Source organism: Ziziphus jujuba, chromosome 12 (genome assembly GCF_031755915.1).
Source record: "Ziziphus jujuba cultivar Dongzao chromosome 12, ASM3175591v1".
Taxonomy (NCBI): Eukaryota; Viridiplantae; Streptophyta; class Magnoliopsida; order Rosales; family Rhamnaceae; genus Ziziphus; species Ziziphus jujuba.
Genome location: NC_083390.1, coordinates 314,044 through 386,132, shown reverse-complemented (window position 1 = coordinate 386,132; position 72,089 = coordinate 314,044). Strand labels below are relative to the sequence as shown.

Here is a 72,089-nt window from a genome sequence, read left to right as displayed (position 1 = left end):
GAAAGAGAAGATTGGAAATTGGTTAGAGTGGGTACGAAAGAAATTAAAAGAGAAGGGGTTGAGAATCGAACATTGATGAAGACCTTGTTTAACCGAACAGTCTTGGGGGCCCAACAATGGTTTCCTCAAGAGATTATAAAGGTACGGCAAATTTCTTTGGGTGAATTGGGTGCTTCCAATGGACACTATAAATTCATCATTCATCTTCCTCTTTCTCAACCTTAAACTCTCTCTCTCCTTTTCTCTCTATATATATAAAGTTTTGGAGAGGCGCTATGAAATCTGTGTGTATATATTAATTTGTTAAATTAAGGATCATCTCATCCCTAAGCCAAAGCAAGCTAATATATTTTGATTGAAGACTTGGATTTGACATTCGTCTCGTACTGGCAGGCGTGGAGTGGATTGAGATTGAGATTGAGATTTGATGGGATAAGAATAATTTAGTTTTGTATTTGGTACTAATTGGACAAGTTGAATTTTATATATATATATATATAATACTATTAAATTGATTTCTGAATAAAATAAACTGATTTAAATTAGATTTGCTCAATCTAAAAAGAAAATATAAAAGTCCTTTATTCAATTATTTTATTTTCCTTTATTCAATTATTTTTAAAATAAAAGTTGATCTCATTAATATACAAATCATTAATATTAACTAATAAAATTGCATTTATTAATCAAGATAGCTATAAAGAAAGGGAATAAAAAAAAAAGGCTAGAGAAACAAAAATAAAAAGCAATTTTTTTCTTTAAAAAAAATGGAATGGAAAGAGAGGAAGAGAAAAAAAAAAATGAAACTAAAAGTAATGCAGTAAAAAATAAACAAAGATTTAAAAAATGATGAAAAAAAGAAAGAAACAAAGGAAAAGGAGATAACCCTAAAAAAAAAAAAAGGATAAAAAACTGGAAAAAAAATAATGGAAGAATACGAAAAAGGAAAAGAAGGGGGAAAGAAAAGAAAGAAAGAGTTCAAAAAAAAATCTGGAAAAAAAAAACTGAAGAAACCAAGATTTTAAAAAAAAATATGAAATTACAAAAAGTCAAATATGAGTGAGATAAAATTATCTCACCCTTTTACCTAGGATTAATTATTCCACTTTAAAAAGATTATTTGATGGATTCAGGATTTCTTAATCCTATTAGTTGCTGATATCAAATACGGGGATTTGGATTTATTTAATCTCAACACAATCCTAATTTTGTCCACCAAACAGGCCATTAGTGAATAAAACAATCTTCAGGGTTTGTTTTGATTTTCCTCTAATTCCATGCAGAGCAGTCGACTACAAATTAAAAGAAGAAGTTCCTTTCAGCCACCGCTGCTGTCATGCCTTTTCTAATTTTTATGCCTATTATATATTCATTTTTTCTTATTATTATGTTAATTATTCGAACTGCTGTATGCCTAATAATTACTAGTGTTTCGTGAGGGAACAGTCCCTTTGTAAAACAATGATCCAAATATGAATCCTCACTCCTGATGTAAAAAAAAAAAAAAGGAAAAAAAAAATAGTTGTAATTTCTACATGTCTTTTGCATGATGGGAGCGACAGTACTTTGACCTTAAAATGGAAAAAAATGATGGCGTGACACAGTTTTAGCTGCTTTGATCATAACTTCAAAGCCCACCGTATAAATAGACAGATCAAAAACCTAGCAAGCTCTTGATCTTCACACATCTGCATCTGCATGCATGCTTAAACATGGGATATATATATATATATATATTTATATATATAAGGTATAATGTTGGTAGATGTGGTGGTGGTGGTGTCGGTGATGATGATGAGCAGTAGTAAACGGTGAATAAATTAATTAATTAGGAAAGCTAGCTACCTGCATCCGCCAAAGGAGGTCGCTGCATGGCTTGAGATGAAAACGGTTGTTGTAAAATGTGGAACGGGCTGCTTCAACCTCTGCTCTCTCTTCCTGGCTTCCTGCTTCTGCATCAAACTCCCATATCTGCCTCCCCACGAATTCATTTGTGCTGTATATGTATGCCTTTTTCTCCTTTACGTTCATATTATTATTATTATTATTGCCTCCCTCTGCTACCTTAAGCCTCCACATTTTGATATTTAATATTATTATATTATATTTAATATAAGTATGTCAACAATCAATCTTCAATATATAATATTCAATCAAGCAACGAAGTGTAACAAACTTATAAGAAACCAACTTCGTACTCTCTTTTGCTCTCTCTCGCTCTATCTCTCTCTCTATATATGTATGTGTGTGTGTAGGAAACAAAACAAAGACCCCCTCAAACTTCCAACCGCTTATTTAATATTATTTAAACAATTAATTAATAGGCCTGGCTTTTAGGTAAGGCCACCAAAATCATTAAGGCCCCTAATTATATATATATATATATATATATATCAAACCAATGCCTTCATAAATAATTATCAGAATTATTTTAAAATAAAAAATATGAAAGATATAATATTTATGTGAGTTTTCTTAATATCAATTCATTTTCATATTTTTTTAATATTTATTAATAGGATCAATATTTATATAAGCTGAAATAGATTCTAGGTAATAAATTGGCAAATCCATTTCAACAAGTCTTGCAAAAGTAAAATCGCAATAAATACATTAATGTTTTGAATTTACGCAAAGTTGTTAATTACATTAATGGCATTTTTCAATTTTTCCTTCAAAAAATAAGAATATATACATTCTTTAAAAAAAAAAAAAATTGGCAGCTCTTTCACTTTTGATGTAACATGGACAAATACTTAAAATAAAAAAAACTTCATTATACTCAAAATCTTTCTTTTCAAGAACATTATATTCAAAGATTTAGAAATTGAGTGTATTGCATTAAATTTAGAAATTGAAATTGAGGGAAAAACAAGTAGTCAAATATTATCATAATTGACTTGTCTCTCTACTTAAACAGACAACTAATGATAATTGACGTTCGGGCCTTACCCTCCTACAGGTCCCTTCACTCATTAATAATTCTAACTTGGGTCCATTACAGAGCTAATTACAAAGAAAGAGGTTCCCTTAAGGGGAATGTTAAAAAAAATTTCATTTTTTTGTTGGTGAATATTTTCCATTATGTATGGTATAGCTACATTAATGTGTTACTTATATAGAAGCACAACATAAATAGTTATATAAATCAAAGTACGTTCCATCCGTTAGTAGAGTCTGCAAATAATTTTGATATCTTGAAATGAAAAAAAATAATTATAATAAATGAACAGGCCGCACAATGTAGCTACAAACAAATGTAATTGATTTCCATGGGATGGACTACTATTCAATTTCAAACTATGAGTAAAATGTTAAATAAGGTTCACTTAATTGGTAAATTTATTACATCCATACTTATAAGATTTTAATTTCTTAAGCATAATTATAAAATTTATTTTTAATTATGTTATTAAGTCATGTAAAATCTTATCCGTTCTATCATAAATGGAAAAACGAAAAGAAAAAAATTATTGTAAATAATTAAAAAATAATAATAAAAACATTAGGAGTAAAGATTAAAATGGCCCACGCAAATTAATAGAGGTGTCAATTTTTAGTTGATCGGTGGCTATCGATCCATAACCAAACTTCTAAGTTTTGCTTTTTCTGCCTTTTCAATGGCACTCTACATTTAATTTGTGGGGGTCTCTCTTTCTTTTTCTTTTTTCTTTTTTTAGGTCCTTTCCAAGCAAAAACCTCTGCACTTTTGCTATCAATATTAATACACTTCCACACTTTTTTTTTTTAATCAAAAAAACATTATCTTGCTTTTTGGGTCATAAATCACAATGACCCACTCTTTTTTGGAACTTGTACAAAAATCATGATTTAACTACTAATTATTTACTAAGTATTTATTTATTATTTATATAATGTCCTTAAGCTATGTAAAATAACTTTTAAATCGTTTGTACATTTTCAATGTGCAAAACTTCATATAAAATGCAACATTTTCGTTATATGTACCAGTCAAAACAAAAAGAATATTCTTTAAACTAATGATGTAACACCCCGTCCCAAAGTACAACGGAAATTCTTGTGGTTTTAACATTATTTTGGGCATGATTTGATTTTCAAATATTTCAAGAAAAATATTTGTTTATGTTGGTAAGTTCAATTTTTATAAGTATGCCCCTGGAATATTATGTGATTTAATTTATTATATTTTAAAAATATTTATGCTATTGGGAAAATTGAATATTTAAATTGGTGGATTTGAGAGCTAGTGGATTTGAAAATTATGGAATTTATGCGATGAATTTATGACGATGATTATAAAAGAATTGTGGGAAATTTACTGGTTTAATTGGATGGAATAAACCCGATATGTTATGGAAAATTTGAGATTTTGAGATATAAAATAAATATGTGGATTTTATGATTTTTAGATGCACCATACACGTACTGGTGTTCTGTTTATATGTGATATGGTTAGTGTGCACACGAATGTGATTAGCGCACGGGTGGGTGTGAGTAGCGCGCAGATGATTTTATGGGGTTGTCTTGTGTTTGCCATCGGATGAGGGTAGGCCACCCCTCCATGGCCGGGACGCCTGTTTACAGCGGCGCGGTAGGACGCCAGGTGACCGTATGCCGGTTTCTCTCTATAACCTCCTGCCTGGCGGTACCTTGGGACGCTGGGTACTGTTGGCGCCACTAGTATATAGTGGGTGCATCAAGTGATTTTCAGAACTGAGATTTTAAAATAAATATTTTGAAATTGTATTGAAATTAAGAATATAATTAAATACTGTTTTTGGTATTTATTTGAATGGGGATTTTAAATTGGTTTAATTTTCCCTTTACTTATTTATTCAATAAATTAATTTCTTTTAATTATAATCTTTGGATGCTTGATTTATTATATTTTATTTGATATTTAGTTGAATAAATTGTTGTCTTGGTTTTCGGGGAATACGAATAAAGGGTTTTGTGAAAATGTTTTAAAATGGGAACTTTTCCAACCTAGAGAACTGTAAGGGTTTTGAGAGAAATTATTATTTCCAATTATTTATTATTTATCTACCTAATTATCGTGGTATTATAATTGTATAGTAGATAGGGTCACTCACTGAGATGATTAGCATCTCATATTTTTAAATTTCGTTCCTCTAGGTACCAGGTTTTGTCGGTATTCATCCGGAGCGGACTTGATCTTCATCGCGGTCTTAGTTCGAGAAGTACCATATTCTTCATTTATTGAAATTGTAATACTTCTTTCACTCTTGTTGTATTCTATACTTAGTAGTACTTCATGAAGCTCTGTATACTGTCTCAGACATTTATGTATTATTTATGCACTGGGTTGTTGTTATTCTTTGAAGTGCTGTAAATTTGTGGAATCAATTTGTAGTATTGTGGGAGGAATAAGGGGATGCTTTTAGAAGTGTGTTTTCAGTGCAGGAAATTTTTGGTAAGTCCTACCCTTAGGGGAGGTGCTGCCAGATTTTCTGTTGGAAGGTTTGGTAGTATTTCCCTGGGATCAAGGCTTGTATAGGGTTCCGGGAATGAATTCTGGACGGGTCTTGACAAATGAAGTCTAAAAATATATATATATATATATATTTTTATTTTTCTCAAATTTTTTTACGAAAAATGTTTTCAATGCTTTAGTTAAATATGATTTTGTAATCATAATAGACTAATTATAATTTTAATTAAACATGTATCATACTCTTCAAAAAAAAAAGTAAACAAAGTAAATTAAAATTAGAAAAAAAAAAGGCTAATAAAATAATTATAAGTAAAATAAAAGATGTGACTCCTCAACATTTCTTTAGTTAAAACAAAATAAAGTAGATTATAATTGTAATGAAATCTTATATTAAAAATATTAATCAAATAAGTATTGCGTGAATCTGCTATAATCTCAAAAAGGAAAAGAAAGAGAAAGAAGAAGAAAAAAGAAAGAAAGAGAAAAAGAGAGAAAGAGAGAGTATTTTCTAGAAATTCACATCAGCTTCATTATGAAGCCACTGTTTGCATTTTTATCAATGTTGGTACAACTTCAAAGTTGGTTACAACGAAAACAGCTAGTTACAATGAAACTAATCAACAAGAGCTTACTCGACTAACTACAAGAAACTAATGTGGCATATAGTAGGCACATGATATCCAACATTCCCCTTCAAATTTAAGATTGTCACAAAATTTGAGCTTGACTTTGTCTCATATCAAATATTCCCCTTTAATAAGTTGAATTAAGACAAAGAGTTAACAACCTTAAGCATTGATTTGAGATAAAAAAAATCTTAGTGTGCCAAGAGGCTTAGCGCGCAAGTTATTATGTCCCCCGCGAGCTGCCATTGGACCGAGGGCAGGCAAGTTTTATATAGTGCACATAGCCGCCCCCCTCCGTGGACGGGATGACGGTTTCAGCAGTGGTACTGTCGGGATGCCGAAGTGTCATATACAAGTTTCTCTCTTTAATCTCTCCGCCAGTCGGTGCTCGGGACGCTGGGTATCGGAGGGCATCACTGGTATATGGTGTGGTACGTCAAGTATAAATTTTTGGATAGAAATTTCAAACGCCAAAGTGTTCCAAAATTATTTATTATATTTTATTACATTTTATTTATATTTGGGATATTTATCTAGTGTTTATTAAATTAATTGATCCATTGGTTTTCGGGAAATACAAATATCGGGTTTTGTGAAAAATGTTTTAAAAAGGGAACATTTCCAAAAGAGTGAATAGTAAAGGTTTTGAGAGAAATTATTACTTTCAATTGTTTATTATTTATTTATTTATTTATTTGTTGGTATTAATTAAATTCCTTTATTTGTTATATTATTAATATTAAAAGTGTTCAGTAGATAGGGTCATTCACTGAGATGATTAGCATCTCATATTTTTAAATTCCGTTCCCTTAGGTGTAAGGGGTGGTAGATGTTCTTCCGGAGCGAACCAAATCTCCATCACTGTTGTAGTTTGAGAAGTACCTTTGTTTTCATTTATTTCAATTGTAATATTTCTTTCATCCTTGTTGTATTCTATGCTTAATAGTATTTCATGAAGCTTTGTATACTGTCTCGGACATTTATGTATCAATTATGCACTAGATTACTGTTATTCATTTGGAGTGCTGTAAATTTATGGAATCAATTTGTAGTATTGTGGGAGGAATAAGGGGATGAATATAGAAGTGTGTTTTCAGTGCAGGAAAATTGTGGTAAGTCCAACTCTTAAGGGAGGTTCTGCCGGATTTTCCATTGGAGGGTCCGGTAGGGTTTCCCTGGGATCAGGGCTTGTCTAGAGTTCCGATAAGGAATTTTGGACGGGTCCTGACATATTTGATTAATATTTTTAATATAAGATTTCATTACAACTATAATCTACTTTATTTTGTTTTAACTAAAGAAATGTTGAGGATTCACATCTTTTATTTTACTTATAATTATTTTATTAGCCTTTTTTTTTCTAATTTCGATTTACTTTGTTTACTTTTTTTTGAAGAGTATGATACATATTTAATTATAATTATAATTAGTCTATTATGATTACAAAATCATATTTAACTAAAGCATTGAAAACATTTTTCCTAAAAAAATTTGAGAAAAATAAAAAAAATATATATTTTTAGACTTCATTAGTTAAAAGAATATTCTTTTTGTTTTGACTGGTACATATAACGAAAATGTTGCATTTTATATATAGTTTTGTACATTGAAAAGAACAAAAACTAGAAAACAACTATATGCTATTTTACAAGGAATCCCCTCAACAAATTTTTTTCTGTCCACTAATGGTTCTATAGAAAATGTACAGACGATTTAAAAGTTATTTTATATAGCTTGAGGACGTTGTATAAATAATAAATAAATACTTAGTAAAGAATTGGTAGTTAAATCATGATTTTTGTACAAGTTCCAAAAAAGAGTGGGTTGTGATTTATGACCCAAAAAGTAAGATAATTTTTTTTTGATTAAAAAAAAAAGTGTGGAGGTGCATTAATATTGATGGCAAAAGTGCGGAGGTTTTTACCTGGAAAGGACCTAAAAAAAGAAAAAAGAAAAAGAAAGAGAGACCCTAACAAATTAAATGTAGAGCGCTATTGAAAAAGCAGAAAAAGCAAAACTTAGAGGTTTGGTTATGGATCGATAGCCACCGATCAACTAAAAATTGACACCTCTATTAATTTGCGTGGGCCATTTTAATCTTTACTCCTAATGTTTTTATTATTATTTTTTAATTATTTACAATAATTTGTTTCTTTTCGTTTTTCCATTTATGATAGATCGGATAAGATTTTACATGACTTGATAACACAATTAAAAATAAATTTTATAATTATGCTTAAGAAATTAAAATATTATAAATATGGATGTAATAAATTTACCAATTAAGTGAACCTTATTTAACATTTTACTCATAGTTTGAAATTGAATAGTAGTCCATCCCAAGGAAATCAATTACATTTGTTTGTAGCTACATTGTGCGGCCTGTTCATTTATTATAATTATTTTTTTCATTTCAAGATATCAAAATTATTTGCAGACTCTACTAACGGATGGAACGTACTTTGATTTATATAACTATTTATGTTGTGCTTCTATATAAGTAACACATTAATGTAGCTATACCATACACAATGGAAAATATTCACCAACAAAAAAATGAAATTTTTTTTTAACATTCCCCTTAAGGGAACCTCTTTCTTTGTAATTACCTCTGTAATGGACCCAAGTTAGAATTATTAATGAGTGAAGGGACTTGTAGGAGGGTAACGCCCGAATTGGTAACAACTTTCCCAAGTCCACAATTTAGCTCAACATCAAATTTCTCCTGTTGGTGATATTAATCTTCCATCTTCTACTTTGAAGTCTGCTAATTCTAACAATTCTTCATCTGATAATTCAACATCTTCTTCTGTTGAATCAGTTTCTACTCCAAATGATTATATTATTGTTTTAATCAAGTTTCAACTACTCATGTTTCAACCTCACCGACCGATCAGCAAAAAGCTGGATATGATCAGCTCAAATTGGTAACAACCATTTCTATTCAATCTATGCAAACATGGTTGAAGAGTGGAATTGTTAAACCTAAATATTTTTTAGTACAACATGGTTCTGGATCAACTCTTTCTAATATGGCTTTACTTGTAGCTGTTTCAGCTGTTACAGGATTCTAAGTGGAAGGCAGCTATGGATTTGGAGTATTAAGCTCTACAAAAGAATGGTACTTGGTCTTTGGTCCCTTATATTTCAAACATAAACATTGAGGACAACAAATGGGAGTGAAACAAAATGTTGATGGATTTATCCAAAAGTTATAAGGCTCGCTTGGTTGCCAAAGGCTTTCATCAAAAGCCTAGTTTTGATTTCAATGAGACATTTAATCCAGTGATTAAACTGGTAACAATCAAGTTAGTCTTAAGTCTAACTATTTCTTTCCATTGACTAATTAAATAGCTTGACTTCTATAATGCTTTTTTGAATGGAGATTCGCAAGAAGTTGTATATATTTCACAGCCTTTAGGATATGAAAGTAAACATTTTCCTCATCATATTTGCTATTTACATAAATCTTTATATGGTCTCAAACAAGCTCCAAGATCCTGGTTCGATAAATTTAAGGTAGCTTTACTTCGAAAAAGGCTTTGTTAATTTTGTGGCGGACTCCTCTTTATTTGTGCTAAGACAAGGTAACACTTATATGCTGATATTGGTTTATGTTGATGGTGTCATTATCATAGGTTCAAATTTAGAGTCTATTCAAAAACTAATTATTAGTTTGAATGATCAATTTTCTTTAAAGGATCTTCGTGATCTAGTTTTTTGTTTTTTTTTCTTGGGAATTGAAGTTGTAAGAAATTCTCATAGTATGCTGCTTACTCAAACAAAGTATACTAAAGACTTGCTTCTTAAAACTAAAATGCATGAAGCAAATGGTTGTCCTTCTATTATGATGGCTAACAAACCTTTAACAAATTCAATAGGAGACGTTATGCTTGATCCAGATTTGTATTGAAATACTATTGGTGCCCTTCAGTACTTAACAATCACCAGACTTGATCTTTTGCTGTTAACAAACTCAGTCATTTTGTTACTTCCCCAACCTTAGCACATTTGGAAAGTTGTAAAATACTACTGCATCACTTGCAAAGGACATTGAATCATGGTTTAAGGTTGCATAGACTTTGATTTGGCTAGTGACCGTGATGACAAACATTCAATCAATGGTTATTTAGTGTTTCCTCATCCAAATCTTATTACGTGGATCTTGAAAAAACAATATATGGTTACTAGATCTAGCATAGAAGCTGAAGACAAGGCTATTGCTCATCTTACAGATGAGTTGTGTTGGTTAAAGAATTTCATTACTGAGTTGCAAGTCTATGTCCCTACTCTAATTGTTTAGACTGAAAACTTAAGTGATGTTGCTTTGGCTTGTAATCCAGTTCTTCATCAACAAACAAAACATATTGAAATTGATCTTCATTTAATTCATGACAACGTTTTGGAGAAGTTTATGAAAATTTGATATATTCCCACTGAGGAACAGGTAGCTGATCTCTTTACTAAGCCTCTTGGCACCCTAAGATTAATGCTTAAGGTTGTTAACTCTTTATCTTAATTCAACTTATTAAAGGGGAATATTTGATATGAGACAAACTCAAGCTCAAATTTTGTGACAATCTTAAATTTGAGGGGGAATGTTTGATATCATGTGCCTACTATGCCACATTAGTTTCTTGTAGTTAGCCGAGTAAGCTCTTGTTGATTAGTTTCATTGTAACTAGCTGTTTTCGTTGTAACCAACTTTGAAGTTATACCAACATTGATAAAAATGCAAACAGTGGCTTCATAATGAAGCTAATGTGAATTTCTAGAAAATACTCTCTCTTTCTCTCTTTTTCTCTTTCTTCCTTTTTTCTTCTTCTTTCTCTTTCTTCTCCTTTTTAAGATTATAGCAGATTCACGCAATACTTATTTTGTAACACCCTGTCCCAAACCACATTGGAATTCTTGCATGTTGACCGAGGTTGATCGTTGACTGAGTGGGCTAAAAGTTGACTTTTTGTTCCAGTTGAAATTTCTAGTTGACCGTGGTACCGTGGCGAAGTGCGTGATGCCCCGAGTTCGTAGACTGGTAGCACGTCGAAAATGGAGCTACAGTTTGAAAGTAATGGGCAAGACAAGTCGAGGTGCAAATTGTCCAAAAGGTACAGGGAGTTGACTTTTTATAGTTGTACAATTTTGTTTTGACTTTTGTATGGTTGTAAAGTATTCTTCGATACAAGTTCATAGACTAGTGGCACGTTTAAATTGGACATCTGGTTAAAAAGTTATGGACGTGTGAAGTTTTCCGGATACTGTAATATTTTATTATATATGGCTTAAGTGCACAGTGACGCCACATGTCGACACCTGAGTGGTCCACGTGGGTGAACAGTGTCATCCACGGTGGCTTTTATTTGGCAAAAACGATGGGGGAGGAGAGAGAAAGAGAGAGAGAGAGGGAGAGAGAAAATCACCGGCCATCGGAGTTGTCAAATTTTCTGACCGATTCTTGCTACACGCGCCTGCCAGACGGGAGTGCCTCCCCATTCCTGGCCGAACCCCAAAATCTCACGGCCAACCGATCGGCGACGCGCCCGGATCGAGGCTTTTTCCGGCGGCGACATTGAATCCTTCAACCGCTAAAATCTTCACATTCCGGCCTCTGTTTGCCTTACCGCTGGTACCGTTGGAACCCTCTCCCCTCGATCTACAAAACTCCCAAAAATCTCAGCCATCGGCTATCGAACGCGCCGGCGGCGGCAACGGTTGCCGATGACCGCGACGACTCGCCGGAGAAATCCCTGCTCCGGCAAGTACCCAGTCCCGTCTCCGGTCCCTCTCCACTAACTCCGACCCCCTGAATCCAAATCCGGCATCCTTTTCCTCCAATTCGCTACGGTTTGAGAGAATCGACGAGTTGAATCCCAAAAGCTTTCCGGCAAGATTCCGACCACCTCGGGTCCGATATCCGGGAAGTAAGACCGAATTCGTGATCCTCGTCACTCAAGCTTTGATTCGGTCTACCACCCCTTACACCTAAGGGAACGGAATTTAAAAATATGAGATGCTAATCATCTCAGTGAATAACCCTATCTACTGAACACTTTTAATATTAATAATATAACAAATAAAGGAATTTAATTAATACCAACAATTAAATAAATAAATAAATAATAAACAATTGAAAGTAATAATTTCTCTCAAAATCCTTACTATTCACTCCTTTGGAAATGTTCCCTTTTGAAAACATTTTTCACAAAACCCGATATTCGTATTTCCAGAAAACCAAGGGATCAATTAATTTAATAAACACTAGATAAATATCCCAAATATAAATAAAATGTAATAAAATATAATAAATAATTTTTGAACACTTTGGGGTTTGAAATTTCTATCCAAAAATTTATACTTGACGCACCACACCATATACCAGTGATGCCCTCCGATACCCAGCGTCCCGAGTACCGACTGGCGGGGAGATTAAAGAGAGAAACTTGCATACGACACTTCGGCGTCCCGACAGTACCGCTACTGAAACCGTCATCCCTGCCACAGAGGGGGGCGGCTATGTGCACTATATAAAACTTGTCTGCCCTCGGTCCAATGGCAACTCACGGGAGACATAATAACTCACGGGAGACATGAGTGGTTGAAACTTGATTAAAACAATAATATAATCATTTGGAGTAGAAACTGATTCAACAGAAGAAGATGTTGAATTATCAGATGAAGAATTGTTAGAATTAGCAGACTTCAAAGTGGAAGATGGAAGATTAATATCACCAACAGGAGAAATTTGATGAGCTAAATTGTTTACTAGGGAAAATGCACAAGACATAGGAGACTAAGAAGCTGATTTTAAGAGTACAAGAGGAGTAGCTAAGTTATTTTGAAGAACCATCACATATTTTAGAGCTGATGAATCCAAAGCCTGTCTGGAAAGGAAACTCATCTTCATTAAAGATGACACTTCTTGAAAAATAAACTCTTCTTGACTTGTCTAAGCACTTGTAACCTTTGTGATTTTCACTATAGCCAAAAAAAAAAAAAATTTAAAAAGCGCATTTGGCTGTATGAAACTGACATTTATGATTATTGTAAGGTTTAAGAAAAGGAAAATAGAACAAACAAAGACCTTGAGAAACTCATAGTCAGAACATTTATGAAATAACATTTAGAAAGGACTTTTGGACTCCAAGATAGAAGATGGCAACCTGTTAATGACAACAACTGAACTAAAGACTTCCCACCAATAAACTAGTGGCATAGAAGCTTGTGACAGCAAACATAAATCTGTTTCATCAATATGACGATACTTCCTTTCAGCCCTTCCATTTTGTTGATAAGGACAAGATTGCTTAAATTCAATACCAAAAGAGTTCAGATAAGGCAAAACAACTTTTTATTCACCACCCAAATTAGAAAATAAGCACTTCAATTTGGTAAAGAAAATGAAAACATCCTTTCAACCATGATATAAAATGATTTAAAGACAAATAGGGCTTCTAACTTGAATTTTAGTGGGAAAATGCAAGTAGATCATGAAAAGTCATTAATAAAGTGAATGTAATAATGAAATCATTCTTTAGAGATAGTAGGTGCAAGCCCTCAAATGCCAGTATGCATCAATTCTAAAGGAGCTAAGGCTTTAGATTCAGTTAAAGGAAAAACACATATATGTCTTTTGCCATATTGACAAGCATCATAGAAATCTAAACTTTTATTCAGTGATAAACTAATTGGTTTATTCAATGAAACATATTTCTTGATCGCCAATGAAGAAACATGACCAAGTCTTTGATGTAAAATTCTAAAATCATGTCAAGCTTTATTATAATCAAATGTACTATATTATTAAGAGGAACAGCTTCAACATCATCATTCGCATTTATATATTATTTTTATAAAATATGTTATTTTATTCATCACATGCATTTTTTATAATTACATTTATTTTTTTAAAAAAAATACTTTTAAGATTTTTTAATATGTATTTTTGTTTATAAAATTTTATATTTTTGAAAAAATGATTTTTTAATGCTTGTTCAAATTTTTATTGATCTTTATGTTTTCTTGGATATTTATTTTATTTTTATAAAATTTAAATAATAATTTATACATATTATTAAAGATTCTAAATAATAAAAAGAAGACTTAAAGACCCTTAAAAAAATGATAAGGTATTTATAAAATCTAAAAAAAAAAATGGAAAATTATTATCATATTGTTTTATCTATTACATGTAATATTTATATTTATATTCATTATTTGGGAAAAAAATACTTAAAGGATTTTCTAATAAGTATTTTTTATAAAATTTTTACTTTTAGCAAAACAAAAAAGTATTTCTTTAATGCTCGTGAAATTTTTTTTATTTGTTTATGAATATCTATTATATGTAAAGATTTTTAATTTTTATTTTTGAAAAATTATATTTTTAATTTTTTTTTAGTTCTTTTGTATAATTCTTTAAAAAGTAATAATATTATTTAATAATTTTTTTATATTTTAATTAATTTTTTATTTAAAAAATTTGTATTTTGTACCTTAAACTATATAAAATTACACTTTGCATCCTTATTTTTTACGTCATGTGCCAAGCATATGACAAGTCTATTAAAAATTAACAGAAAAAAAAAAAAAAAAGAAGGTTGCAACATGCCAAAAAAAAAATTGAAGTTCAAAGTGCACAATGGCAAAAAAATAGTTTATGGTGTAAAATGTCAAACCTTATATAATTTAGAGTGCATTAGTGTCGATCTCCCTTTTTTTTCTTAATACAATGATTTTTCTATTTTGATTTGGCTAATTTGGCTATTTAAAATCCTCATCAACTAGTTTTTACACTTGTCAAAATTTGAATGGAAGAACTTTATAGAGGAAGGTCATCCAGGGACCACCTAATTTTTCTCCTAGCTTAAGATGAGGGATAAAGAATATATATCCTGTTTTTGTGGGGGAAAGTTATTACACCTCTATTATTGTTGTTAAGGAAAACCCATACATTAATCACAATTGGATCTTTAAGGGCGTAATATGCATCTTGTACAGGTATTATACATATATATAGTTCTATTCTCTTCAGAGGGAGAGCCTACTATATACTAAATGACCACATCCAATAACACACTGTGAGACACTATCATCCAGCATACCATGGACTATATAGCCAAGTAGAAGATTTTAATATATATATATATATATATAGAGAGAGAGAGAGAGAAAGAGAGAGAGAAATTTTCATATGCAAATATCCTAATTTTATAAAATTAGATATTAACATTAGAGAATATGTCGCTCGTTGTGAATCCTAACTTTTAATAAAGTGGGAATATCCACGTCCGAAAAGGATTATATATATATATATATTGGAATAAACTCGGATCATTATCCAAACAAACAGTACATTTTATCAATAAATTGTCCCCACTAAAAAAAATTTATAAGTATTAAGAAATTGTTATCAACATATATAAAAAATCTACCCATTATTAAATTAGTGCAACGCATATTTGGTGTGAAAACCAATTAGCGAAGATAGGATGGTTTAAAGTGCACAATGTCTACTACTTTATTTTTTTGGATTTGGCCATCTAACTCATTTTACGGTCTAAAATATTGATATAACACAAAATTTAATGATATGTATTTAAATTAAGTCTTGGCCACCTAACTCATTTTGCGGTGTAAAATATTGATATGACACAAAACTTAATAATATGTATTTAAAGAAAGAAATACATAAGTTTTTTAATTTTTTTAAAGAAAAATCAAATATTATTTAAATATCATGTAAAAATTTAATTGGCTTTCATTAAATGGTTCACTTTCCCTTACTAGATATTTAGTATTGAAAAAAATATATATATATACTTTAAATTAATATTGTCATACATGGTTTGTCAATTCTACTATTAGATAGCCAATGATAAAATAAATTAGGTACTCCATTAGATCATTACTGGCATGCTAACTGATCAAAATATACATGTATAACTCTAAGAAAACATTCAAATAGTAAGATCCATTTTGTAACCATAAAAAATATATATACATATTTTTTAGCATTGATTCTATAAAAAAATATATCACTATTTTTTTCTGTTAATATTTTAAAATGTTAATTTTATATAGTTTTAGATAATGTTGATATTATTCATGGGTAGTCATAAAAATTCAATTTAATATTATAAGAAATAATGTAATTATTTAAATAAATGGTGAATGATATCAAAAAATAAATTTGTCTACTTTTCTTACTTATTATAATAAAATCCATTTAATAACTGTAAAAATTCATTTAAATATTTTAATTTTGTAAGTCTTTTTAATATTAAACTTTTTCTTTATTCTTTTAATAATTAATAGAGAAGGTTTTTTTTTTTCCTTTTTTTTTTATACAATTTCAAGAAAAACTCTACAATTTCATTTTTTATACACCACCAAAAGAAATATTCAAAATTTTTAAGAAAACCTTATATAATTTTTCTAATGACTAATTTATCCACATATATTTACGTCTTGATCCAAAACATTTCTCTCTTTCCCTGTCTAAGCTAACACCAAAACTACACCACCTACAAAGTCGCACTAGGAAAAAATAAAAAGTTGGCTCCAAAAAAAAAATTAGTAGAATCAAAAAACCAATTAAAACCCAAGATTCTGATTACTACCTCTGCAAGTTAAAGCGTAGATTTATTCGTGACATAAACAACGGCACTTTTGGGCACGTGAAACTATACTTCATTAAGCGAACAATATTCCCGCATATTAAGAAAATAAACTAAGCCCAAGTAACAATTTTCTTTTACTATTTAACATCTTGAATAATATATATATATATTTGTTGGGGCATTCAATCATCTAGTTATAAACAAACCTACCCTTTTTTATTTTGGTAATGTTAATTGCATTAAGCATAAAAAGGGAAAGGGGAGCTAGAAACACCCGGTTTACCCCATGGTACAAGCAGCACTTTCCTCTGGGAGGATTTGGTCCAAAAATAATAGCTAGGCAATTACATATATTAACATTAGAACAAAACAACCTACCCTAAAAGCACAAACGTTTTCCAAAAATATTAAATGTCACTCATAAAAAAGAAAAAACATTATAATTCAAGTCCATTGGTTTGCTAACAGACAATATCCGTCTTTAGGAAATGCTTTTATTCCTATTCATGGGACATTAAATTTGATCCAAATTTGACAGCATTGGCTATGAACTTTTCTATCTCCTTTTTCCCATGCTCTTGGTTTAACTTATCAAATAAAACTAAAGCTTGGATTGCTGATGAAGTACATTCAACAAATTCATGCTCAATAACAATGTCCACAAAAAATTCAGTGGGGTTAAGCAACTGAATGTCAAAAATAAAAAGAAGTATTAGATTAGCATAAAAGAGCTTAAATTTCTTTCGTCGAGCTACTCACTTCTAACCACTTTGATGCTCCTACTGGCTCCCAAAGCTTATAAACCACCATTCTTACTCTATGGTTGAGTCAAAAAATAGAACTTATTGTTGCATACATAAAGAACGATCAAAGAAAAATATATAATATATATTACAATATTGAAAGTTACTTATTGAGTGAAAGTTATATATTATTTACTTATTAACTGCAAATTATATTCCTATCACCAAAGCAGTTACTAGAAGTGGAAACTTTATAGTGCAAGAAGGGTTAGAAAACTTCCCATTAAATAGTTTGATTTCTTATTCTCATTTCATGAACTGATCATGTAAAAAGCTCAAATATTGCATCTATGCCTACAAATAGTAGACAGGAAAAATATGCAAGAACCTTCTATGAGCAAATCCTCTAATCCTCACCCATAGAGAATTATGAGATTAACAAAATCATACAACATTTTTGTATACATAAGTTTGTTGGAATCATACAGCAGAAGTTAGAAATTGTATATTTAAATAAAATATGTGATAGATATATTTTTATTATCTATTACTAACATGTAGTAGTGTAGAAAATATCTCTTTGAATCAAAAGGACCTTTCAAATTATTTTCTACGTGACAAATGTGCATGTGGATGCACCTGATCACAAAACAAACAAAAATGTTAATTTGAAAAACATACTGAAAGCTCACAAAAACATGCACAGTTTCTATTTTTCTCTTAAGGTGTTAGATTTTTTACTGAAATTCCCAATCTCTAGAAAATAATATATGAAATCTTATATGTCTGGAGGCGAGTAAGAAGTGTATCTATAGACTGCTACCTTAATCTTTTTAGGGTTTCATAACACCTTGGACCCAAATAAATGGCTCATTTTTGTATCTTAATAACCAATTAAATGAGTTCTGTCATTTAATTAGCTAGGTTTGTGATCCTACAGCCCATTATTAATCAAGGCTTTTGATCAATGGATTAGCTTGCTCCCAGAGCATAAATTCAATAATATCCCACTTGCTCTGGGAAAGCTTGGGATCATGATCTAATCTAGTGCTGTTCCATTAAAACTCATGTTTGAACTCCAAGATTAATAATATTTATATTAAATGTATTTTTTCTTTGTAAAATATCAATAATTAATTGATAATAATTTTTGTCCATCAATTAGTCATTTATTCTTTTAACTTATCAGTTTTTCTAACGGATCCAATTCACTGACCAATGATTTTCAATATTCGAGTACTGAAACATATCAAGAGAATATCATATAAATTCCATTTTGTACATTTTATAAATACATGGTAATCAAAAAACCATAATTCCCAAATCATCAAGCTATTGGTCGTTCATAATAGACCTCACTTATTGATAACTCAAAGAATCATAGTCACTTAATTACCTATTTATAATATACTCAGAATTAAGAAAAATAACATATTCAATATAACCTGAGATTTAATTCCTTTTACACAAATTTATCTTTAATTAAATCTCTCCCGATCCTTTTAGAATGACCATAATTCATTCCAATATTTTATAATAAACAAGACAGTCTAAATAAAATGCCCAACTTTATTTAACAACTGTGAGACAATTCATTAGTTATGAAAATCTATGATCATATCTTCTATAGACTTATCTTTATGATCATATTTTCATAATTAATCTAGACTTTACTCGTAAAATATAATGTACAAAAACCGTTAAAAAAAAATCTTCTTATTATTAAATCAGAAAATGAAATTACTACTTGTCTTGCTTTTAGAGCACAAATGTAATTAACTTTCACTCTCTCTAAAGTAAGTCTGGGACCCATTTCAAATCTTTATCATCTACACACTTCTCAAATACTTGCTGAGGTAGAGTTTTAGTGAAAGGGTCTGCCAAAGTTTCCTTAGAAGCTATCTTAGTAACCATTGTGTCTTCTCTCTATATGAAATCATAGATCAATTGGTACTTCTTTTCTATGTCTTTTTATCTCTTATGATACTTAGGTTCTTTAGATTGTGCTACTGTCCAACTATTGTTATAGTAAAGGGTGGTGAGCCAATCTGCATATGGTATCCCCTAAAGGTCCATAAGAAATTTCTTAAACCATATAGCTTCCTTTTCAGCTTTAAAATTAGCAACATTTTCAGCTTCAGTGGTAGAGTTAGCAACACAAGTCTGTTTAATACTTCTCCAACTAATGACTTTTCCATTTAGAATAAACGCATAGCCTAACGTTAATTTACAAAAGTTAATATCCCTTTCAAAATCTGAGTTTATATAATCAAAGGTTTTGAAACTCCCATTAGAATATAAAGCATATAATCTCTCATTCTCCTTAGATACTTATGTATATGTTTACTACAACTTAATGTTCCATTCATGAATTTGATTATATAATTTCTCGTTTTTCTTAGATACTTGAGTATATGCTTTACTACAAACTAGTGTTCCACTCTAGGATTTAATTGGAAATGACTTACTATTCCTACTGCATACCGGATATCTAGCCTAGTACACAGCATGACATACATGAAACTATCCACTGTTGAAATATAAGGTTTCTTACTCATGAATTCTTTTTCATCAGAAATCTTTGGTGATTGCTCCTTAAAAAAATGTATTCCATATTTGAAGGGTAAAAACTCCCTTTTAGAAGTCTCCAAACTATACTTTGTCACTATTTTGTCAATGTAGGAGGCTTGAGATAAAGACAACATCTTATTCTTCCTATCTCGTAAAAGTTTGATCTCTAGAATATGGTTTACTTCACCCATATCTTTCATATCAAATTATTCTTTCAAGTAACTCTTTACACCTGATAACACATTCACATTATTTCTGATTAAAAGAATATCATCTACATAAGGAACCAAAAAAACGACTACTAAACTTTGAATTTTTTTGTACACACATGATTCATTAGGACTTTTCTCAAAACTGAAAATTTGTATGATCCAATCAAACCTGATGTTCCATAATCTGATACTTGCTTAAGTCCATAAATTGACTTATGCAACTAACAACTTGCATACCATGTGGTTTTGGCCTTTTTCTATAGACCCTTCTAGTTGCTACATATAGATGTCATCTTCCAGCTTGTTATCTAGGAAAGTTATCTTAACATCCATTTGCCAAATCTCATAATTGAAAGTTGCTGATATAGCTAAAAGAATCTGGACAAATTTAAGCATGGCTACTGGCAAAAAGGCTTCATCATAATCTATACCTTCTTGCTAGGTATAATATTTTGCTACTAACTTAGCTTTGAAGGTTTTTTACCTTCCCATCTGGTCGTCTATTCCTCTTATAAATCCACTTGTACCCAATGGGATTTACCTCTTCAGGTGTCTTACAAGAGACCAAACTAAGTTAGAATCCATAAATTCCATTTTATGGTCTATAACCTTCTTCTGCTTTTACACATCAATATCCTCCAGTGCTTTCTTGTTAGTGGTAAGGTCATCATCTTGATTATCTATAATGACCTAATATATCTCATCTAACAACGCATGTCTAGCAGGTTTCTGTATCGCTTTCCCACAATCAATTTGCCGCACTAACTATTGTACATGTGCAGGAGGATCAAAGTTCTTTGGTTGCGTTGGTGGATCACTAATATTTCATTATCCTCTTCTTGTTCTTAAGTTTGGTCTTGAACTGGTTTCTATACTTATTCATCTTCGGGTACTTCTAGTACATTTTCTTCTCTTTGAACATGCATAGAAAATAGGAGTGAAGGTTCAGGAGTTTCTGGCGAATCTCAAGTTGAGTCAAGCTCTTCAAGAATCACCTTACTCTTATGTTTAAAATTCATCTTGTAATCCTCTTCTAAGAAAGTAATGTGAGTACTTACAATCACTCTCTTTTCCTTTGAATTATAAAAAAATTCACATCTCATTCCCTTAGGGTAGCCTATAAGCATACACATTTTTGTACGAGATTTCAAATTTTGAGATTTCTGTATTAAGACATATGTCGTGACACCCCAAATCTGAATATAGTTTAAACTGGGTTTGTGCCATTGTCGTAATTTTGTGGGGGTCTTTGTAACAAATTTACATAGAACCAAGCTCATTAAGTATACAGCTTGTTCCAAGGCATATCCCCAGAGTGACTGAGGCAGTAAATGTGATAAAATACTCAAACCTCCTTTAGCTTAAACACCTATTGGTTTGCATATATCAATATGCACCAATTCCAGCTATATAGTGGTTTGATTTTCTTTGGCCTTGAAGGGTCTCTTTGTCATTTTACCTTCCAAACATGATTCATACACTAGTAAGGTTCAAAGATTAAATAATTCAAAATTCCATTTTTAACCAAACCATAAATCCTATTAGAGTTAATATGACCTAATCGCAAGTGCCAAAGATTGGTTTCATTCAACATTTATCTTTTCTTAGATGAGAAAAATTGCTTATCATCTATATTTTCAATGACATTAATATTATATGAAAAAGGAGTTACAAAATAAAGATCATTCATCAATTCTCAAGGACAAATAAAAGTATCATTGCTCTTAACATATATATATATATATAGGGGCTTAATGATTTGGGCGGCCTAAGGGCAATGGCATAGATGGCCTAACCTAAAGCCAAACCTAGCTAGGCTAGATAGTTAACTTAATTCATAGCAATTTTATACCATCTCGAGCTAGAAAGTTGTAGGGTATATATATACATATAGGTTGTGTTTGTTTCACCAGATTGGACAGGTCAGGGTAGGACTGTATCCCAGTCCGGTGTTTGGTAACGCAATTTTAAGAATGGGACAAGTTGTCCTAAACAGTGATTCTGTCCCACTCATTCAAGATTAATCAGCCCGTCTCTCCCCCTGGGTCACTTTTGTCCCAAACTCATCGAGCTCTCACCGGTGTCTCTCACTAAAGTAGCTCCAGTCGGATCGTGTCAAAAATTAAAGCAGCTTTCTACCCCGGTGAATGATCGTGTCTCTCGTCGGACCTCCGTATCTCTTCGAGTAACAAACACAGTCGGTGAGTATCTCTATATTGCTTCCGTTTTTCATTTTGATACCCATTTTCTTCAACGTTTATTGGTTTGTGGCTTGCACGGTTAGCTCATCCTATAGCGATTCTTTCCATTGGTTTATAGGATTTTGATGCTGGTTTTTGTGTTTTTGGTGATTGGGGTTCTTTTATGGATAATTGTGGATAATTGGTGTAGAATTGAGCTGACTATGAGCATGATCGGGGTTGCATCTGATGCTCTTTCTAAGAACTTGGGTTTGTTTGTGGTTCTTCCCAGTTTGATATTGGGGTTGGTTGTCTATCATGCACCCATTGTTACGTTTTGGGTGTTTGCCCGGTTAAATGGGAAGATTGTGCCATGGGAATCCAGGGGAGAATATACTTGTGTGTAGAAACAAGATAGTTGAGTGCATGCTTATTTTGCATTGGCTATTCTTACTATGTTATGATCTACTGCTGCGATGGGTGAGGCATAGGTGTTTTTGATCAGTGGAACTATTTCATAGTGGTACTTCTAGAAAGAGGAAGATTCAACTCCTAAGCGGAGTGTTAGAAGTTTGTTGAGGTTAGTTCTTGCCTTCTTTTTTGTTTGGGATTGTTTATTTAACTTCGTTTACTCTGTAGTCCTACATCTAGAACATAATAAAATAATATATATATATATATATATGAATGCACCTAACTTGATGATATAATTTCGTAAAGTTTGATTTCAAATATTTGTGAAGGTCCATTTTGGTTGAAATTCATAATGAGTAGTGCTAATAGATTGTCCTTAGAATGGCATATTGGATATATATAATGGAGCTTACCGCTATTAGGACACCACTTATCTTTTTTACGTTGTCTCTTATGGGTGCTTCTAGTGTAGCACAATTTAATCTATAATATATTAAGCTGGAGTGGGTGTTAAACTTCATGAGTGGCACATGAATTTAAGTTTAAAGATTGAGAATGTAGATGGCAACCATTTTACTATAATATGCATGATCAAAATGCTGTTATTGGCCTCTCTACTCTCTAGTATTAATGTTTGTCACTGAGTAAAGTATCTTGTTAAGCTAATCTGTCAGCCATCATTAAAGCATATAATATTTTCAGTGATCAGTGATTGTAGCATAATTCGGTAATTTTCACTTGGGATACTATGAAAAATGTGATTACATTAGATTTAGGTGCAACTTCTCTCTTGTTATGTTATTTTACTGTGATATGCATAATCAAAATGCTGTTAGTAGCGGCTCTAGTGTTGATGTTTTCTACTAAGTAAAGTATGTTAAGCTAATGTATCAGCCATCATTGAAGCATGTGATATGATATTTTCAGTGATCAATGATAAAAGCATCTGCTTGCTCTATCATAATTCAGTTATTTTAACTTGGTAATATGTCCTTGTAGCAATTATCTTCTAACATGCATGGTGGACATAGTTGACATGATTTTTCTTCATCTATGATATGCAACATCTACGGCTGGCATGAAAGATGAGAACAAAGGTTGTTTTGTACAGAAAGCCAAGGTTAGTTGTCCATAGTTGGGAGTTCTATGTTATGAACAATTTTTTTATAAAATTCCTATAGTATATTTTACTTGTCTATTGAAACCTTTCTTTTTTTTCTTTCAGATTGAGATTGTGCTGGGGAAGTCTGAGAAATTTGACTCTCTTATGACTGCTGCTGTGGCATCTAAGTTAGCTACTAAAGACAAGGAAAATGTTAAGGAGATTGGAAAGGAAAACAAGGAAAATGGAAAGGAAAATGATAAATAATAGAAACCTTCTTTTTCAATGCCTTTTTTTGTTTTTGTAGTTTAATATAACATTCTTTCTTACTCTCTGATCACATAGAGGTAAGTAGGAGAGTAGTCAGGTGTTCTGTTATTGAAGATGGTAGTATGGAATGGTCAAAAGAGTATAGGGAAACAACAACTTTAAATAAGATATCATTGTATAAAGGTTGCAGTTGCATGCTACTCTTTAGTCTTATCCTTTTCTCAGGGAGTTGTATAGATTTTCTCTATTACCATACTATATCTTGCTGGCTTTGTATTCATTTAAACTTACTGCATATAGTATGATGAGTGAATGGTTTATTAGTAAAGGAATTGCATTTACCTTTCTTCATATTAGTCTGCAGCTTGATTTTTGGTCAAATTGGTTTTCTTTTCTTAAATGTGTTTATGGGAACCACCTATTCCACCAATTAAAGTTCTGTTTTTTTGTTGCTTATGAAAATGGTCCCTCTAGAACTAATTCCGTTCATCATGAGAAAACAACACAAAGAGATGAGTTACCTACTAATCTTGGGCTTAGTGTAGAGAGAAATTAATTGCACCTTATTACAATTTTGTGCCAATTTGGTGTAATTAAGAATTTTTTTAATCAAATATAATATTTACAATTTTAATTAATATAATATTATTTTATAAATATAATTTTTAAAATTTTCACTTTTAAAAAAAAATAAAAATATAATTACAAGCCACGTCTAAATATAATTGCTTTTTCTTGAGCTATGTCTAAATCCTCCAAAATTCTTCGCATCCATATTGCTTGACAAGCCACTACTGTAGAGGCAATATATTTAGCTTTCAATGATGACAAAGCCATAGTATCTTGTTTCTTTGAAGACCATGATATATCTCTAGAAGCAATACTAAAAACAAATCCACTTGTACTTTTTTTGTCATCTACAGAACCTACCCAAACACTATCAGTAAAACCAAACAATTTAAAATTAGAAGTTGGTTTGTACCAAATTCCAAAATTGCTTGTTGCTCGGATGTAATGAAATATCCTCTTTGTTGGTTAAAGATGATGAACAGAAGGATTATGCAGAAACCTTGAAATCAAATTTGCAGCAAACATAATATCTAGACGGGTGTGAGTCATACGCATCAAGCCACCCATGATACGAACCTAGGACGACCTGCTCCTAAACCCGTATTATATTAGCCCGGATCTCAATTAAGTTCAAGTTGTAATGGAATGGACCTCAACCCCTAACTAACTTGTGGTTAGAAACCTTGGTATAATGTAGACGCCACAATAGGGGATGGAAAACCTATTGATAAGTCAAGCTAAAACAACCAATTCTCTAATGGTGTTTTAGGTGTTCTCAAAGAACAAAGAGATAATTAATCTCACAAGTATTTTCTTAATCAAATCAAAGTTGAAAGAAACAAAATAAACCCTAAAAAAATAATTCAAAACCGGACTCCTATAGGAATTAGGAAACTTGACCGAATTCTAATATGTCCTAAACTAAGTTTCCTAAACTAAATTTGATTAATTAATTCCTTTATTCTGAATTAGGAATTAATTAATTTACAATGAAAATAATAAAATAATAACTTTCCTAAACTTATTTGTCCAGAAAATAAATAAATAAAAACTAAAAAGTAATGGTAGTTTCCTAAAACAAAAAGTAGAATAAAATTAGGAAACTATAATACTAGCTTTTTTGACTAATTTGACTTTGACCAATCTTTGACCTCTTTGAGCTTCAAATCAGCTTCTAGATGCTTTGTAGGATGCCAAATAAGCTGAATATGAAGTCCCACACGTTGCCCATGCTTGGAAAAATAAGAAAAGGCTAATACAGTAAAATACAGTAAAGCCAGCAAGCAATACAGTAAATTCGGCCAAATTGTTGATGTTGTCTGTACAAGCCCTTTTTGATTGCATTTGAGGCTGCTTTAACTTGATTCCATGACCTCTTAGGCATATGTATTGAACCCATAAATCATTGGAACCATTTCATGCTTCCCGGACTCCAAAAATGTACCAAAACCGTCACCCGGGTCCGTATTGGCTTCTATTGCTTGTATGAGTAAAACAGGCCTTGGTTCTTTAGATATGGCCAACCCCTCTTGACTATGACTTAGTCCTTGTATGAAGACAGCAAGATTGTCCTTGAACTTCTTGGCTTGGGCCCTAGTGATCGGTCCCACCTTCATTTGTATTGGGTCAGCACCCCAGCGGGTTGTTGGTCGAACATTCTCGGGTGGATTCGTATCAACCCATAACTCCTCTAGAAAACCATTCATCAGCCTCTGTATTGTCATCATCCAAAAATAATTTCTAAGTTGTGTCCGTAGGAGTAAAAGTGGTCTTTCAGTCTAGCATATTATATTTTGATGAGCAAATTCAAAGCATATTTTTCTTGAGAGATAAAAATACCTTCATCACATTGTTGACTTAAAGACCCAAAAAATAATTCAACAACCCCAAATCAGTCGTATTAAACTCATGAATCATCTTCTGCTTGAATTCCTTCTTAAGAGTGCAAGAAGATCCGATATATATTATATCATCCACATTCACATAAACAATGAGAATCCTAGAATTATCTTTCTTTTTCACATATAATGTTGGTTCACATTCACTTCGAATAAAACTATTTTTAAGTAAATAGGAATCAAGTCTACTATACCATGCTCGTAGGGCTTGCTTGAGTCCATATAAAGCCTTCACCAATTTGTAAACTTTTCCTCTTGCCTTCAATGACAAATCCCTATGGCCGTTCAATATCACATCTTCCTTCGAAAAACCATTAAGAAGAGTTGATTTAACATTAAATTGAAATACACTGCAGTTCAATTGTGATGCTAAACTTAAGATAAGTCTTAACAGTTTCAAATCTGGCAACTAGAGAAAATATATAAAAAAAAATATACCCCATGTTTTTGAACATACCCTTTTGTCACAAGCCTTGACTTCAATTTCTGTACATTTCCATCAGCATCGTACTGCACCTTGTACACCCATTTCACATCGATCGCATCTTTCCCTGGTGGTGACTCAACTAGCTTCCATGTGTGATTCTTTTCAAGTGCAGCAATTTCTTTTTCATAGAAGCCTCCCATTCTTCTTTTCCATATGCTTCCTCAAAACTAATTGGTTCTTCTACCATAAGAGCAACAGTTGAATCATAAACATCTTTTAAGGATCCAAACTTATGTGGAGGAGTATCCATATCAAGAATAAGATCATTGCTGCTAGTTGAATTGATTGGGGAATTGGACTCTTGAAAAATTGTAACTCCAAGGGAATTTGGAGTTGAGATAGGCAAGCCAGATAACTCAATCAGATTGCTTCCATATTCCCGATTCCCTTTTTACTTGGGTGTATTGAACACACCCATAATTTGGAGCTTCATGTTACTCCTGCCAAGACACATATCGGATCCAAGGCATCCTCTAGATAACTTAATTTGATTGCTTCAATCTTCCATAAACTATTTTCATCAAAAATAACATCTCTACGAATATAATTGTTTAGTTTCAGGATTATACAATTTATACCCCTTTGTTTCATTGTTATACCTCACAAAAAAACATTTTTCACTCTTTTTATATAGCTTAGTATGATCACTGGAATTAATAAGTGAATAAGCTATATCGCCAAATATTTTCAAGTCACTTACAAATAGCTTACAATTCCACTAAACTCCGAAAAGGGTTTTGTTGCGCACTGGTTTAGTAGGATATATATTTAGAAGATAAACTGATGTTACCACTGCCTCTGCCCAAAAAATATTTGGACATTGCTTCTCATTCAACATGCTTCTGACCATGTCCACCACTGTTCTATTCTTCCGCTCCACCACACTATTTTAATATAGACTTTTCCTTACAGTTAGCTACCTCCTAATACTATTCCACGTGCAAAACACATCAAATTTATTAGATAAAAATTCTCCCCCTCTATCTATTCGGAGAGTTTTTATCACATGTGCACTTTCTTTCTCTGCAAGAGTTTTAAACTGTAAAAACTTTTCAAATACCTCATATTTATAAGCCAAAAAATAAACCCAAGTCATGCATGTAAAATCATCAATAAAAAGTAGAAAATATCTACTTTTATTTAAAGATGGAGTATTTGTTGGACCATAAATATCTTCATGAACAAGTTTGTAAGGCATTGTAGCTTTCCAAGCTTTTCAGACTGGAAATGATTTACGATACTCTTTTTCATAAACACAAGCTTCACAAACAATACAGTCAATACTCACAATAAATGGTAAACCATTCACCATATTATTTTTCTGGCTTAATTATTTCAACACATTAAAATGTAAATATCCATAACATAAATGCTAGAGTTGTGATTCTTCTTTCATATCTACCATCAATGCACAATTATTTATCCAAGATAACTCAAAAGGAAACATTTTATTCTTAGTCATCTGAATCTTAAGAGCAGTCTTATCAAAATTGCCTTTTGTAATTTCACATGTATTATCAGAAAATAAAACTAAATATCATTTATGAATCAATTGACCAACACTAAGCAAGTTATGAGCCAAACTATGTATATAATAAACATCATTAAGTAATTTTGACTTGGTCTTGACTGCTATTAAGCCTTCGCCTTCAATGTTTAAAGCCTTATCATCACCAAACCAAACTTGCAATTTTATTGGTTCATCAAGATTATGGAAAAATGTCTTTTCACCTGTCATATGGTTACTACAACCATTATCCAAAAACCATATCCCATTCTTACTTTCCTTGGGGTTAAGATAAGTAAAAAATAAATTACATTCTTCCTCCTTTTTCTTCCCTAACATTGGCCTGGTCCCTTGTTTTTCCCAACAATATGCTTTAATATGTCTTGCTTTTATGAAAAAATGATGTACTTTTACCTTCTTATGTTGCTTCTGGTCAACCTTTCTCCTTTACTATCTGATTTATCGCACTCCGAATTAGATTTTCCGTGACCTCTTCCACGACTATTGTAACTGCCTCTACCATGACTTCTTCCATCATACGTTTGTTGAAAAAAAAACCCTCTGCATTTTTGTCTTTGGAAGTCACAATAAATGTATTAGGTGAAGATCGTTTTTTGGGTAATGTGTTCAGGTGGAAGTGATGATGAACCATAGTCATAGAGGTGTGTGTGTTTGTGTATATATATATATATAGAAAAACTCTTGATAAGGGAATTTTTATGATTTCTACATGGTAACATCAAGTTAGCCACATTCCATTTTAGATTTTTCAATCTAAATTTAATTAAAATCGATAATGCAACCAACTGATAAACATTCATCACATAAGCATTCTAAATTTAATTAAATAAGAGATTCTCTAATAAATGTTAAACTATATATATTCAAATAAAGTATTGCATATCAGCATTCAAATATTTTAATTACAACCAAATTGTGGAACATTTTTTAATTTTTTCATCTTTATTAGGGATCCTAACACATTACACCATGTTAATTTTTGCATACAAACCTATAAAATATATATATATATATACATAGATTCTGTCTCTCTTTGATTTAATTAAAACAAATATAAACAGAGATAGAGTCAAATAAAGGGAAAAAAAAATCATTGCACTTTATTATCTTAAATTTCGTGATGGTGATATATATGTATATATATTCATGTATATGTATATAAATATAAAATTGCTATTGTTGAGATTTATATTTATGGGTATAGCATGACATATGCAAGGATCTAATGCAGCCCTGAATGGCATAAATACTAACCTATTCAAGGGTCAAACTCCTATAACTGAAAAATAAAATAAAATACTTGTTCGATTCCATAATAGGACAAAATTGTGGCAGGGCCCACTTGAGTTTTGAATTGTGTTGTAGTAGGCTTTTAAACATATTGTGTTAAATCATGTTTGTATCGTGCTGTGTCGTATTCATGCGGAATTAAGTTAACCCAAATACAACCCGATAAGCTTTCGTATGGAAAAATATAAACTTGAATCCATTCGATAAATTATCGTATAACCCATCACCCAACCCGTTAACTTATTAATGAAAAATATAAATTTGAAAATTTAATTTTCACTTAACTTTGATATAATAAAATAATATTTTTTTTAAATAACAAAAATTCTTATTTGTTTTTAGACTTTTTAAAAATTAAACTAAAAAAGAACAAATTGATACATGTTTAACAATAAATTAAGTAATTTTAATATTATAAAACTATGTAATTACCAAAATACTCCTATTTATTGGATTTAATGGGTTTATCGTGTTTCACCCATTACAATTCATTAATTTATTGGGTCTTATTGAATAATACTAATACGGAACGGACACAATATTGTTATCCCAAACCCCTAAATTATAGTGTGGGTTCATGTCGTGTTATCATGTCGATTTTGTCAGGCCTCTGTTGTAGTCTTATTATTCTTTGCTTGTTTTATAGGCAAAAAAAAAAAAGAAGAAGAAAAAAGAAAAAAGGGATTGTAGAGTAGCTATGAATTAGTAAAACGGGCTTCTAAACTCGTAGTGTTGCCGATATTGATTATTAATTAATTAAAGGGTGAAGTTGTTGTTTTTCATTGTATGAAAAATAAGAACCTGGTGTTGACGGGATATTAACGAATAATAATTATCAGATGCTGAGAGAGAAGAAATTCATGCAGACAATTCTGGCAGTGAAGGTGGAGGAAGGCGAAGAAATCACATACGAAAAGCCAACAACAGCAATGAGGAGGGCCATCCAGCGATGGACATTGGCCTGCTGAAAATGCTGGGCCATTGTTTTTCCTTCCTCCTTTGGTTAGTATGTAAACAACTATGGGAAAACAAAATGCGTATCGGACCAGGCCTAGCCCGACCCATATCAATTATTATTATTATTATTATTATTATTATTATTATTTAAGAAAAAGAAGAAAGAAAAAAAGGATGGCATGGCATGGCATGGCATATTTATTTAGTAATCAACAATTGATGATGTATGATAAAATATATGGCAGGTGATATGCTTGTACGTGATAGAACATTTGAATAGCGTATTGACAAGAGAACACAGAGTGGAAATCCTACGGTACATATACAATCACCAGCAAGAAGATGGAGGGTGGGGATTCCACAAAGAGAGCCCAAGCTGCATGTTCTCCACGGCTATGAGCTACATTTGCATGAGGCTGCTTGGAGAGGGCCCTGAGGGTGGTCAGGACAATGCCTGTGCCCGAGCTAGAAAATGGATTCTTTATCATGGCGGAGTTACTTATATACCCTCTTGGGGAAAGGCCTGGCTTGCTGTTTGTAACATTCTTTCCATTATATATATATATATATATATATATATCCATATATATATATTGCATTATTATTTCTTTCTTTTTAATTTCTACTATATTATTTATATTGTTGTAACATTGATTGATGTTGTTGTAGATACTTGGTTTGATTGATTATGATGGACTTAACCCAATGCCTCCAGAATTTTGGATGCTTCCTATGTATTTTCCTATGCATCCAGGTTGGGTTCAACTTAATTTTCTATTCAGATTCACCATGGTGCATGGTAAAATGAAAAATGAAAATGAAAATGTTTTATATATTAATTCAGTTAATGGAATATTGGCCTGCAGCTAAAATGTGGTGCTACTGCCGAACAGTTTGCATGCCATCATCGTATTTGTATGGGAAAAGGTTCGTAGGTCCTATCACTCCTCTGGTTCTACAATTGAGGGAGGAACTCCATACTCAACCTTACCATCAAGTCAATTGGAGTAGAGCTCGCCATCTATGTGCTAAGGTATTTTATTTTATTTATTTATTTATTAATACACTTTTTGAATATATAAAATTATTACACATTTGCTAATTAATAATGCAATATCGATTTTAATTAATTATAAAATGATCAAATATATATATATATTATAGGAGGATATGTATTATCCCCATCCTTGGATTCAAGATTTTCTATGGGACGCTCTGTACACATGCGCAGAGCCTCTTCTGAATCGGTGGCCGTTGAACAAACTGATCAGAGAGAGAGCTTTTCAAATAACAATGAAGCATATGTTAGAAATTTTATGGATCTAAAGATACATAATAAATTTCATAAATCATAAATTACTAACCTCCAAACGCAGCCATTGATAAATTAGATCTTTAATCCTGCAAAATAGAAACAACGTAAAGTAGTGCCTATGGACACACTACTCTCAAACCACTCTCAAATTTCTGAAACCCTAATCTCCAAATACTGTATGGTATATTATTATCTGCTTGCCCTAGACCTTTTAAATAGTCTCTGCAAGTCAGATTTATCCATTAATTTTGACACACATAAAAGAATAATAATTTGATAATATAATTATACTAGGAAAAATATGGATAAGTCAATGGGCTTATAAAGAGAGTTGGTCCTCCAGTCCAATGGGCCAACTGGAGTCTTATAGAAAGTGTGTGACCAAGGGCCCTACTACAAAATAATAAAATAAGCCAGTCCCATTAATGGCATAAATAAGCCCTGTAAGTGAGTAATTTGTTATGCCAAGTCCACAAATATTAATTCAATTCAACATTCTCCCACTTGGACTGCATAATCATCATCATATAAAATCCAAACTCACTTACTACAGAATCTCCCGAACCATAATGCCATTTCATCCAAATATATAGTATACCGACAGGGCACAACAATATACTAGACTAGGCAGTAGAGATTCTCTCAGTAAATCTCCCAAAACATTATACCATTTCAACCGAGTACTTTGCATGCCATAAACTCAGTCTAGGTAGTAGAGATTTACCTAACCATGTGCAATCCCCCAACACACAAAACCATTTCATTCAAGCACATTGCGTATCAACAGGATACAACAATATACCCAAACTAGGTAGTAGGGATTCACCATGGCACCTGTGGATCAACATACACATATACATAGACTAATAGTCTCAACAGGCCTGTAAATATAAGGAGCAATAATATGTGTAATAAATCATCTCATAAATAAATAATGATCCACATACATCAATGTATTAAAATATTCAAAGAAATAAATAATACTCAACATGGATATTACAACAGAAATCATAACAAACTCCCACTGACCCACAGTAGTCTCAACTGCTTAACAATCCCATACGAGACACATGCTCCTCAAATATGTCTACCGGTAAAGCCTTGGTCAGTGGATCTGCCACCATGCTATAGGTCGGCGTGTGAACAACAGTAATGAGGCCCTCTTTAACTTTCTCCTTTACCATAAAATATTTCACATCAATGTACTTCGCACCAGGAGTACCTTTTAAATTATTGGAGAAAGACACCGCTGCAGTATTATCACAATACATCATAATAGGCCTCTCGATGGAGTCAACTACTCCTAAATCATGGATAAAATTCCGTAGCCAAACTGCATGACGGGTAGCCTCATAACACGCCACATATTATGCCTCCATAGTCGAGGATGCTATCACTGACTGCTTGGCACTCCGCCAAGACATAGCACCTCCTGTCATGATAAATATATAACTAGTGGTAGATTTCTTATCATCCACACAACCTTTATAGTCTGCATCACTATAACCTACTACTTCAAGAGAGTTGGTGCGATGATATGTCAACATATGATCTTTAGTACCCTGAAGACCTTTTTAGCTGCTTGGTAATGAATAGGACCAGGATTGCTCATAAATCTACCAAGCACACCCACAGCAAAAGCTATATCAGGCCGTGTACATACTTGAGCATACATCAAACTACCTACTGCTGAAGAATAGCGAACATTCTTCATTGCCATCCTTTCTCTATCATTCTTGGGACATTGATCCTTAGAAAACTTTTCACCTTTCGTAACCGGTACACTTCCAGGAGAACAATTATGCATATCAAATCTCTTAAGGATTCTATCAATATAAGCTCTCTGAGACAATTTCAACACATAATTAGTCCTATCTCGAACAATCTTGATGCCCAAAACAAAAGAAGCCTCACCAAGATCTTTCATATCAAAATGGTTGCACAACATCTGCTTTGTCTCAGCTAATAGGTCAGTGTCATTAGTAGCCAAAAGTATGTCATCAGCATACAACACCAGAAATATAAAACTGCTCCCACTGACCTTCATATATATGCATCTATCAACAACATTCTCCTTAAAGCCATTTTGGGTGACAACCTCATCAAACTTAAGATACCATTGTCTTGAAGCCAAATTACCATTCCCCGTTTGTTGGAAACCAACTGGTTGAACCATATATACATCCTCATATAAATCACCATTCAGAAAAGCAGTTCTGACATCCATCTGATGCAACTCCAGGTCATAATGCGCCACAATCGCCATAATGATTCTAAAAGAATCCTTTGTGGATACAGGAGAGAAAGTCTCTGTATAATCAATTCTTTCCTTCTGGCTAAACCCTTTAGCTACAAGTCTAGCCTTATACCTCTCCACTTGACCATTGGAGTCCTTTTTAGTCTTAAAGACCCATTTGCACCCTATAGGCTTGCTATCCAATGGTAACTCAACCAAATCCCAAACACCATTTGATGCCATTTCATCTTCCATTGCATCCAACCAAAAATTTGAATTTGAACTGCTTATGGCCTCCTCATAAGTGACTGGATCTGAATCATCACTTATGTCAAACTCATGCTCCTGCAAGTAAACCTCATTGTCATCAGGAATAGCTAATCTCCTAGTCCTTTGTGACCTCCTCAAAGGTACATCAGCATCTGCAATAGATGGAATATCCTGCTCTTCAACAATGAGTTCATTCTGACCAACTACTGGTTCATCAACTACTGGATCAACAATATCTCTATCAGGAACAACTATACTGGGAATGAAAACACTTTCTTCTCTAAATTGAGATTCCCTTGGACCATTACTATCACCAAACCCAAAATCATCTTCAAAATAAATGGCCCTATCTGATTCCACGATCCTTGTGGTGTCAGAAGGACAAACGAATCTTGAACCCCTAGATCCTATACAATAGCCAACAAAATATCCACTAATGGTTTTAGGATCCAACTTCTTAATTTGGGGATTATAAATCCTTACTTCAGCTTTGCAACCCCATATTCGAAAATGGTGCAAATTAGGCTTTCTGCCTGACCAGAACTCAAAAGGTGTCTTAGGAACAGACTTACTTGGAACTTGATTCAAAATATAAGCCGCCGTCCTTAAAGCCTCTCCCCACAAATAATCTGGCAACCTAGAATTTGCCAACATAGACCGCACCATATCCAACAAAGTTCTATTCCTTCTCTCAGCTATGCCATTTTGCTGAGGTGTACCAGGCATCGTATATTGCGCATCAATGCCACACTCACGCAAATAAATAGCAAAAGGCCCTGGGTTCCTTCCAGTCTCATCATATCTACCATAAAACTCACCACCTCTATCAGACCTTACAGCTTTTATTTTCTTATTCTTTTGAAGCTCCATCTTTATCTTAAACTCTTTAAAGGCAACTAAAGAATCTGACTTCTCACGAATAAGCTCAACATGTCCATAACGAGAGTAATCGTCAATGAAGGTAATAAAATATCTATAACCATCCATGGCAGTTGGTGTAAAAGGTCCACATATGTCAGTGTGGATTAACTCAAAAACATCTCCACACCTAGCTAACTTATCCTTTCTTACCTTGGCAGTTAACTTCCCTTTCGCACATTCAACACAAGTCAACAGATCAGAGAAATCAAGATTAGAAAGTATCCCATCCTTCACTAACCTTTCCATTCTGTGCCTAGAAATATGTCCCAAACGTTTATGCCATAACATTGAGGAATTGTCATTAACTCTTGGGCGTTTAGAAGCAACAATAGAATTAACAGAGAAATTGAGACCATTATTAAATAAATCATGCTTATATAAATTGCCACATAAAGTTCCAAAACCAACAACTTTACCATCCTTAAATAATTCAACTTTGTTATTTCCAAACAAAAAACTATAACCTTGACTATCCAAAACAGAAATAGATAACAAGTTTCTTCTTATTGAAGGTACATAAGAAACTTCTTGCAACTCCAAAACATATCCATTGGCAAGCTTCAACTTGATTGTTCCCATAATGTCCACCTTCACTCTTGAGCTATCTCCCATATAAACATGCTGCTCAAGATTGGTTGGGCCCCTTCGGTTTATCATCCCCTGCAATAAATTAGTAACATGAATTGTTTCTCCAGTATCTAACCACCAAGAATTCATAGGCACATCGATAATATGGTCTCAATCATTAAAATATTACCTTTCTTCTCTTGCTTTCCCTTTAAGGTCCAACAGTCTATCTTCTTGTGTCCAACTTTGTTGCAATATCCACACCTTCCATTGAAGTACTCTTTCCTTTCTCTAATCTGAAAACCACCATCCCTCGGCCCTTTAGGCTTCATACCAGAAAACTTCTTCCTATTGGGGTTAAAACCCTGCCCAGGCTTGAAACCTTGTCCTGGCTTGAATCCTTGTCCCTTCTTTTGGAAAAACTTCTTGGACTTATCTACCTGATGTGAAACCATAGCAACAGACCTAGACTTACTTAATTTAATATCATCCTCTTCCTTGCCAAGGATAGTAGTCAATTCCTCCAAACTACAACCTTCTTTCTTAGTATTCAAACTCGACCTTATATTATCAAACTGTGATGGAAGACTCCTCATTATAGAAAAGGTCAAGAACTCCTCTCCAATGTCCATCTTAAGATCCTTTAGCTTATTATAATAGGAAGAAAGTAGCATAATATGGTCCCTTACTCCTTTAATACCATCATACTTGGTATTATTCAATAGGTCCAAATAATGATGCTTCTCATTCATATCAAACTTGATAAACTTCTGATTGCACCACAGAGGGTCTAAAGGTGATTCATGACTTGTTAATTTAACTTCCATCTGATTTAATTTAATACTAGTTCTTACTAATAAAACCTATTTCAATTGGTTACGTGTGGAACTCCATGCATCTAATTAACTTGATTTCATATTTAATCCAACAGTGTTGTTTGATGTTCTCGTTGATGCCCCCTCAACTTGTTGGTGAAAAAATGGAACCTCAGAGGTTACAAGATTCGATCAATCTTATACTTTCTCTGCAGGTGGGGTGCTTTCATTTCCATGTCCTAAACCTTTAACAACTTTTAATCTATATGCCCAAAAATAATTAAGTTTGAATATTCTATTTACTACTGCAGGATAAAAATGGTGGTTTAGCAGCTTGGGAGCCAGCAATAGGACAAGACTGGATGGAAGTAAGTAGTTGGTCAATCAATGCTTTTACTATTAATCGAGTTGATTGCAACTAATTAGTTATTAACTGAATAAATTGAAAATTAATTAATTACATGGATGTCTCAGATGTTTAATCCAAGTGAGGTATTTGCGGACATTATGATAGAGCATCAATATGTGGAATGCACATCATCCGCAATACAGGCTCTGCTTCTGTTTAAGAAGTTGGACAAAAGGCACAAGACAAAAGAGATTGAAAATTTCATCACCAATGCTGTGCGTTTCATCCAGGACATACAAAGGCCTGAAGGTTCATGGTATGGAAACTAGGGAAGCTGTTTCACATATGCCACATGGTTTGCCATCAAAGGACTCACCTGTGCTGGCAAGACTTACAACAATTGCCCAGCAATACGCACAGCTGTTGATTTTCTGCTAGCCACTCAGAAAGAGAGTGGTGGGTGGGGGGAGAGTTATCTTTCATGCCCAAAACAGGTAGGTGAAATCAAAAATTAAAATCAAAATCAATTACATTATTACTATATTATTATTGGTCATCTATATGTTGTTACAGGCTAATCTTAATTATTGATGATGGTTATGGTTATGTAGGAATACATACATACAGAGGGTAGCAAAACAAACTTAGTACATACTGCATGGGCTATGATGGGTTTGATTCATGCTGGACAAGCGGAAAGAGACCCAAGCCCTATTGACCGTGCAGCAAAATTGATCATCGATCCTCAACTTGAAAATGGTGATTTTCCACAACAGGAAATGACTGGAGTTTTCATGAAGAATGCTATGCTGCATTATGCCTTGTATAGAAATATTTTTCCCATCTGGGCCCTTGCTGAATACCGCAGGCTGCTTATGTTATCCAAAGCTTAATTAAAAACCAATTATTACTTTGAATTAACTTCCATCTCTCTCACTGGAGGATTATGTAACATATACATACAAGTTGTTATTCATCCTCTTCCTAGATTTATACTCTTCTTTTATTTATTTATTTATTTTTTTCAATAATTTATTTTTTGTATATATGCTCAATTAGTCCCCATTCCGCTCTATCCATGGATGGATTCAATAATGGTGTTGAAGCACCAATAGAAATAAATTAGTTGTTTTCTTCCCCACTCTACCAAGCTAGATGCACATACAGAAAACTTCCGTCCCACTCGAGACTTTGGCAGATATCATCCATCTTTTCCCTGCCATGGGTTTCCACCAACATATCCACCAAGTTTTCCTCCTAAAACCCCCCTTCCCATGCTGCCTGCCAACGAATCCGGTGGGAAACGAAGCAACCTTTATCCGTGGGTACAATCCATTCCTAGGCATTTCTAATGGCGACAGTGTGCGAGTGAGCTAGAACAAACCGGAAAAGAATATAAGAAAGCTTGCTTAGGAGTTAACGTCGAGATGTCAAAGAAATGTGAATAAGGAATTCGATCTCGGGAGGAAAGATCCTTGCCGAATCGAAGGAAAGGGATAATGTAATTATGCTCGGTCGAGGTCTTTTTTATTACGCGGACCGCTGGGCCGAGAAGCTTATCCGGGAGGTGTTTTTTATTTGCATTCTTGCTGCTTTGGTCCACCACCGGGGGGGTTGTAAGGGGGTCTATTCCCAATCAATCATGATCAGAAAGAGGCCCCTAATTGGAGCTAATCCTTTTGGATGGGGAGTTACCTTGGAAGGTCTCAAGGTCTGCAGATGTTTTTGGGAAGAAGAGGCTTCAATCTTCCTTAGTAGCGGAAAGAGAGATCAACGAAACTATGTATTTCACTCCATCACAAATTAGTCTTTTAATTTTTTTGAGAAATTCTTCCTAGTTAGACACCCGTTTCCCTAGCAAATTAAGCACACTGTACAGTTGACAAATCCAATTAGATGTTCTTTACACTAGAAACAATCTATTAAGGTTGATTTACATTCATTTTCCATTTCTTTTGAAGTAACTGCTCTGTATAATAGGTTTGGCAATGATCAATGCTCAATAGAACAAAAAGAGCATTCCTACTGGTGCCTTCAACTTTTTCTGCCATATTTCAACAATGCAAATTGGCATGAGAAAAAGAATATATATATATATATATATCTATATATATATAATCAAGTTTAACAACAAAGCCCAGTGGGAAAATAATTCTTCTCTCTTTTCCTTTCTTAAACCTCAATCCATGGCAAAGTATACAACAGCAACTCATCCACCTAGACATCTAAAAACTATCAAGAGAAGAAAACAATTTTGTCACAATTTATAGAAAACGAACTAACAACTTGCTTAATTCTACCTTTTATGCTCTTGCTTATAGGTGTATAAGCTATGGTAGGGCAGTCACATTTTTATTCAGCTTTAGAAGGTAGTCTTCTGCAGTATTCTGCTAGAGCCCATAATGGGTAGATATTCCTGTATGCTGCGTAATGTAGCATACAGTTCGTCAAGAAAACTCCCGTCATTTCCTGCCATAGGAGGTCTGTAGTGAGAACATCAAACTAGAACCATAATCCATGAATACTTGGTCAAGAGGTTTTGGTCCTTATCTCTTAAAATTTTCCCATATTCCGTGAGAATGCAATCATCTTTATGTTTATGATTAACAAACGCAAATTTTAATTCGTAGATAACTATGCCTAGAAGAGTTATAAAATACCTGTTGTGGGAAATCACCATTTTCCATTTGGGAATTGATAATTAGCTTTGCTGCACAGTGAAGAGGTGTTGAATCTCTTTCTGCCTGTCCGGCATGAATCAGACTCATCATTGCCCATGCAGTTTGTACCAAATTTGAACGGTTTCCCTCAAGAGGTACATATTCCTGTATTAGCAAGCACATATTATGATTGAATCCTGAAGCTTCATTTATTATCAGTCTCGCATTCAAAATGTTACCTTGTTTGGGCATGAAAGGTAACTCTCTCCCCAGCCACCATCCTCATTCTGTTTCCTCAGTAAAAATTCAACTGCTCTCCGTATAGTTGGACTGTTGTCGTAACTCTTGCCAGCGGCTGTCAATCCTCCCAAGGCAAACCATGTGCCATATGTGAAGCAAACCCCCCAGTTTCCATACCTGTGAAATGCTTATAACGTAATCAATTAACTTATAAATTAACTAGAACAAACATTTCTAATGATAAAATGTGGAAGGAAACACACCATGAACCATCAGGCAATTGTATGTCCTCAAGAAATTTGACAGCATTGGCTATGAACTTTTCTATCTCCTTTTTCCTATGCTCCTGGTGTAACTTATTAAATAAAACTAGAGCTTGGATTGCTGATGAAGTACATTCCACAAATTCATGCTCAATGACAATGTCCACGAAAAATTCAGTGGGGTTAAGCAACTGAATGTCAAAAATAAAAAAGAAGTATTGGATTAGCATATGGTGATCAAGGGTTATTTGAAATGCATATATTAGCCAATGAAACTACTTTCAGAAGAGCTTAAATTTATTTTGTCAAACTACTTACTTCTAACCACTTTGGTGCTCCTGCTGGCTCCCAAGCTGATAAACCACCATTCTTACTCTATGGTTAAGTCAAAAAATAGAACTTATTATTGCATACATACAAAAACATCAAAGAAAAATATATAAAAGAGGAGAAACTATATATATTACAATATTGAAAGTTACTTATTGAGTGAAAGTTACAGCAAATTATATTCCTGTCACCACCCACTAGAAGCGGAAACTTTATAGTGAAAGACGGTCTGGAAAACTTGCCATTAAATAGTTTGATTTCTTGTTCTCATTTCTTTTCATAAACTGGTCATGTAAAAAGTTCAAATATTGCATCTATGCCTACAAATAATAGACGTGAAAAATATACAAGAACCTTCTATGAGCAAATCCTCACCTGTAGAGAAAGTATGAGATTAACAGAATCATACAACCTCTCTGCCTCCATATGCTCACCAACAATCTCGGGTGGCATCAATGAGAACAACAAGCAACACTGTGAAATACAAGAGAATTGAGTTAAATATGTATGGTGACAAAGTTCACAAATCCATTAATGATGTTGACTTTTGATCTGGATTACCTTCAAGCCCTCTGCAGTGCAGTCAGAAACTTGCCATCCGTGATCTTGATCAGAAAATGTCCATGATCCTTTAGAAATGTGACGGCACATGCTTTTAAAATCACCAGAAGGATTTTCTTTGACCTTCACATTTCAAGCAGAAAAATAAACATTGGTCCATGTAGTTTATAAACTTTAATCATGTTTTCATTTCTTTTCTTTTTATTTAGTTATTTATTTTATTATTATTACTATTATTTTTCTGTAATTAAAAAAAATTACTTGATAAATAAGGTTAACATGTTTTTTTGAGAAAAACTTGAAACCTGAGATTTCTTTAAAAAGTCATGCCCTCTAGCAAGTGTCAATGGAATTTCGTCAATGAGATTACTTGCAAGCAAAGCTTGTATGGCAAAACAAGCATCCCACGCTTGACTACCAAAACTCTGCATATCAATAATTTTATGATACCAAAATCAGTATCCCTTTTTTATCTACATAAATTGAACAATGAACTTTCATACGGAAGGAAAAACGAAAGGGTGCATAATAACCTGCATTTTCATTCCATCTTCAGCAACCCACATATAATCAGGTATCCTAGCCAGGTGCTTTTTGAAATAGTCACCATTTGGATCTTCTACCCAACAAGCAAGCATGCATAACACCTGTTCCATGCACCTGACATAAGAATATATCTACAAAAGATAAATTATGTATATATTGAACGTAATAGTATCTACCTTTTCTACACATCCAATTGTAATGTACCGACTGTTCTCATCTTCATAGTGAATATGATGCATTGTAACTTGAAGAGCCCTCTCTCTAACCAATTTGTTAAAGGGCCAATGTGTAAGAAGGGGCTCAGTACAGATATATAGACTATCCCAGAGTAGATTTTGTATCAAAGGATGGGGATAATATAGATCCTCCTATAATGAAATAACTGTGTTATACATCATTGAGTTAAGAACATAAAAGAACTATGTTATCATATAAATATATATATATATATAAATATATATATATATATATACATACGTATCAACATTTGATGCGCTAATTAAGGTTTACCCACCTTAGCACACAGATGACGCACTTTCCTCCAATTAATTTCCTTGAAAGGTTGAGCATGAAGCTCTTCCCTCAATTGCAGTATAAGAGGTGTGATTTGACAGACAAACCTTTTGCCATATAAATATGACATGGGCATATAAACCATCCGGCAATAGCACCACATTTTAGCTGCATTCAGTAGGGAGAAAGAAAAGTTTAAATTTGGAGTAAGCAATAAAAACAGTTTGCTATGATTAGAAATGCACTGCACTTAGTTATTTGTTCTTGTTAAGTATTTGTATAGAACACATCCTAGATGCATCAAATAAGGACGAGGTATTAAAAGTGGATGACAGCTGCCAACTGAGAGTTCCTCTGGGTTTATAATGTGTATATATAATATAGATAGATATATGGATTTCATATCTTAGCATCCTTCCGATATGTGAAATGAGCGCATAATGTATCCAACTGATTTTCAAACAAACCTGGATGCACGGGAAGAAATGATGGAAGAATCCAAAATTCAGGAGGCATCGGGTTACATCCAGCCCAATCAAACAAACCAAGTATCTAAAATAATAGGACAAAGGATATAAGATTGAATATCACATTACATATGTAGAATATCAAATAAAAATCAATTCTTACTAGACCCTTTGATGGAAATATAACCTCACCTTGACTAAGATTTGTATATTGAATCACATTACATATGTAGAATATCAAATAAAAATCAATTCTTACTAGACTCTTTGATGGAAATATAACTTCACCTTGACTAAGATTTGTATTCTTTTCATAAAATGTAACTCTTAATGTGAAATAAATTTCAGCGAATGCAGATATATATACCGAAAGCCAAGTCTTCCCCCAGGAAGGAATATACGTTACACCGCCATGATCAAGAATCCATTGTCTTGCTCTTGCACAAGCATTGTCTTGTCCACCGTCAGGTCCTTGTCCAAGTATTCGCATACAAATATAGTTAAGAGCTGTACAGAACATGATGCTATGGCCCTCGATATGCAATCCCCACCCACCATCTTCATTCTAAAATTCATTAACATGGTTTAAATAAGTTGTATTAATTGAATGAACACTCGGGAAAATAACAAACATACTTGATGGTAATATATATAGCGAAGGATTTCCTTGCGGTGCTCTGCAGTGAAAACAGAAGAAAGGTGTCCTGTAATATACAAGCACATGACCTGCATATATATATATAGATTCAAAATCTTGAGTGAAACATCAAAAACAAAATCATTCAGATAATTGAAGAATATCTTATATTGGGTCAAAAAAAATAAAAATAAAAATAAAAACATGAAGAAGTGGAAATCCAAACATACTAACCAAAGGAGGAAGGAAAAACAGTGGGCCAGCATTTTCAGCAGGCCAATGACCATCAGCGGCTTGCAAGGCTGAAAAGAAATGGACAGCCCTCCTCAGTGAAGTTGTAGCCTTTTCGCATGCGATTACTTCACCATCCTCAACCTTCACTTGGGGAATTGTCTGTTGGAATCTTTTTTCTCTCAAGAACTGCAAATTATGAAGAAAAATCAAATCAAATCTAAATTGAAAAAGTTAGTAGTGATTAGACACAGTATTATATATATATATATATATGATTGGAAGGTAGATTTATCCGCTAATATAGTAAATACTGTATGGAGGATTTCTTGGTACAGAGTTGTTTTAGATTGTGCGTCAAACTGGTAGGGTATTAAAATAGCGGAAATTGAGATGAATCACAGTCCAAGTGGGTCCCTTGTGTTATCTTCAAGAATACCATCCTTCATAAAATATCCTTCCTAAGTTCCACAATCCCACCATTTTGGCTTTTGCTGGCCATAAAAATGTCGGTCTTGTTTTCCGATTGGAATCCATTTCTGTGGTGATGGACAGAATCAACCCACATCATAATCTCCGTCACCATTCTACTGGATTTGCCCGATTTCGAAAAGATGAGACAAGCCCAATCGAGGTAGAGTGCAGAGGATTGGATTGGTCTCTCTGACACTCCCACAATTCTTACTTTTTCCGTCTATGTGTGTTCTTCTCCCACCAGCAGAACAGACTTTTAAAATATTCATGACAAAAATGCTACCATGGACTCTGTTTCGGACAGCTATGCCATCTACCAATTTCTTAAGTTTGGCTGTTACAGGTAAGAAATTCTTTTAACAAAATAATTAATTATGTTAACAGTTTTTTAATAATATTAAATTGATATTAGAAAGTTAACTCATTTAAAAATAAAAATAAAATATTATTCATCCAAAAAAGAAAAATTCATTTAAAAAATATTAAATTATAAATATTAAAATTTTAATAAAAAGATTTAATCATCTTAAATTTATCGGTTATGAAATGTTATTATTTTATATTCAATTTTTATTATAAAATATTAAGACATTATTAAATACATCCCATTAATTAATAAATATATATTTTGTTTTAGAAAAAATATCAAATCATAAATCCCAATTCATTTTTCCATTAGCTCTATTTTCTAGTTCTGTTTTCTTTTCATATTTCATTGTCGTCTCCATCATCAATTGCAATATGCTTTTTCGCAATTGCAAAAGGGTATATCCCTTTTTCTTTAAATTTTTTTTTTTTTTTCCAACCCTCCCTTTGCGCTCTTTCTCACATATCCATAGTTGAAACAAAATAAGTTTTTGATTTTTTTTTTATTTATTTAATAGAATTGAAACAAAATAACTTGAAAGCACGAAGCAAAGGCTTCGTCTTTCAATTGACTCGTAAAGGCCTTAACTTGAAATTGGTGGGTCGAAACTCGGATAAGCTCAAGGATGTTTCAAATGCAATTCAAGTAAATTCTGCAAGACCCAGACCAGATCGTCCTCGCCGATTCCATCAGTAACCTTTCCGAGGGTGTTCTAAGGATTTGCAAGACCATTGAAGGATTTCATGTTGGTGTTCTGGTTAACAATGTTCGAAAATTGTATACCCATGTTCTTTAACAGAGTGTTGAAGAACTTGATAAGATCAATGTTGAAGGCACTAAGAACTTCAACACAATAAAGGTTACTCAAGATGTTCTTCTCTGATGCTTTAGAGTAAGCAAGGTGCAATTGTAAATATCGACACCGGTTGTTTTGATTTACAAAACTGTGCAATGGTAGGGTTTAGATAAAAAGGAAAAAACCAAAAGTGAAATAAGAAAATGGCGTATTGCAATTTCTTTTGGTAAATAAAAACTTGTTGTAGTTGGTAATGTGGACAGTGGTGCAAGTAAAAGAAAACGGAACTAGAAGTGGGAAAATTAGTTGGATTTTTAATGATGTATCCTATCTTTAGTGATAAGAGAAGCTTGGGTATAAGAAAATGGGGACGAAGGATCCAACTTCTAAAGTTTTAATATTCAGGCATGTAATCTGCCACAATATCCTGGGTTCCACGATCACATTTTCACAGTACTCAACAGCCTCCCACAGTCACATTCTCGCATACGAACCCATATTTTTTTTTAACTATTACGCATTGAAAACCAAATCTACAAACAAAGTTTACAATAAAGAAAGAGAAGATTGGAAATTGGTTAGAGTGGGTACGAAAGAAATTAAAAGAGAAGGGGTTGAGAATCGAACATTGATGAAGACCTTGTTTAACCGAACAGTCTTGGGGGCCCAACAATGGTTTCCTCAAGAGATTATAAAGGTACGGCAAATTTCTTTGGGTGAATTGGGTGCTTCCAATGGACACTATAAATTCATCATTCATCTTCCTCTTTCTCAACCTTAAACTCTCTCTCTCCTTTTCTCTCTATATATATAAAGTTTTGGAGAGGCGCTATGAAATCTGTGTGCATATATTAATTTGTTAAATTAAGGATCATCTCATCCCTAAGCCAAAGCAAGCTAATATATTTTGATTGAAGACTTGGATTTGACATTCGCCTCGTACTGGCAGGCGTGGAGTGGATTGAGATTGAGATTGAGATTTGATGGGATAAGAATAATTTAGTTTTGTATTTGGTACTAATTGGACAAGTTGAATTTTATATATATATATATATATATATATAATACTGTTAAATTGATTTCTGAATAAAATAAACTGATTTAAATTAGATTTGCTCAATCTAAAAAAAAAATATAAAAGTCCTTTATTCAATTATTTTATTTTCCTTTATTCAATTATTTTTAAAATAAAAGTTGATCTCATTAATATACAAATCATTAATATTAAATAATAAAATTGCATTTATTAATCTAGATAGCTATAAAGAAAGGGAATAAAAAAAAAAAAAGGCTAGAGAAACAAAAATAAAAAGCAATTTTTTTCTTTAAAAAAAAATGGAATGGAAAGAGAGGAAGAGAAAAAAAAAATGAAACTAAAAGTAATGCAATAAAAAATAAACAAAGATTTAAAAAATGATGAAAAAAAAGAAAGAAACAAAGGAAAAGGAGATAACCCTAAAAAAAAAAAAAAAGGATAAAAAACTGGAAAAAAAATAATGGAAGAATACGAAAAAGGAAAAGAAGGGGGAAAGAAAAGAAAGAAAGAGTTCAAAAAAAAATCTGGAAAAAAAAAAAACTGAAGAAACCAAGATTTAAAAAAAAATAATGAAATTACAAAAAGTCAAATATGAGTGAGATAAAATTATCTCACCCTTTTACCTAGGATTAATTATTCCACTTTAAAAAGATTATTTGATGGATTCAGGATTTCTTAATCCTATTAGTTGCTGATATCAAATACGGGGATTTGGATTTATTTAATCTCAACACAATCCTAATTTTGTCCACCAAACAGGCCATTAGTGAATAAAACAATCTTCAGGGTTTGTTTTGATTTTCCTCTAATTCTATGCAGAGCAGTCGACTACAAATTAAAAGAAGAAGTTCCTTTCAGCCACCGCTGCTGTCATGCCTTTTCTAATTTTTATGCCTATTATATATTCATTTTTTCTTATTATTATGTTAATTATTCGAACTGCTGTATGCCTAATAATTACTAGTGTTTCGTGAGGGAACAGTCCCTTTGTAAAACAATGATCCAAATATGAATCCTCACTCCTGATGTAAAAAAAAAAAAAAGGAAAAAAAAAATAGTTGTAATTTCTACATGTCTTTTGCATGATGGGAGCGACAGTACTTTGACCTTAAAATGGAAAAAAATGATGGCGTGACACAGTTTTAGCTGCTTTGATCATAACTTCAAAGCCCACAGTATAAATAGACAGATCAAAAAGCTAGCAAGCTCTTGATCTTCACACATCTGCATCTGCATGCATGCTTAAACATGGGATATATATTTATATATATAAGGTATAATGTTGGTAGATGTGGTGGTGGTGGTGTCGGTGATGATGATGAGCAGTAGTAAACGGTGAATAAATTAATTAATTAGGAAAGCTAGCTACCTGCATCCGCCAAAGGAGGTCGCTGCATGGCTTGAGATGAAAACGGTTGTTGTAAAATGTGGAACGGGCTGCTTCAACCTCTGCTCTCTCTTCCTGGCTTCCTGCTTCTGCATCAAACTCCCATATCTGCCTCCCCACGAATTCATTCGTGCTGTATATGTATGCCTTTTTCTCCTTTACGTTCATATTATTATTATTATTATTGCCTCCCTCTGCTACCTTAAGCCTCCACATTTTGATATTTAATATTATTATATTATATTTAATATAAGTATGTCAACAATCAATCTTCAATATATAATATTCAATCAAGCAACGAAGTGTAACAAACTTATAAGAAACCAACTTCGTACTCTCTTTTGCTCTCTCTCGCTCTATCTCTCTCTCTATATTTATATGTGTGTGTGTAGGAAACAAAACAAAGACCCCCTCAAACTTCCAACCGCTTATTTAATATTATTTAAACAATTAATTAATAGGCCTGGCTTTTAGGTAAGGCCACCAAAATCATTAAGGCCCCTAATTATATATATATATATATATATATATATCAAACCAATGCCTTCATAAATAATTATCAGAATTATTTTAAAATAAAAAATATGAAAGATATAATATTTATGTGAGTTTTCTTAATATCAATTCATTTTCATATTTTTTTAATATTTATTAATAGGATCAATATTTATATAAGCTGAAATAGATTCTAGGTAATAAATTGGCAAATCCATTTCAACAAGTCTTGCAAAAGTAAAATCGCAATAAATACATTAATGTTTTGAATTTACGCAAAGTTGTTAATTACATTAATGGCATTTTTCAATTTTTCCTTCAAAAAATAAGAATATATACATTCTTTAAAAAAAAAAAAAATTGGCAGCTCTTTCACTTTTGATGTAACATGGACAAATACTTAAAATAAAAAAAACTTCATTATACTCAAAATCTTTCTTTTCAAGAACATTATATTCAAAGATTTAGAAATTGAGTGTATTGCATTAAATTTAGAAATTGAAATTGAGGGAAAAACAAGTAGTCAAATATTATCATAATTGACTTGTCTCTCTACTTAAACAGACAACTAATGATAATTGACGTTCGGGCCTTACCCTCCTACAGGTCCCTTCACTCATTAATAATTCTAACTTGGGTCCATTACAGAGCTAATTACAAAGAAAGAGGTTCCCTTAAGGGGAATGTTAAAAAAAATTTCATTTTTTTGTTGGTGAATATTTTCCATTATGTATGGTATAGCTACATTAATGTGTTACTTATATAGAAGCACAACATAAATAGTTATATAAATCAAAGTACGTTCCATCCGTTAGTAGAGTCTGCAAATAATTTTGATATCTTGAAATGAAAAAAAATAATTATAATAAATGAACAGGCCGCACAATGTAGCTACAAACAAATGTAATTGATTTCCATGGGATGGACTACTATTCAATTTCAAACTATGAGTAAAATGTTAAATAAGGTTCACTTAATTGGTAAATTTATTACATCCATACTTATAAGATTTTAATTTCTTAAGCATAATTATAAAATTTATTTTTAATTATGTTATTAAGTCATGTAAAATCTTATCCGTTCTATCATAAATGGAAAAACGAAAAGAAAAAAATTATTGTAAATAATTAAAAAATAATAATAAAAACATTAGGAGTAAAGATTAAAATGGCCCACGCAAATTAATAGAGGTGTCAATTTTTAGTTGATCGGTGGCTATCGATCCATAACCAAACTTCTAAGTTTTGCTTTTTCTGCCTTTTCAATGGCACTCTACATTTAATTTGTGGGGGTCTCTCTTTCTTTTTCTTTTTTCTTTTTTTAGGTCCTTTCCAAGCAAAAACCTCTGCACTTTTGCTATCAATATTAATACACTTCCACACTTTTTTTTTTTAATCAAAAAAACATTATCTTGCTTTTTGGGTCATAAATCACAATGACCCACTCTTTTTTGGAACTTGTACAAAAATCATGATTTAACTACTAATTATTTACTAAGTATTTATTTATTATTTATATAATGTCCTTAAGCTATGTAAAATAACTTTTAAATCGTTTGTACATTTTCAATGTGCAAAACTTCATATAAAATGCAACATTTTCGTTATATGTACCAGTCAAAACAAAAAGAATATTCTTTAAACTAATGATGTAACACCCCGTCCCAAAGTACAACGGAAATTCTTGTGGTTTTAACATTATTTTGGGCATGATTTGATTTTCAAATATTTCAAGAAAAATATTTGTTTATGTTGGTAAGTTCAATTTTTATAAGTATGCCCCTGGAATATTATGTGATTTAATTTATTATATTTTAAAAATATTTATGCTATTGGGAAAATTGAATATTTAAATTGGTGGATTTGAGAGCTAGTGGATTTGAAAATTATGGAATTTATGCGATGAATTTATGACGATGATTATAAAAGAATTGTGGGAAATTTACTGGTTTAATTGGATGGAATAAACCCGATATGTTATGGAAAATTTGAGATTTTGAGATATAAAATAAATATGTGGATTTTATGATTTTTAGATGCACCATACACGTACTGGTGTTCTGTTTATATGTGATATGGTTAGTGTGCACACGAATGTGATTAGCGCACGGGTGGGTGTGAGTAGCGCGCAGATGATTTTATGGGGTTGTCTTGTGTTTGCCATCGGATGAGGGTAGGCCACCCCTCCATGGCCGGGACGCCTGTTTACAGCGGCGCGGTAGGACGCCAGGTGACCGTATGCCGGTTTCTCTCTATAACCTCCTGCCTGGCGGTACCTTGGGACGCTGGGTACTGTTGGCGCCACTAGTATATAGTGGGTGCATCAAGTGATTTTCAGAACTGAGATTTTAAAATAAATATTTTGAAATTGTATTGAAATTAAGAATATAATTAAATACTGTTTTTGGTATTTATTTGAATGGGGATTTTAAATTGGTTTAATTTTCCCTTTACTTATTTATTCAATAAATTAATTTCTTTTAATTATAATCTTTGGATGCTTGATTTATTATATTTTATTTGATATTTAGTTGAATAAATTGTTGTCTTGGTTTTCGGGGAATACGAATAAAGGGTTTTGTGAAAATGTTTTAAAATGGGAACTTTTCCAACCTAGAGAACTGTAAGGGTTTTGAGAGAAATTATTATTTCCAATTATTTATTATTTATCTACCTAATTATCGTGGTATTATAATTGTATAGTAGATAGGGTCACTCACTGAGATGATTAGCATCTCATATTTTTAAATTTCGTTCCTCTAGGTACCAGGTTTTGTCGGTATTCATCCGGAGCGGACTTGATCTTCATCGCGGTCTTAGTTCGAGAAGTACCATATTCTTCATTTATTGAAATTGTAATACTTCTTTCACTCTTGTTGTATTCTATACTTAGTAGTACTTCATGAAGCTCTGTATACTGTCTCAGACATTTATGTATTATTTATGCACTGGGTTGTTGTTATTCTTTGAAGTGCTGTAAATTTGTGGAATCAATTTGTAGTATTGTGGGAGGAATAAGGGGATGCTTTTAGAAGTGTGTTTTCAGTGCAGGAAATTTTTGGTAAGTCCTACCCTTAGGGGAGGTGCTGCCAGATTTTCTGTTGGAAGGTTTGGTAGTATTTCCCTGGGATCAAGGCTTGTATAGGGTTCCGGGAATGAATTCTGGACGGGTCTTGACAAATGAAGTCTAAAAATATATATATATATATATTTTTATTTTTCTCAAATTTTTTTACGAAAAATGTTTTCAATGCTTTAGTTAAATATGATTTTGTAATCATAATAGACTAATTATAATTTTAATTAAACATGTATCATACTCTTCAAAAAAAAAAGTAAACAAAGTAAATTAAAATTAGAAAAAAAAAAGGCTAATAAAATAATTATAAGTAAAATAAAAGATGTGACTCCTCAACATTTCTTTAGTTAAAACAAAATAAAGTAGATTATAATTGTAATGAAATCTTATATTAAAAATATTAATCAAATAAGTATTGCGTGAATCTGCTATAATCTCAAAAAGGAAAAGAAAGAGAAAGAAGAAGAAAAAAGAAAGAAAGAGAAAAAGAGAGAAAGAGAGAGTATTTTCTAGAAATTCACATCAGCTTCATTATGAAGCCACTGTTTGCATTTTTATCAATGTTGGTACAACTTCAAAGTTGGTTACAACGAAAACAGCTAGTTACAATGAAACTAATCAACAAGAGCTTACTCAACTAACTACAAGAAACTAATGTGGCATATAGTAGGCACATGATATCCAACATTCCCCTTCAAATTTAAGATTGTCACAAAATTTGATCTTGAGTTTGTCTCATATCAAATATTCCCCTTTAATAAGTTGAATTAAGACAAAGAGTTAACAACCTTAAGCATTGATTTGAGATAAAAAAAAAATCTTAGTGTGCCAAGAGGCTTAGCGCGCAAGTTATTATGTCCCCCGCGAGCTGCCATTGGACCGAGGGCAGGCAAGTTTTATATAGTGCACATAGCCGCCCCCCTCTGTGGCCGGGATGACGGTTTCAGCAGCGATACTGTCGGGACGCCGAAGTGTCATATACAAGTTTCTCTCTTTAATCCCCCCGCCAGTCGGTGCTCGGGACACTGGGTATCGGAGGGCATCACTGGTATATGGTGTGGTACGTCAAGTATAAATTTTTGGATAGAAATTTCAAACCCCAAAGTGTTCAAAAATTATTTATTATATTTTATTACATTTTATTTATAGTTGGGATATTTATCTAGTGTTTATTAAATTAATTGATCCATTGGTTTTCGGGAAATACGAATATCGGGTTTTGTGAAAAATGTTTTAAAAAGGGAACATTTCCAAAAGAGTGAATAGTAAGGGTTTTGAGAGAAATTATTACTTTTAATTGTTTATTATTTATTTATTTATTTATTTGTTGGTATTAATTAAATTCCTTTATTTGTTATATTATTAATATTAAAAGTGTTCAGTAGATAAGGTCATTCACTGAGATGATTAGCATCTCATATTTTTAAATTCCGTTCCCTTAGGTGTAAGGGGTGGCAGACGTTCTTCCGGAGCGAACCAAATCTCCATCGCTGTTGTAGTTCGAGAAGTACCTTTGTTTTCATTTATTTCAATTGTAATATTTCTTTCATCCTTGTTGTATTCTATGCTTAATAGTATTTCATGAAGCTTTGTATACTGTCTCGGACATTTATGTATCAATTATGCACTAGATTACTGTTATTCATTTGGAGTGCTGTAAATTTGTGGAATCAATTTGTAGTATTGTGGGAGGAATAAGGGGATGAATATAGAAGTGTGTTTTCAGTGCAGGAAAATTGTGGTAAGTCCAACTCTTAGGGGAGGTTCTGCCGGATTTTCCATTGGAGGGTCCGGTAAGGTTTTCCTGGGATCAGGGCTTGTCTAGAGTTCCGATAAGGAATTTTGGACAGGTCCTGACATATTTGATTAATATTTTTAATATAAGATTTCATTACAACTATAATCTACTTTATTTTGTTTTAACTAAAGAAATGTTGAGGAGTCACATCTTTTATTTTACTTATAATTATTTTATTAGCCTTTTTTTTTCTAATTTCGATTTACTTTGTTTACTTTCTTTTGAAGAGTATGATACATATTTAATTATAATTATAATTAGTCTATTATGATTACAAAATCATATTTAACTAAAGCATTGAAAACATTTTTCCTAAAAAAATTTGAGAAAAATAAAAAAAAAATATATTTTTAGACTTCATTAGTTTCAAGAATATTCTTTTTGTTTTGACTGGTACATATAACGAAAATGTTGCATTTTATATATAGTTTTGTACATTGAAAAGAACAAAAACTAGAAAACAACTATATGCCATTTTACAAGGAATCCCCTCAACAAATTTTTTTCTGTCCACTAATGGTTCTATAGAAAATGTACAGACGATTTAAAAGTTATTTTATATAGCTTGAGGACGTTGTATAAATAATAAATAAATACTTAGTAAAGAATTAGTAGTTAAATCATGATTTTTGTACAAGTTCCAAAAAAGAGTGGGTTGTGATTTATGACCCAAAAAGTAAGATAATTTTTTTTTGATTAAAAAAAAAAAAAGTGTGGAGGTGCATTAATATTGATGGCAAAAGTGCAGAGGTTTTTGCCTGGAAAGGACCTAAAAAAAGAAAAAAGAAAAAGAAAGAGAGACCCTAACAAATTAGATGTAGAGCGCCATTGAAAAAGCAGAAAAAGCAAAACTTAGAGGTTTGGTTATGGATCGATAGCCACCGATCAACTAAAAATTGACACCTCTATTAATTTGCGTGGGCCATTTTAATCTTTACTCCTAATGTTTTTATTATTATTTTTTAATTATTTACAATAATTTTTTTCTTTTCGTTTTTCCATTTATGATAGATCGGATAAGATTTTACATGACTTGATAACACAATTAAAAATAAAATTTATAATTATGCTTAAGAAATTAAAATATTATAAGTATGGATGTAATAAATTTACCAATTAAGTGAACCTTATTTAACATTTTACTCATAGTTTGAAATTGAATAGTAGTCCATCCCAAGGAAATCAATTACATTTGTTTGTAGCTACATTGTGCGGTCTGTTCATTTATTATAATTATTTTTTTCATTTCAAGATATCAAAATTATTTGCAGACTCTACTAACGGATGGAACGTACTTTGATTTATATAACTATTTATGTTGTGCTTCTATATAAGTAACACATTAATGTAGCTATACCATACACAATGGAAAATATTCACCAACAAAAAAATGAAATTTTTTTTTAACATTCCCCTTAAGGGAACCTCTGTCTTTGTAATTACCTCTGTAATGGACCCAAGTTAGAATTATTAATGAGTGAAGGGACTTGTAGGAGGGTAACACCCGAATTGGTAACAACTTTCCCAAGTCCACAATTTAGCTCAACATCAAATTTCTCCTGTTGGTGATATTAATCTTCCATCTTCTACTTTGAAGTCTGCTAATTCTAACAATTCTTCATCTGATAATTCAACATCTTCTTCTGTTGAATCAGTTTCTACTCCAAATGATTATATTATTGTTTTAATCAAGTTTCAACTACTCATGTTTCAACCTCACCGACCGATCAGCAAAAAGCTGGATATGATCAGCTCAAATTGGTAACAACCATTTCTATTCAATCTATGCAAACATGGTTGAAGAGTGGAATTGTTAAACCTAAATATTTTTTAGTACAACATGGTTCTGGATCAACTCTTTCTAATATGGCTTTACTTGTAGCTGTTTCAGCTGTTACAGGATTCTAAGTGGAAGGCAGCTATGGATTTGGAGTATTAAGCTCTACAAAAGAATGGTACTTGGTCTTTGGTCCCTTATATTTCAAACATAAACATTGAGGACAACAAATGGGAGTGAAACAAAATGTTGATGGATTTATCCAAAAGTTATAAGGCTCGCTTGGTTGCCAAAGGCTTTCATCAAAAGCCTAGTTTTGATTTCAATGAGACATTTAATCCAGTGATTAAACTGGTAACAATCAAGTTAGTCTTAAGTCTAACTATTTCTTTCCATTGACTAATTAAATAGCTTGACTTCTATAATGCTTTTTTGAATGGAGATTCGCAAGAAGTTGTATATATTTCACAGCCTTTAGGATATGAAAGTAAACATTTTCCTCATCATATTTGCTATTTACATAAATCTTTATATGGTCTCAAACAAGCTCCAAGATCCTGGTTCGATAAATTTAAGGTAGCTTTACTTCGAAAAAGGCTTTGTTAATTTTGTGGCGGACTCCTCTTTATTTGTGCTAAGACAAGGTAACACTTATATGCTGATATTGGTTTATGTTGATGGTGTCATTATCATAGGTTCAAATTTAGAGTCTATTCAAAAACTAATTATTAGTTTGAATGATCAATTTTCTTTAAAGGATCTTCGTGATCTAGTTTTTTTTTTTTTTTTCTTGGGAATTGAAGTTGTAAGAAATTCTCATAGTATGCTGCTTACTCAAACAAAGTATACTAAAGACTTGCTTCTTAAAACTAAAATGCATGAAGCAAATGGTTGTCCTTCTATTATGATGGCTAACAAACCTTTAACAAATTCAATAGGAGACGTTATGCTTGATCCAGATTTGTATTGAAATACTATTGGTGCCCTTCAGTACTTAATAATCACCAGACTTGATCTTTTGCTGTTAACAAACTCAGTCATTTGTTACTTCCCCAACCTTAGCACATTTGGAAAGTTGTAAAATACTACTGCATTACTTGCAAAGGACATTGAATCATGGTTTAAGGTTGCATAGACTTTGATTTGGCTAGTGACCGTGATGACAAACATTCAATCAATGGTTATTTAGTGTTTCCTCGTCCAAATCTTATTACGTGGATCTTGAAAAAACAATATATGGTTACTAGATCTAGCATAGAAGCTGAAGACAAGGCTATTGCTCATCTTACAGATGAGTTGTGTTGGTTAAAGAATTTCATTACTGAGTTGCAAGTCTATGTCCCTACTCTAATTGTTTAGACTGAAAACTTAAGTGATGTTGCTTTGGCTTGTAATCCAGTTCTTCATCAACAAACAAAACATATTGAAATTGATCTTCATTTAATTCATGACAACGTTTTGGAGAAGTTTATGAAAATTTGATATATTCCCACTGAGGAACAGGTAGCTGATCTCTTTACTAAGCCTCTTGGCACCCTAAGATTAATGCTTAAGGTTGTTAACTCTTTATCTTAATTCAACTTATTAAAGGGGAATATTTGATATGAGACAAACTCAAGCTCAAATTTTGTGACAATCTTAAATTTGAGGGGGAATGTTTGATATCATGTGCCTACTATGCCACATTAGTTTCTTGCAGTTAGCCGAGTAAGCTCTTGTTGATTAGTTTCATTGTAACTAGCTGTTTTCGTTGTAACCAACTTTGAAGTTATACCAACATTGATAAAAATGCAAACAGTGGCTTCATAATGAAGCTGATGTGAATTTCTAGAAAATACTCTCTCTTTCTCTCTTTTTCTCTTTCTTCCTTTTTTCTTCTTCTTTCTCTTTCTTCTCCTTTTTAAGATTATAGTAGATTCATGCAATACTTATTTTGTAACACCCTGTCCCAAACCACATTGGAATTCTTGCATGTTGACCGAGGTTGACCGTTGACCGAGTGGGTTAAAAGTTGACTTTTTGTTCCAGTTGAAATTTCTAGTTGACCGTGGTACCGTGGCGAAGTGCGTGATGCCCCGAGTTCGTAGACTGGTAGCACGTCGAAAATGGAGCTATAGTTTAAAAGTAATGGGCAAGACAAGTCGAGGTGCAAACTGTCCAAAAGGTACAGGGAGTTGACTTTTTATAGTTGTACAATTTTGTTTTGACTTTTGTATGGTTGTAAAGTACTCGTCGATACGAGTTCATAAACTAGTGGCACGTTTAATTTGGACATCTGGTTAAAAAGTAATGGACGTGTGAAGTTTTCCGGATACTGTAATATTTTATTATATATGGCTTAAGTGCATAGTGACGCCATGTGTCGACACCTGAGTGGTCCACGTGGGTGAACAGTGTCACCCACGGTGGCTTTTATTTGGCAAAAACAATGGGGGAGGAGAGAGAAAGAGAGAGAGAGAGGGAGGGAGAAAATTGCCGACCATCGGAGTTGTCAAATTTTCCGACCGATTCTTGCTACACGCGCCTGCCAGACGGGAGTGCCTCCCCATTCCCAGCCGAACCCCAAAATCTCACGGCCAACCGACCGGCGACGCGCCCGGATCGGGGCTTTTTCCGGCGGCGGCGTTGAATCCTTCAACCGCTAAAATCTCCACATTCCGGCCTCTGTTTGCCTTACCGCTGGTACCGTTGGAACCCTCTCCCCTCGATCTACAAAACTCCCAAAAATCTCAGCCATCGGCTATCGAACGCGCCGGCGGCGGCAACGGTTGCCGGTGACCGCGACGACTCGCCAGAGAAATCCCTGTTCCGGCAAGTACCCAGTCCCGTCTCCGGTCCCTCTCCACTAACTCCGACCCCCTGAATCCAAATCCGGCATCCTTTTCCTCCAATTCGCTACGGTTTGAGAGAATCGACGAGTTGAATCCCGAAAGCTTTCCGGCAAGATTCCGACCACCTCGGGTCCGATATCCGGGAAGTAAGACCGAATTCGTGATCCTCGTCACTCAAGCTTCGATTCGGTCTACCACCCCTTACACCTAAGGGAACGGAATTTAAAAATATGAGATGCTAATCATCTCAGTGAATAACCCTATCTACTGAACACTTTTAATATTAATAATATAACAAATAAAGGAATTTAATTAATACCAACAATTAAATAAATAAATAAATAATAAACAATTGAAAGTAATAATTTCTCTCAAAATCCTTACTATTCACTCCTTTGGAAATGTTCCCTTTTGAAAATATTTTTCACAAAACCCGATATTCGTATTTCCAGAAAATCAAGGGATCAATTAATTTAATAAACACTAGATAAATATCCCAAATATAAATAAAATGTAATAAAATATAATAAATAATTTTTGACCACTTTGGGGTTTGAAATTTCTATCCAAAAATTTATACTTGACGCACCACACCATATACCAGTGATGCCCTCCGATACCCAGCGTCCCGAGTACAGACTGGCGGGGAGATTAAAGAGAGAAACTTGCATACGACACTTCGGCATCCCGACAGTACCGCTACTGAAACCGTCATCCCGGCCTCGGAGGGGGGCGGCTATGTGCACTATATAAAACTTGCCTGCCCTCGGTCCAATGGTAACTCACGGGAGACATAATAACTCACGGGAGACATAAGTGGTTGAAACTTGATTAAAACAATAATATAATCATTTGGAGTAGAAACTGATTCAACAGAAGAAGATGTTGAATTATCAGATGAAGAATTGTTAGAATTAGCAGACTTCAAAGTGGAAGATGGAAGATTAATATCACCAACAGGAGAAATTTGATGAGCTAAATTGTGGACTAGGGAAAATGCACAAGACATAGGAGACTAAGAAGCTGATTTTAAGAGTACAAGAGGAGTAGCTAAGTTATTTTGAGAACCATCACATATTTTAGAGCTGATGAATCCAAAGCCTGTCTGGAAAGGAAACTCATCTTCATTAAAGATGACACTTCTTGAAAAATAAACTCTTCTTGACTTGTCTAAGCACTTATAACCTTTGTGATTTTCACTATAGCCAAAAAAAAAAAAAATTAAAAAGCGCATTTGGCTGTATGAAACTGACATTTATGATTATTGTAAGGTTTAAGAAAAGGAAAATAGAACAAACAAAGACCTTGAGAAACTCATAGTCAGAAAATTTATGAAATAACATTTAGAAAGGACTTTTGGACTCCAAGATAGAAGATGGCAACCTGTTAATGACAACAACTGAACTAAAGACTTCCCACCAATAAACTAGTGGCATAGAAGCTTGTGACAGCAAACATAAATCTGTTTCATCAATATGACGATACTTCCTTTCAGCCCTTCCATTTTGTTGATAAGGACAAGATTGCTTAAATTCAATACCAAAAGAGTTCAGATAAGGCAAAACAACTTTTTATTCACCACCCAAATTAGAAAATAAGCACTTCAATTTGGTAAAGAAAATGAAAACATCCTTTCAACCATGATATAAAATGATTTAAAGACAAATAGGGCTTCTAACTTGAATTTTAGTGGGAAAATGCAAGTAGATCATGAAAAGTCATTAATAAAGTGAATGTAATAATGAAATCATTCTTTAGAGATAGTAGGTGCAAGCCCTCAAATGCCAGTATGCATCAATTCTAAAGGAGCTAAGGCTTTAGATTCAGTTAAAGGAAAAACACATATATGTCTTTTGCCATATTGACAAGCATCATAGAAATCTAAACTTTTATTCAGTGATAAACTAATTGGTTTATTCAAGGAAACATATTTCTTGATCCCCAAAGAAGAAACATGACCAAGTCTTTGATGTAAAATTCTAAAATCATGTCAAGCTTTATTATAATCAAATGTACTATATTATTAAGAGGAACAGCTTCAACATCATCATTCGCATTTATATATTATTTTTATAAAATATGTTCTTTTATTCATCACATGCATTTTTTATAATTACATTTATTTTTTTAAAAAAATACTTTTAAGATTTTTTAATATGTATTTTTGTTTATAAAATTTTATATTTTTGAAAAAATGATTTTTTAATGCTTGTTCAAATTTTTATTGATCTTTATGTTTTCTTGGATATTTATTTTATTTTTATAAAATTTAAATAATAATTTATACATATTATTAAAGATTCTAAATAATAAAAAGAAGACTTAAAGACCCTTAAAAAAATGATAAGGTATTTATAAAATCTAAAAACAAAAATGGAAAATTATTATCATATTATTTTATCTATTACATGTAATATTTATATTTATATTCATTATTTGGAAACAAAATACTTAAAGGATTTTCTAATAAGTATTTTTTATAAAATTTTTACTTTTAGCAAAACAAAAAAGTATTTCTTTAATGCTCGTGAAATTTTTTTTATTTGTTTATGAATATCTATTATATGTAAAGATTTTTAATTTTTATTTTTGAAAAATTATATTTTTAATTTTTTTTTAGTTCTTTTGTATAATTCTTTAAAAAGTAATAATATTATTTAATAATTTTTTTATATTTTAATTAATTTTTTATTTAAAAAATTTGTATTTTGTACCTTAAACTATATAAAATTACACTTTGCATCCTTATTTTTTACGTCATGTGCCAAGCATATGACAAGTCTATTAAAAATTAACAGAAAAAAAAAAAAGAAGGTTGCAACATGCCAAAAAAAATTGAAGTTCAAAGTGCACAATGGCAAAAAAATAGTTTATGGTGTAAAATGTCAAACCTTATATAATTTAGAGTGCATTAGTGTCGATCTCCCTTTTTTTTCTTAATACAATGATTTTTCTGTTTTGATTTGGCTAATTTGGCTATTTAAAATCCTCATCAACTAGTTTTTACACTTGTCAAAATTTGAATGGAAGAACTTTATAGAGGAAGGTCATCCAGGGACCACCTAATTTTTCTCCTAGCTTAAGATGAGGGATAAAGAATATATATCCTGTTTTTGTGGGGGAAAGTTATTACACCTCTATTATTGTTGTTAAGGAAAACCCATACATTAATCACAATTGGATCTTTAAGGGCGTAATATGCATCTTGTACAGGTATTATACATATATATAGTTCTATTCTCTTCAGAGAGAGAGCCTACTATATACTAAATGACCACATCCAATAACACACTGTGAGACACTATCATCCAGCATACCATGGACTATATAGCCAAGTAGAAGATTTTAATATATATATATATATAGAGAGAGAGAGAGAAAGAGAGAGAGAAATTTTCATGTGCAAATATCCTAATTTTATAAAATTTAGATATTAACATTAGAGAATATGTCGCTCGTTGTGAATCCTAACTTTTAATAAAGTGGGAATATCCACATCCGAAAAGGATTATATATATATATATTGGAATAAACTCGGATCATTATCCAAAAAAACAGTACATTTTATCAATAAATTGTCCCCACTAAAAACAATTTATAAGTATTAAGAAATTGTTATCAACATATATAAAAAATCTACCCATTATTAAATTAGTGCAACGCATATTTGGTGTGAAAACCAATTAGCGAAGGTAGGATGGTTTAAAGTGCACAATGTCTACTACTTTATTTTTTTGGATTTGGCCATCTAACTCATTTTACGGTCTAAAATATTGATATGACACAAAATTTAATGATATGTATTTAAATTAAGTCTTGGCCACCTAACTCATTTTGCGGTGTAAAATATTGATATGCACAAAACTTAATAATATGTATTTAAAGAAAGAAATACATAAGATTTTTAATTTTTTTAAAGAAAAATCAAATATTATTTAAATATCATGTAAAAATTTAATTGGCTTTCATTAAATGGTTCACTTTCCCTTACTAGATATTTAGTATTGAAAAATATATATATATATATATACTTTAAATTAATATTGTCATACATGGTTTGTCAATTCTACTATTAGATAGCCAATGATAAAATAAATTAGGTACTCCATTAGATCATTACTGGCATGCTAACTGATCAAAATATACATGTATAACTCTAAGAAAACATTCAAATAGTAAGATCCATTTTGTAACCATAAAAAATATATATACATATTTTTTAGCATTGATTCTATAAAACAATATATCACTATTTTTTTCTGTTAATATTTTAAAATGTTAATTTTATATAGTTTTAGATAATGTTGATATTATTCATGGGTAGTCATAAAAATTCAATTTAATATTATAAGAAATAATGTAATTATTTAAATAAATGGTGAATGATATCAAAAAATAAATTTGTCTACTTTTCTTACTTATTATAATAAAATCCATTTAATAACTGTAAAAATTCATTTAAATATTTTAATTTTGTAATTCTTTTTAATATTAAACTTTTTCTTTATTCTTTTAATAATTAATAGAGAAGGTTTTTTTTTTCCTTTTTTTTTTATACAATTTCAAGAAAAACTCTATACAATTTCATTTTTTATACACCACCAAAAGAAATATTCAAAATTTTTAAGAAAACCTTATATAATTTTTCTAATGACTAATTTATCCACATATATTTACGTCTTGATCCAAAACATTTCTCTCTTTCCCTGTCTAAGCTAACACCAAAACTACACCACCTACAAAGTCGCACAAGGAAAAAATAAAAAGTTGGCTCCCAAAAAAAAATTAGTAGAATCAAAAAACCAATTAAAACCCAAGATTCTGATCACTACCTCTGCAAGTTCAAGCGTAGATTTATTTGTGACATAAACAACGGCACTTTTGGGCACGTGAAACTATACTTCATTAAGCGAACAATATTCCCGCATATTAAGAAAATAAACTAAGCCCAAGTAACAATTTTCTTTTACTATTTAACATCTTGAATAATATATATATATATATATTTGTTGGGGCATTCAATCATCTAGTTATAAACAAACCTACCCTTTTTTATTTTGGTAATGTTAATTGCATTAAGCATTAAAGGGGAAAGGGGAGCTAGAAACACCCGGTTTACCCCATGGTACAAGCAGCACTTTCCTCTGGGAGGATTTGGTCCAAAAATAATTGCTAGGCAATTACATATATTAACATTAGAACAAAATAACCTACCCTAAAAGCACAAACTTTTTCCAAAAATATTAAATGTCACTCATAAAAAAGAAAAAACATTATAATTCAAGTCCATTGGTTTGGTAACAGACAATATCCGTCTTTAGGAAATGCTTTTATTCCTATTCATGGGACATTAAATTTGATCCAAATTTGACAGCATTGGCTATGAACTTTTCTATCTCCTTTTTCCCATGCTCTTGGTTTAACTTATTAAATAAAACTAAAGCTTGGATTGCTGATGAAATACATTCAACAAATTCATGCTCAATAACAATGTCCACAAAAAATTCAGTGGGGTTAAGCAACTGAATGTCAAAAATAAAAAAGAAGTATTAAATTAGCATAAAAAAGCTTAAATTTCTTTCGTCGAGCTACTCACTTCTAACCACTTTGATGCTCCTACTGGCTCCCAAAGCTTATAAACCACCATTCTTACTCTATGGTTGAGTCAAAAAATAGAACTTATTGTTGCATACATAAAGAACGATCAAAGAAAAATATATAATATATATTACAATATTGAAAGTTACTTATTGAGTGAAAGTTATATATTATTTACTTATTAACTGCAAATTATATTCCTATCACCAAAGCAGTTACTAGAAGTGGAAACTTTATAGTGCAAGAAGGGTTAGAAAACTTCCCATTAAATAGTTTGATTTCTTATTCTCATTTCATGAACTGATCATGTAAAAAGCTCAAATATTGCATCTATGCCTACAAATAGTAGACAGGAAAAATATGCAAGAACCTTCTATGAGCAAATCCTCTAATCCTCACCCATAGAGAATTATGAGATTAACAAAATCATACAACATTTTTGTATACATAAGTTTGTTGGAATCATACAGCAGAAGTTAGAAATTGTATATTTAAATAAAATATGTGATAGATATATTTTTATTATCTATTACTAACATGTAGTAGTGTAGAAAATATCTCTTTGAATCAAAAGGACCTTTCAAATTATTTTCTACGTGACAAATGTGCATGTGGATGCACCTGATCACAAAACAAACAAAAATGTTAATTTGAAAAACATACTGAAAGCTCACAAAAACATGCACAGTTTCTATTTTTCTCTTAAGGTGTTAGATTTTTTACTGAAATTCTCAATCTCTAGAAAATAATATATGAAATCTTATATGTCTGGAGGCGAATAAGAAGTGTATCTATAGACTGCTACCTTAATCTTTTTAGGGTTTCATAACACCTTGGACCCAAATAAATGGCTCATTTTTGTATCTTAATAACCAATTAAATGAGTTCTGTCATTTAATTAGCTAGGTTTGTGATCCTACAGCCCGTTATTAATCAAGGCTTTTGATCAATGGATTAGCTTGCTCCCAGAGCATAAATTCAATAATATCCCACTTGCTCTGGGAAAGCTTGGGATCATGATCTAATCTAGTGCTGTTCCATTAAAACTCATGTTTGAACTCCAAGATTAATAATATTTATATTAAATGTATTTTTTCTTTGTAAAATATCAATAATTAATTGATAATAATTTTTGTCCATCAATTAGTCATTTATTCTTTTAACTTATCAGTTTTTCTAATGGATCCAATTCACTGACCAATGATTTTCAATATTCGAGTACTAAAACATATCAAGAGAATATTCATATAAATTCCATTTTGTACATTTTATAAATACATGGTAATCAAAAAACCATAATTCCCAAATCATCAAGTTATTGGTCGTTCATAATAGACCTCACTTATTGATAACTCAAAGAATCATAGTCACTTAATTACCTATTTATAATATACTCAGAATTAAGAAAAATAACATATTCAATATAACCTGAGATTTAATTCCTTTTACACAAATTTATCTTTAATTAAATCTCTCCCGATCCTTTTAGAATGACCATAATTCATTCCAATATTTTATAATAAACAAGACAGTCTAAATAAAATGCCCAACTTTATTTAACAACTGTGAGACAATTCATTAGTTATGAAAATCTATGATCATATCTTCTATAGACTTATCTTTATGATTAATCTAGACTTTACTCGTAAAATATAATGTGCAAAAACCGTTAAAAAAAAATCTTCTTATTATTAAATCAGAAAATGAAATTACTACTTGTCTTGCTTTTAGAGCACAAATGTAATTAACTTTCACTCTCTCTAAAGTAAGTCTGGGACCCATTTCAAATCTTTATCATCTACACATTTCTCAAATACTTGCTGAGGTAGAGTTTTAGTGAAAGGGTCTGCCAAAGTTTCCTTAGAAGCTATCTTAGTAACCATTGTGTCTTCTCTCTATATGAAATCATAGATCAATTGGTACTTCTTTTCTATGTCTTTTTGTCTCTTATGATACTTAGGTTCTTTAGATTGTGCTACTGTCCAACTATTGTTACAGTAAAGGGTAGTGAGCCAATCTGCACATGGTATCCCCTAAAGGTCCATAAGAAATTTCTTAAACCATATAGCTTCCTTTTCAGCTTTAAAATTAGCAACATTTTCAGCTTCAGTGGTAGAGTTAGCAACACAAGTCTGTTTAATACTTCTCCAACTAATGACTTTTCCATTTAGAATAAACGCATAGCTTGACGTTAATTTACAAAAGTTAATATCCCTTTCAAAATCTGAGTTTATATAATCAAAGGTTTTGAAACTCCCATTAGAATATAAAGCATATAATCTCTCATTATCCTTAGATACTTAAGTATATGTTTACTGCAACTTAATGTTCCATTCATGAATTTGATTATATAATTTCTTGTTTTTCTTAGATACTTGAGTATATGCTTTACTACAAACTAGTGTTCCATTCTAGGATTTAATTGGAAATGACTTACTATTCCTACTGCATACCGGATATCTAGCCTAGTACACAGCATGACATACATGAAACTATCCACTGTTGAAATATAAGGTTTCTTACTCATGAATTCTTTTTCATCAGAAATCTTTGGTGATTGCTCCTTAAAAAAATGTATTCCATATTTGAAGGGTAAAAACTCCCTTTTAGAAGTCTCCAAACTATACTTTGTCACTATTTTGTCAATGTAGGAGGCTTGAGATAAAGACAACATCTTATTCTTCCTATCTCGTAAAAGTTTGACCTCTAGAATATGGTTTACTTCACCCATATCTTTCATATCAAATTATTCTTTCAAGTAACTCTTTACACCAGATAACACATTCACATCATTTCTGATTAAAAGAATATCATCTACATAAGGAACCAAAAAAACGACTACTAAACTTTGAATTTTTTTGTACACACATGATTCATTAGGACTTTTCTCAAAACTGAAAATTTGTATGATCCAATCAAACCTGATGTTCCATAATCTGATACTTGCTTAAGTCCATAAATTGACTTATGCAACTAACAACTTGCATACCATGTGGTTTTGGCCTTTTTCTATAGACCCTTCTAGTTGCTACATATAGATGTCATCTTCTAGCTTGTTATCTAGGAAAGTTATCTTAACATCCATTTGCCAAATCTCATAATTGAAAGTTGCTGATATAGCTAAAAAAATCTGGACAAATTTAAGCATGGCTACTGGCAAAAAGGCTTCATCATAATCTATACCTTCTTGCTAGGTATAATATTTTGCGACTAACTTAGCTTTGAAGGTTTTTTACCTTCCCATCTGGTCGTCTATTCCTCTTATAGATCCACTTGTACCCAATGGGATTTACCTCTTCAGGTGTCTTACAAGAGACCAAACTAAGTTAGAATCCATAAATTCCATTTTATGGTTCATAACCTTCTTCTGCTTTTACACATCAATATCCTCCAGTGCTTTCTTGTTAGTGGTAAGGTCATCATCTTGATTATCTATAATGACCTAATATATCTCATCTAACAACGCATGTCTTGCAGGTTTCTGTATCGCTTTCCCACAATCAGTTTGCCGCACTAACTATTGTACATGTGCAGGAGGATCAAAGTTCTTTGGTTGCATTGGTGGATCACTAATATTTCATTATCCTCTTCTTGTTCTTAAGTTTGGTCCTGAACTGGTTTCTATACTTATTCATCTTCGGGTACTTCTAGTACATTTTCTTCTCTTTGAACATGCATAGAAAATAGGAGTGAAGGTTCAGGAGTTTCTGGCGGATCTCAAGTTGAGTCAAGCTCTTCAAGAATCACCTTACTCTTAAGTTTAAAATTCATCTTGTAATCCTCTTCTAAGAAAGTAATGTGAGTACTTACAATCACTCTCTTTTCCTTTGAATTATAAAAAAATTCACATCTCGTTCCCTTAGGGTAGCCTATAAGCATACACATTTTTGTACGAGATTTCAAATTTTGAGATTTCTGTATTAAGACATATGTCGAGACACCCCAAATCTGAATATAGTTTAAACAGGGTTTGTGCCATTGTCGTAATTTTGTGGGTGTCTTTGTAACAAATTTACATAGAACCAAGCTCATTAAGTATACAGCTTGTTCTAAGGCATATCCCCAGAGTGACTGAGGCAGTAAATGTGATAAAATACTCAAACCTCCTTTAGCTTAAACACCTATTGGTTTGCATATATCAATATGCACCAATTCCAGCTATATAGTGGTTTGATTTTCTTTGGCCTTGAAGGGTCTCTTTGTCATTTTACCTTCCAAACATGATTCATACACTAGTAAGGTTCAAAGATTAAATAATTCAAAATTCCATTTTTAACCAAACCATAAATCCTATTAGAGTTAATATGACCTAATCGCAAGTGCCAAAGATTGGTTTCATTCAACATTTATCTTTTCTTAGATGAGAAAAATTGCTTATCATCTATATTTTCAATGACATTAATATTATATGAAAAAGGAGTTACAAAATAAAGATCATTCATCAATTCTCAAGGACAAATAAAAGTATCATTGCTCTTAACATATATATATATATATATATAGGGGCTTAATTAGGGGTGGGCTCGGTGCGGATTGGTTCGGTTTTTGGGGTTTTTTTAAACCTAACCGACCAATTCGGTTTGGGTTGGTTACATAACCGAACCGAACCGAACCCAATACAAAAACCGAACCGAACCGAACCGACCATACTTGATCGGTTTGGGTTGGGTTTGCGGGTTGGGCCGGTCTGGGCTTCGTGTTTGGCCTCAGCCCAAATTGTATATATATATATATATATATTTCAAATTTGGTATTTTTTGGACCAAAATTGTATAAAAAAATTTTTAGACCTTTTTAATCATCAATCTATATTTTAAATTAGATATTCTTTTCAAATTATTCTTTAAATTAAATAATTTTAACATACATCCATCCACCTAAACAAAAATACCAAATAAGTTAATTATTAAGCATCAAACATATTAAATAATACAACACATAATCATACAACTATAATACAAATCTACAACTACCACCACCCAATTATAAACCATACATTAACAAATAAAGTATATAACAAGTCTACAACCATTATTAGCTACAAAATAAAATACAACCCATATTTGAAATCTAAAATTTTAAAATAAACTTATAATTAAATAAACTAATAATCCATAAAAATAAAAATTAGTTTAAATATTGTTTTCTTCCACATTCTCCATTGCATGAAAAGCCACCAGCAGCAACCACAAGCTCACTACCTCAATAAACCAAATTCCATTCATCCTTCAACAAACATTAAAATTATAAATAAACATTAAACATTAAGCATTAAATGTAAAGAATTACCAATCAATAAACATTAAGTGTATTACTAAAATATTATCTAACTTAAAAGATAATTGATGATTTGGAATTAACAACAAACTTACCAAGTAATCATATATCAATTAGGTGGAGGTAAACTTTGTTTTGTAACCCAAGATGCTCCTAAACAAATTAAAATATGATATTAGATTAATTAGTAAGCTAAAAGAAGTTGTAAATATTACTAAAAAATTCTAAAAACTCTAAAATAGATAATAAAAATAAAATTACAAATAATAATAATAAAAAAAATTCTTACCCGATTCAATAGAATCATAATATGCGACATCTTCTATTGGTATTTCAACTCTATAATCATACGTCATAGGCTTTGATTGCAACCAATTTTGAGAACAAATCAAAGCCTCCACCATTTTTGGACCCAATGAACTTCGGAATGCATCAAGAATACGCCCTCCGGTACTAAAAGCAGATTCGGATGCTACTGTAGAAACTGGAATGGCGTATACATCTCTTGCAATTTGAGATAAAATTCGATATTTTGTCCAATTATTTTTCCACCAAGCCAAAATATCAAATTTCTCACTCTCCACATCCTCACATGGATCAAACAAAAATTTATCAACCTCATTCTTTATTTCCAATACATTTTTTTCCATTTTTCTTTTTTTAAATTGTGATTCTTTCAAACGCCGACGATCATCTATGCTTCCATCATCCAATGAATCCATCATCATCCCACTTTGTTGTGCTTGCATTGATTGACCATCATTTGAATTTGATACTTTAGAACTCCCATTCATAGAATCAATTTCCTTATAGAAGTTGTAAAGGTTAACTAAAGTATCTTTTACATCCCTAGTCAAAGATTCAACCATACCACTTTCATAAGCATCCTCAAAAAGATATGATACATATTCCAGCTTATATCGTGGATCAAGCACAATGGCAATAAGCAACAAGTTGTTGACATTTCCAAGTGAACCCCAATATTTGTCAAACTTTATCAACATTTTCTTTGCCATATCGGCCATCAAATGATTTTGACTATTACTCCATTCAACAAGTGCATTATACATCAAACTCAATTCATGAAAACATATATTAGAAGTAACAGTCAAAGAGGCACTAAACTTTAAGGTAACTTCATAAAAAGTAGCAAGAAATTTCACAAAAACCCTTACACTATCCCAATCTTTAATTAGAGGTGGTCCGACTCTCTTCCTTCCTACTTCATCTTCCTCAAAATATCCAAGATAATGTCCATCAGCATCTATCATCCTATCAAAACCTTTTTGATACTTCAAAGTCGAGTTCAACATCAAATAGGTGGAATTCCACCTAGTAGACACATCCAAAACCACGGTTTCTTTATATTCAATTTTCTCCTTCTCTACACATTCTTTAAATTTGTTTAACCTTGAAGGAGATGATCGAACATATCTAATAGCATTACGAATTCCAGCAATACTATCATGGATTTCCTTTAATCCAAATGTCACAATTAAATTTACAATATGTGCAGCACAACGAACATGTAAAAACTCACCATCCAAAACATTTCCTTTCCAATAATTTAATTTTTCTTTCAAAAAATTAACAGCCACATCATTTGAAGAAGCATTATCAACCGTTATTGTGAAAACCCTTTCAATACCCCATTCAATCAAACAATTTTCTATAACCTTACCAATTGTCTCACCCTTACGATTTTGGACAATACAAAAATTTAAAATTCTCTTATGCAACTTCCAATCATCATCAATGAAATGAGCGGTAAGAGTCATGTAATTGTTATTTTGAATGGAAGTCCATGTGTCCATCGTAAGACAAACCCTTTGCTTCCTCAATGAAAACACACTCTTCAAAATTTTTTTCTCATCTAAGTACAACTGAAACACATCTCTAGAAATTGTTCTACGAGATGGCGGTTCAAACTTAGGGTTCAAAGCATTACAAAACTTTCTAAACCCTTCTCCTTCAACGTGGCTAAATGGTAACTCGTCCATGATGATCATTTCTGCACATGCAAGCCTACATGCCTCTTTACTAAATGTTGTACTCATAGAGACCAAATTGCTACTACCACTTTCAAATGAAAGAACTTGTTGCTTTTTATCCTCCATCCTATTAGGGTATTTTTTGCATTGGTTCATCAAATGGTTTCGCAATGTACTAGTTCCACATCTCTTGGTATTACATGCATAATCTACCCCACAATGTTTACATTTGCACCTAGGATTATTTGGATCATTATCTGGAATTTTTTCAAAATGTTCCCAAACCCAAGATGGAGCCTTAGAAGGTTTTCTCTTTTGCGTTTTATAAGGTTTATCCAACTGTGAAGGTTGAGATTCAGCTTTATCTGATTCATTTAAATACTCTTCCAATTCATTAATATCATATAAATCATTGTGGCCCTCATCCATCTAGAACCTATTAAAAACAAAATAAACATATTGAAAAACATATATACAAAAAAACATAGCAGCATAATCAAATTTCATGCACAATTGCAGCTAATATGTTCATGGAAACTTTTCTTCTTCTGCCATTATTTTGAGACCCCATAAAACGTTTTTTGGCCATGTTATTTTCTAGACAACCAAGCAGACAATAATAGCAAAGATCTTTATCATGTATATGGTTGAAAAAAAAAATTTGGTTGAAATTTGGTCCACAAATTATGAACATTGAGAGTTTGCTTATAAAGAGAATTTTTGATAAATAATGAGTATTGGGAATAGCTAGCTTTTGTAGCTCGGATTCAATGTCTCGCTTATCCAGTCCAAAAAAGAGTGAAAAATCATGGTGTTACCTTTTTCATATACAGAAAATTGTTGAGAATAATTCATAATTCTGTTTCATTTTTTGAAACAAACATATAGATGCACTTCATGGAAGAAGATTTTACTGGTTGGTTTGTGACCAGCTAGTTCTTGCCTAGATTAATTTAATATAAAGAGAAACAAGAAAGGAAAAATTGGTTGAACAGACAGGAATTGGTAGAGTTGGGACCCTACTGAAAATGCCCATCAGGATCTTTTAATTAAGTTTGCTTTTTATCATTAAAATACAAAGCTATAGATATAATATATGTATATATATATATACAAATATATATACATATAGCTGTCAAAATCAGCAGGCCAGGTTATATTAACAACTTCACAACAATCAAATCACACATCGCTTCACAATCTCCAAACTTCACAGCAAACAATTTCACAGCCTATGCTTCACTACACTTTCCAAAAGCAATTTTTGACCTTCCCACATGCAAAAATAACGAGAAAAAGGCTAAGTAACTTACCTCCAAATAATAGACAATCACACAATTGTTTGTGATCTTGGAATTA

General features: G+C 32.1%; 2 protein-coding genes and 1 pseudogene across 2 annotated transcripts in view; 1 reads left to right on the top strand and 2 right to left on the bottom strand.

Annotated features, from left to right (window-relative positions):
- LOC107425952 (beta-amyrin synthase) overlaps positions 1–2,229 on the bottom strand; it is a 7,853-nt gene extending 5,624 nt beyond the window's left edge. The window contains exon 1 of the mRNA XM_060813432.1: positions 1,846–2,229. Within this exon, the coding sequence (XP_060669415.1) occupies positions 1,846–2,079 (234 nt within the window). The 5' untranslated portion in view covers positions 2,080–2,229. The remainder of the gene's footprint in view (positions 1–1,845) is intronic.
- A 28,548-nt stretch (positions 2,230–30,777) lies between these two features.
- Positions 30,778–39,310, top strand: LOC132800227 (beta-amyrin synthase-like; annotated as a pseudogene).
- Positions 39,311–39,450: 140 nt separating this feature from the next.
- LOC132799203 (beta-amyrin synthase-like) lies at positions 39,451–48,241 on the bottom strand. Its single transcript, XM_060813430.1, has 16 exons — positions 47,868–48,241; positions 43,829–44,014; positions 43,594–43,683; positions 43,325–43,522; positions 42,958–43,042; positions 42,492–42,658; positions 42,154–42,345; positions 41,965–42,078; positions 41,737–41,856; positions 41,432–41,554; positions 41,246–41,344; positions 40,859–40,915; positions 40,541–40,731; positions 40,277–40,454; positions 40,038–40,202; positions 39,451–39,846 (listed from the first exon to the last, which is right to left on the bottom strand). Exons 1-16 carry the CDS (start codon positions 48,099–48,101, stop codon positions 39,730–39,732), a joined length of 2,316 nt encoding a protein of 771 aa, XP_060669413.1. The 5' UTR covers positions 48,102–48,241; the 3' UTR covers positions 39,451–39,729.
- Between the last annotated feature and the right edge of the window lie 23,848 nt (positions 48,242–72,089).

Excerpts from the sequence above, each read along its gene's own strand:
- LOC132799203 (XM_060813430.1), bottom strand. The coding sequence starts at position 48,101 with ATGTGGAGGCTTAAGGTAGCAGAGGGAGGCAATAATAATAATAATAAT. Across the intron at positions 43,684-43,828 it reads TGTTTTTCCTTCCTCCTTTG|GTCATGTGCTTGTATATTAC; the intron begins GTTAGTATGTTT and ends ATATATATGCAG. Across the intron at positions 40,916-41,245 it reads ATCTCATACTTTCTCTACAG|AGTAAGAATGGTGGTTTATC; the intron begins GTGAGGATTTGC and ends ACTTAACCATAG.